Consider the following 72,089-nt stretch of genomic DNA (forward strand, 5'->3'; position numbering starts at 1 on the left):
TGCCACAAGATGATTATGTTCATTTCCAGAGGGACTCACTTGAATATGTTGAGAAGAAGAATCCTTCCTACATAGGAAGAACATCTGTCTTCATAGATGAGTTCAAGAAAGGCAACATGTCCCTCAAACTGTCCCCAGTGAGATCATCTGATGAAGGAAGCTACACATGCTTCCTTCTTGAATTCAAGAAGAAGTTCACTGTTCAACTCATGGTTGGTAAGGCAATTGTACTGAGAAATTATTAGTTGGAAAACATTGTTGAAATAGTTGTCATAGTTTGGCCTGATAGTTGTTTAGATAAACTCCACCAGAGTAACCAGCCAGCAGTCTCTCTCACACAAGAACATCAGGCTGCATGCCATTCTGATGATTCTAGTTTTAGGTGGTTTGGTTGGTACAGAAAAAGTATGACCTAGCTAGTCATAGGGGCATTCTTTTTTCAGTCCCAATCGCATTGGACATACAGTCATACAGTATACTGTATATTCTCAAAACAATCTTTCCAACAGGTTTAAATGAAAAGAATGGGGAAAAAACAAACAAACATGTAAACCACTACTCGGGAAAAACTGTTTTCTCCATATCTGCTTTGAGACAATCTGTTTTGAGATGACACCAGGAAGTGCAATCTTTGATTGGCCACACCTGTGTACTGGGTTTAGGAACAGAATATCCTCAATTTATTGACATCAAGATTTATCAAGATGGCCTCGGATATGTCTCACACAACACATGTTTTTGATTTGGGATAATGAAAAAATAAACAGGAGATTAATGCAGACAATAGTTTAGAGTTGTTTTAATTCTGGTATTTCTTGTTAATTCAGGTGAGCGCAGCTCATACAGTGATTCTGGAGAAGGTACGTAAACATGTTATGTCAGTTCTACCTACAGTACATTGAATCAGAAATTGCCGACCTCATCAATTAGTAGGCGCTTTTAGTGCCAACATCATGATTACATCAGCGTTAGCTGGAGGCAACACAAATATTGGATTTGAAGGCAAACATGAATCATCTCAGTCAGTATAGAGGCTAGCTATTCACCCACTGAACACGTCTGTGTTCAAGTCTTTCTTTCTCTTGAGCCTCTGTTCTTCCTCTTTCACTTCTCCCTTCCCTCCTCTAGTCCTCTTCATCTTTTTCATTCTTGTCTCTAATGTTTTCTCCAGGGGGACCTTTTCCCTGGTGGGGCTATCTTATCATCACCATCACCACCATCATCATAATCATCATCAGTGGTCTGGTTTATTATAAGAGGAAAACCATTCAGGAGTTTGTCCACAGCCCAGAAGAGGACAGGTACAGTATGTTTCATGTTTGGATTCATGTTAACTTAAAGCAGTGTCATTTTAAATCAGTCAAACAATCAATCAATCCACCAACCCCCTCCCTCTCCGGTCTCTCTGTCTTCTGTTCAGCCCTATGGCTGCCAAATCTGAAGTTGAAACATCTACTCCACCTTCTAGGTTTGTGTGCTGTACAGAAACAGAAATACAATATTTGTATTAATAATTAGGTCAAATAAAATAAAAAATCATAAATAGCTATTCCAAACATCTTTGGGTTTGCAATAATAATTTGTCATAAATCATCTTATACATACTAGATTTTCGTACTAGTCATTTCAGTCTAATCAATATTCAAATGTATAGAATTGCTCATTAAGTCCCCAAATCCCATACATGACTTTAAAATATGTCTCCTTGCTCTACCCTTCTTTTTGATTCAGCTAAATGCCTCTCCAATCCACAGAGCTTTTCTTCTAAAACCGGATGCAACATTTCCAAGGTCCACAGCCCTCCATTTTTTTTTATTTTAATTTTTTTACTTATGTTTATTATTGTAACATCTCTAGTGGTTCCCCATATAAAGGTAACTAATGTTTTATACATTTTTTTCAGTGTCTGGTCTTTAGGAGGAAAAATATATATATATATATTTGTGTTTACCTCATCGTACAGTATCGATGCACTTTATGTTTAACCTCTCAGCAGCTACTTTTCACTAGATATACTGTACCTGTTTTGGAGATTTGATGTATGTATCTATGTAGGTTTGTAGGTCTTTCTTTAGTCCTCTTGCACTTCAGGGCGTGTAGAGCCAACTGTGGCAACCAGGTTTCTCCATTTTAGTCTTAACTTCCTGGCCTCCTCATCGAACACGTGGAGAGCTTCACGAAGCTGCTTGTATACATATGTACAGTATGTATGTCAATTATGTACATTATTTTATTTATTTTATTTATTAGACAAGCTATATTTATTTATCACGTTCTGCTCTGCAATTTGTGTTCCGAAAGATTAAAATTATTATTTTTATGTCAATTATGTGTGACAGCCCTATTTATTATATCCACTGCTTTTTAACTGCCTCAATCAAGTACTTTAACCATGCAACTTAGAATTATGTGCTTTATACACATATACATCACATAGACATCTGATCTGTTTTTCTGTTTGTGTATTTCTTGGTCTATGGTCAGATAATAGAGTCTGCCCCACTTATTCTCAATATAATGTATTTATTAGACTGATTATTGGTATTTATTCCCAACGATGTTCTAAATCAGTGGTTTCTTCACTACTATACTATAGAGGATTTGTGCACATTTCTAAAGTGACATTTTAAGGACTTTCTTTAATGCCTCTAAAATGATACATTAAACATTGGACAATTTGTCAAATATTAGAGGCTGAAATTGTTTAAAGTGTTGCCAACATAGCAGATCTACCGTTACATGTAGATCTGCTATTTTCACAATAGAACCGTGTCATACAAAATGTAATAACTAAAGTCTTAGTGCTCATCAGGGTGAAACTCAGCAGTAGACCACTTCCTTCAGTACAGCCCCCCTCTCACCACAACAGCAGTAGGAGGAAACAACAGTGAGTCAGTAACTCTGTCATAACAGTGTCAGTCAGTGAGCAGCAACACAGCATGGAGCAAACATCCCTCTGCCTTCTAGTCTGTGAGTAGCCTACAAATACCCAATACATGTTATTGTAGGAGGTGTGTACGCGCGCAAACAATAATCTGCTTGCTACCTCACTAACAGTTGAGGTGAGGTTAGAATTATGCCTAATTAAGGTTAAGACATGGCAATTGATCATTGGATGATGCGTTGGGGAATGAATTCCGTCAAAGGAGGGTCTTTACATCATGTTTTTGTAAAATGTAATTTAATTTCGAGAAGAAATGCAAAACGTCTAGAATGCCCTCTACAGTTGTTTTGTCTCTCCACATTAACACTGTTATTATTTTAGCCTAAATGTTTTATTGTACACCTGTGCTGTTTTTCTTGACTAATAAAGTATTCAGTCAAAGACTAGCATTAATATTAAGATCAACCCTAACAACATGCACTAAGGGGCCTATTTAGATGATCAATAGAGTAACAAAGTCATGACGTGACTCGCTCATCCCCCGGTTCCAATGAAGTAATTCTCCATGGAGAATAACATTGAGTCATCTTAAAATCGTCTCATAAAAGTATTGCGCTCCAAAAATAAACAGTCTTTGCGATATTGTCGGCGAGGTGGCTCTGTGTGGTTTATGATAGTCAGTCACTCATATTTGATAAAGCCTGTTTCTAGCGAAAATGTAACTAATTCGGCAACAGTAAAATTAGCATTTTCTCACCATCAGTTGATTCTTCATATCCATATGAGTCAAACCGCTGAGATCATTTGTTTATAATTGGAACACAGTTCTTATATGACGCGATATGAAAAAGGTCTATGGGAATTCAGAATGGGGGAAGAAAACCGCGAACCAGGTAGGATGTGTAAATTACGTCACACTTCACTACTCTATTCTAGACTTACACAAGGAAACATGTGGTCTCAACTCCAATTTAGCACTTAAGTAAATATATTTTAGCAACTCAAATTAATAAACTATAAACTATACATTACTTGTATTAGTCTCTGAGATATGATCTCTCTCTCTCTAGTGGTTATTTCCACAGTGAATGTCTCAGCAGAAGTTACAAACAATGGTGACATAGGTAAGTCTGTTTGTCTTCTGATGTTCAAATTATCCACAACTGTCAATGGAATCATGGAACTTTAATAAGAAATACAGTTTTCATTTTAACATGACATCAACTTCCTTCTGGATTTCTGCCCCACAGTCTCTGTCAGACTCAGTCCTGACAGATGTCAGTTCTTTACACATGAGTCTGTCTTTCTGAGCTGTGAGGACAGACTGTCTAACTCTACTGTCTGGAAACTGAAGAGGACCAACATCATAATCACCTCAGAGTGTCCACATGGCTGGGGGAAGAAGAACACCACAGGATGTCTTCTCAGGTCCATGAAATCTGGAGTAGACAATGGACTTTACTGGTGTGATTCTTCAAACGGAAAGAGCAACACTGTTAATATCACTGTGACTGGTATGTTCAGCAAATCTCTCTCTCTCTCTCTCTCTCTCTCTCTCTCTCTCTCTCTCTCTCTCTCTCTCTCTCCTATTTTGTCTTAAAGGAGTTTTTCCCCCTATTGATTAATCACACCATGGAGACTTACCTTTACTTCAATAGTATGTTTTTGTATTTGTTGCATTCCTAAGACAAAAAAAATATGTATTATTGTAAATGTATTCCTATAGAGGGTATGCAAGTGACATCCTCATCGCACCAGGAAGTTATGCAGGAACTCGTACTTAGTGGCAAACAACTACTCTCTGGCCTTGAAAGTCCATACATCCAAACAGAAAGGTCCTATCTGATTGCTTTAAACGATGTTAAACGACGTTAAACTCACTTTGCCACTCACTTTGCCACTCGATTTGCCACTCGATTTGCCATTCACTTTATGCATGCGCATACCCTCTATTGATTCCGGATGGGGATCCGGAATGGGGGTACATTTATTGTAATCAAATTATTGTCTTAGGAATGCAATACAAAAAAGTATTATTGAACTCAAGTCTCCATGGCGTGAGTAATCAATGGATTTTTTGGGGGGGTGAAGTACTCCTTTAAATTATTTTATAATAATGTACCTCCAGTTGGGATAGCGTTCAGAGTGATGTAATACATGTTCTATTATTTTGTCATTGTTCAGGCAGAAATGTGATCCTGGGGAGCACTGCACTTCCTGTGATTGAAGGAAGTGATGTCACTCTGGACTGCTGGTACAAAGACAACACAACTGGTAAACCATCCTCTGACCGCCCAGCTGATTTCTATAAACCATCCACAACGTCTCCAAGTCTGACGAAGGACTCTACAAGTGTCACATCTCTGGCCTTGGAGGGTCACCAGAGAGCACGATGGATGTGAGAGGTGAGATGGTTGTATCACAAACCCAGACTATAGTATAATGAGGAGTGATAGGAGTGACCTTTTTTTCCTTTATTGGTCAGCTGCTGTATAACCCCTAGGGCTGATATGTTCCATATGAATGCAATCAGCAGTGTGAGTTGAACAGAACCTTCAGTCAAGCCGGCTTCTCTAGTTAGTACAGTATAAAAAAGTGTCTGAGATCTTGTGTTTGTGACTGAGATTGTCCAAACCATCTCAGTCTGGCCTCTCTGGCTTTATCTCCAAATCATCTATCATGCACTGTACTTCTGATGCACTTGTTACTGATCCTATACATCCTTGTTACTCCCAGAGAGAACCTCAACATTTTAGTCTCTGCTACCTCAGTCACAATTGTTATTGTTGTCTCCACCAGCCGAAGGCTGAGGGAGAGTATGTTTTCCCCTCCGTCCGTCCGTCCGTCCGTGCGTGCGTCCGTCCGTCCGTGCGTGCGTCCGTGCGTCCTCGCAGTTTGTGAGCAGCTAATCTCAGTCACCGTTGGCCCGATCGCTGCCAAACTGAGCACACACACTCCCTGGATGCCAATCTAGAACCTCTGCCCCACATTTTTCAAATCAGCCTCATGGTGGCGCTATAACAGGCCGATTTGTGTGGCCTGGTTGTTACCAGCTAATCTCCGGCGCCGTTGGCCCGATCGCTGCCAAACTGAGCACACACACTCCCTGGATGCTAATTCAGAACCTCTGCCCCACATTTTTTAAATCAGCCTCATGGTGGCGCTATAACAGGCCGATTTGTGTGGCCTGGTGGAGACCTGTGCTTGGAAGAGCACTGCTTCTAGTTACATCTAAAACTAACCTAAACTTAACCCAAGTACACATACTCTGATCACACACTTCATTCTGTTGTTTACTGTTAAGATGTTTCCATCTCTCTGCATGTGTTATTATCATTATTATCACCAGAGTGTCAAATGTTTTAACACTTGTTGTCTCTTTTGTTGAGTTTTTCCAGACCATACCTCTGAAGAACAAGACATGTACTCCACTGTGAAGACAGTGACACACACAGGTCTGTCAGTCACAATATACTGTGTACGGGACATCCTACGAAAACATGCTATTTTGTGTCCCTCAGATCAAAACTGATTTGTACTTTCAATGGTGTGATATTGATTTTAGAAGTGTGGGTCCTCTAAATTCATGACATCATGCGCGCATGCGTCATGCTCGCCGAGCCCACGCGAGCCCATGGCATCTCACCCCTGTGTACATTTGAATAAATAAAAAAAGACAGAAAGAATTCAAATCATAATTTAGTTTCCATGATGTGTTTTCATAATATAAGAACAATAATGTTTGTTTTATTGTTTTATAGGGTTATTTAAACACGTAAAAAACTGAGAGCGTTATATTAAACTGTTTTGGGGGTCTTTGTGAATAAATGAGGTTATGGATTTGTGATGAACAAATTATCACCTGTGATTTTCCGTTGTCTGAGTTTATCCAAACAGGCAGGAATATAAGCACCATTGATCAGGTTGACATGACTGCCCTTGTTAAGAAAAACTCATGTTCAATCTCTCCTTCTCTCCCTCCCTCTTATTGACATTCAAAATGAAATAGATTCACTTCTCTTATAATATGTGTTTAAGAGTAATATGTGTCTCATTCTGCTTTCAGATTCTCCGACCTCCACAGACAACCCCCACTCTTCCTCTCTCCCTACGTATTTCTATCCTCTGGTGTTTGCTGGAGTCTCCATGGTTCTGATGCTGATTCTGGGCCTGTGTCTCTGGAAGAAGTACAAAGGTATGTTGTATGTATGGTATTTAGCTGTAAGATTCTGCAGGATGTTCTTTGTGTCCTTTGAGACAGCCAGAAATACAGTCAAGTTTTATCCTTGGGTATAAACCCTGAAAAGATCAGAGATAGCTGCTACAGTATGTACTTTATTCATCCCCAAGGGGAAATGCAGGTGTTACAACAGGTGTGTATTACATGTAGTATATCATATCATTAAATATTAAAATATTATTTTCCACAGAACCAAAGGTTTTGTGGTCATGATTCACCAGTTTCCCAGATGTCTTGATTCTAGGCTTAAAATAATTGATATAGGCCTAAATATTTTGTAAAGGACGATTTATTTAGTGGCACTAGTTAACCACGGCCACTGCTATGCCCTATACTTACACACTGCTGTGACTTCTCTGTCGAGGTTGGCGGGCCAATCGCTGTCCCCGTTTCCCTGGCATGTGCTGGAAAACGGACCATTCAAATCTCTCGCGCGTCTGACAAAATGGCCTGGGTTCTCTTGCTGGCATAACGACCAATCAATTTGATTCCTTGCAGCGCAGCGCTTGATTCCCCTGCAATCAAGCTCCATCTGGACTTGATCTTGTTGTCCGGTGTGTGTGGTTTACTATGATTGGCGGAGCGTTTCATTTTCTGTTGCCGAAACCTCGACAAACACGCAATGTCCTTGGCGCAGTTTATAGCACTTTCACCTCACAGCTAGAAGGTCCTGGGTTTGATTCCCGCCGGGGGACGCTGAGGGTGTGTTCCCTCCTCTGCGTCATCAGCGCCCACAGCTCCACACCCTAGGTGGGGTTGGTGAAAGGGTCTTTCTGTGTGGAGTTTGCATGTTCTCCCCGTGTCTCCTAGGGTAGATACCCTCACAAAAACATGCAGTAGTGGTCTCTATAATGCCTCCCCCTGGCCAGCCGGGGCGCCATTATGTTGTTTACTGTTGTTTCCATCTCTCTGTGTATGTTTGTGAGTGTCAACATTTTTAACAATTTCTGTCTCTTTTGTTTTGTTTTTCCAGACCAGACCTCTCAAGAACAAGAAATGTGCTCCACTGTGAAGACAAACACAGGTCTGTCTGTCATTCACACTGTACACACTAAACTGTATATTACTGGTGTCAAAAAGAATCGATTCGGCCATGCATCACAATTCGTCTGTGCATCTTCTTACTACTATAATTTGAGAGGGGTCCCCCAAATCGTTGTGCCAGGATGGAAAGTGCAGGAACACATTAACGGGGGCTTTCGCCTACAACATTCTCCATATCTTTCCTACCTTCAATAGACTTACATGATGAGTAATTTTACTTTTTACAATATTTTTGGAGGACTGTAGAGACGAGACAGTAGTCGTAGGCAAGTTGAGGTAGTAGAAAACTTAAATGTGTACAACGTACAATCACTGCATGTAGCTAACCACGGATCCGGAAGTGGTTACCACTCTAACCCCCCGCTTTCTTAAAGGCACAGTACCTCTTTGGTGAATGTCTATAACAGTCTGTAAATGTGGGTCACCACAGGACATGCTTTTTCAGGATGTTTGCTGAAAGGGTTCGGACTTGGACTGGAGGCAGATCTCTGTCAATATTCCCTCGTTCCTAAATTCACAGACGCCTTCTGGAATCCCTGACCATAACTGAAAGTAGCAGCACCAGAAGGTGTCTAAGAATTCAGGAATGAGGGAATATTGACAGAGATCATGTTGCTTAGAAACCTGCAAACAGATCACAAATGCTCTCTCAAGAACGGCACCAGAAGGATAGTGTTGCAGATGATGGCCAAAATCTTTGATAAAAGTAGAGAGCTTCCCTTCACCCTTTGCAGATGCCAATTCCCAATTAGCCAGTAGCTATGCCCCTCCCAAAAAGCTTTTGTCCAATGCTAGCTTAGAATAACTTCCTGCTTGCCAAGGTTTGCCTTGGCAACAGCCTTGGCAAGCTGCCGGTTGCTAAGCTAGCATTGGACAAAAGCTTTTAGGAGAGGGGCATAGCTACTGGCTAATTGGGTTAGCTTTCTCAGTTACCATCAATAAAAGTCAGGGCCATGAAAATGATAGAGTTGGCATCTACTTACCTCAGCCCGTGTTCGCCCATGTCCAACTCAATACAGCATTCTCAAGAGGAAAGAAAGCCAGCGCTGTCGAGGTTTTCATTGTGGATAATGATGAGGGCATTACTGACAACATTGTTTACATGGAACTCCTTTAATTATCCATCCTACTATTATAATTTTAACCCGGAATTGGTCAACATTTTCTTTTTCTAATTTCATCATACTAGGTTATTCATTATATGTTTTCCTTTTTTTCAGTACAGTATATACTCGAAGGCCACGTGAGGCTCCCCTTCCTACTGTAGCCCATATAAAACCATTATAAATTCATCACTGGTGCAGCAATCTCTAAATCTGTAGATGTACAATTGTGAAGGCCCCCGTACATCTAGTTTGTATAATGTATTTGTATGTATATACAGTCAAGGTAAGTAGCTAAACATAAAACAACATGAACTGAACTGAACTGAGTCTACCAGAATGTGGCACCAATGTCTATGAATCAATCAAAGGCTTTCAAGCCTGCACCATAATGCACTTTATGATATGCTAACATTTGGATTGTATTATTTGAATTATAATGTATGGATGTATTTGATTCTGTCTTTCAGACCAGCCTGCAGCTGAGTCCAGTGATGCAACATATTCTCGGCTTGAACTCAAATATATGGACAAGGAAAAGAAGGGTGAGCACAAGAAACACATGAAATGAGTGTAACATATTAATAATATGAAGGTTATGGAGTGTATTAGTTGTGGTTGATTTGAACACAGACCACATTATGTGGGTACAAAAGGAGTTCCGTGTGTGTGTGTGTGTGTGTGTGTGTGTGTGTGTGTGTGTGTGTGTGTGTGTGTGTGTGTGTGTGTGTGTGTGATGTTGTCACTCATGCTCAATAACACCATTGACACTTTGCAACTGTAAGCAGTATGCATTCTGTTTTTAAATCTTTAAAAACATTTTCCACATTTATGTTAAGAATAAATAATGATTCTGTCCATTTTTAATAGCTTGATTAATGTGCAATTAACAGATTGATAGTATTGACATTAAGATATGTTTAGAAATGGCAGTGGTATGGCCACCCTGCTCGCTGTACCTTGTACATTAAAATAAAAGCATTAATATGTTTATATATGAAACACAATAATATATGCTGTAGCCCTTTCCCCCATCCTACGAGGTGGTGGGGATCAGTTTGGGGGTCCCTGGCCTGAAAATGTTGAAGACCCCTGCCATATGACACTGTTACACTATTACACTTATTACACTATTATTACACTATGACGCTGTTACACCTATTACACTATTTGTGACAGACCTGCATGTTTTTATTGCGACTGAGGGGTTGACTATCATGTTGTCCATCATTTGTTGCGGATCATAAATGCAAGTGTTCTAACATAACCATCAAATGCTAAGCCTACATCGAAAAATATATTTTTTTGTGGAAAGATCTTTCTCCAGTGTCTCCTCCAGCCTCCGGCTCTCGTCCTCCTGCTGCCAGAGCCCAGCCTCCGTGGCCTGGGCCTGCGTGCGCTGCCTCTCCCGCTCCCTCTCCCCGCGCTGCTGCTTCTGGAAGCTGGCCAGCTCCTTGCGCTGCAGGGCCAGAGCCTGCTCCTTCTCCTGCTCCAAGGAAGGCAGCAGGCGCACAAAAGACCCACTCCCAGCACGGTGAGGTGGTGACGAAAAATAGCAATCCTGGACTCTTTGGAGGCCCTGTAATATGATGGATGTTATGGACTGCAGTAGTGATTTTTGTCATCTTTTGACTGATATCAGACATGAAGAGGCTAGGGCTGTCCTCGACGCAGGATTTATCAAGTCGATTCGAGTCGCGGGGGTTAATCCGACGCGTCGACGAATCGTTTATGTAAAGAAAAAAAAAGAAAGAAAAAAAAAGTGGTGCTTTAAGCTTTTAAACCACGTTAACGTAATACAATAAAACAGCAATATGTTTTAAGCCTTTAAAGTGAATTAGATCCATGAACTACCGTGCATATTGAGACATGATAGCGGTGGACACTGGACATTAATGACGATAAGATTGCGTCCAGCCGTGCGTAATTTGCCGTGCGTAATTGTGAATTGTGGAGCAGAGTAGAACAACGGAGGAGAGAATAATGCATCTCTTTGACAGCATGTCGTGTATTATTTCCACAAGTTGTATTTTCTCAGAGCACCGCTGCTGTATCAAAAGAGCTATGTTGCCGATCTGGTGCGAGATAATAAAAAGAAAACAGTTCGCCCGTCGCTATTCATTCCTCAGCCTGAGTCTGAGACCACCACACACCCACGGCAGTGAAAGTGAAAGCGCATCGCGCTGGCTCTGCTGCTTCTTTGGCCAGCTCTCAAGTAGAATAACAACTCGTCGACGCATTTCCTCTCCAAGCGGTTAACTTCAAAATAAGAGCTCCCTGTCATATGATCAAGGCAACTTTCAAGTCACGTGAACTGATTTTTATTTTTAAGTCTAGTTTACAAGTAGTAGGAAGTATGGACTCAATAAGAATTACATGACAGTCACAGTCCAGCGCTCTCATACCGCACCACAGTAACTGGTGTGATAAAAAAATATATATTTTTGACGGCTCGGCTCAAACAATTGGCGTCGATTCCGGGGGCTTAAAACGACGCGTCGATTCGTCGATTTTTAGAGGACGGGCCTAGAAGAGGCCTATTATCGCGCCACCACAAGGCCAGTTCTTCAGTGGCTTTCTATGAGTATATAGGCAAAGTTTCATGCCAATTGGCCCAATGGTGTCCAAGATTAGCTGCTCGCAGGCAGGCGAGCACACACATACTGTAGGCTACAGGCAGGGGCAAAAATATAATTCCCGCTCCCAATGCTGGCCAATCTTTATAATGTTACCGTTTGTATTTTATTGTTTTAATGTGTTACAGGAGATTTTTGAGTGAAGAAGAGAGGATGGACACACACATACCCCCCTCCCTCCACACCTACCACCGTCATCGTCTTTTGATCCTCCTCCTCCACGACCACCAACATCACACCTTTGTGAGTTTCAGAACAAGCAACCAGCTCTGAGGAAGCATGTTAACCACAGCACTTAAGCATTTCTCTGAAAACAAAGTCAGTTTGAATTCACTGGTATCTTGCGTCAGTGAAAAACCGTGTGTTCACTGTTAGTGAGGACAATGAGAAGTGCATTCATTGTATACAGGAATCAATGTCATATAGATAGGTAATTATGAATCCCAACTATTGACTATTAAAATAAATGTTTAGACTGTATATGAAGGTGTTTTCATAAGACACAGACACCCTGTTACATGCTCCGCTGTTTTTTTGTAATCAATGTATTGATCACAAGATCCTTATTATGCTATAGTGTCAAGAACATAGCATAACATAAACTTGGAGTGTAGTGGTTAGTGTGTCAGCCAGAAGAACAAACAACATCCCTGGTTCAATACCATGTCTTAGATATCATACCCCAAAGAACATCATCATTTTGTTAATTATTAAAGAATATATTTTTATGATCCACGACGTACACTTGGGGGGTTATGGTAATTTGTTCCCCACCTAAAAGGACAACATTGTTTTTGTTTTTAAAACAAGGGTTCATGTTTTAGATAGTACTTAGAGTGGAAGAAAAGATGGGTGTTAAAATAATCTATCGTTTTAGCGATTTTACCGATTGTTATTTGAGTGGGCGGGGGCATGTGTACAAGTGGCTAATTACATAAGGTCAGACAGAGTACAGAATTACGGTTAAATCTATTGCTATGTTGTTGTTTTTTTAAGATATCATAGTCTTTTGTTGAGATTCTTAACTCCTCCCCATCTTCAAACCAGTCCAGTGACTGAGTATGACATTTTGAATTCCTTTTCAGGAGTTTGTACACATATCAGTAATTTGTAATTAACACTTCATTCTTAACCCTTGCCTTAACTGTCCTGGCATTTGACCTTTGTGCCCTAAACATTTACAAGACCAAAGGCCAAGTGGCCTCGTCCCTAAAGAGATGAAACTCCAGGCCTGAATCCAGTGTTTAATCAGACTAATATATTTAGTAAAAATTCTAATCTGGGAAGAAAATGTGGAACATCCTACTGACGACCTTAAAGGAGTGTAAATCCCTGATCTCCTTTAAAACCGCTCTGAGAAAATCACTTACAGGCGGCTGCAACTCGAAAATGGTAAAAAGACAAAGCCTGTCCAAACCCACCCCTGACCTTTTTACTGTAAATATATATTTTTATATATATATATATATTTCTGATTTTCGACTGTTAATGATCATTTTTTGCATAGTACTGTGTTTATTTTTTTGTCTTGTACCTGTAACGTCTTCATGAATTGAGTACAAAATGACCAAATGTATACAAGCCATAGTGCTTTCTTGGGTTTAAATCCTAGTAGACCTTGTATCTGAGCTATACTGTCATGTGCTTTTCTTATGCAAACTTCTAATAAAGTATTAAATCAATCAATTAATCAAAGTCTCTTCTCTTAGTACATTTTGAGACGGTTTGCCCAAACCCATAAGCACCAGACTACAGTAGTAGAGTGTAGATGGGATTCCTGTCATCCATAGTTGCATTTCCAGAAAGCCTGTTAATGCGCATTAAGGGTTTTGCGCAAAAATATTTTTATGGAAACACTTTTCACAACGTGCCAGCTCAGCAGTAGCTCTTTACAGACTGTTGTGCTAGTCCCTCCATAACATTTTAGTCTACAGTAGTTTGTATTTGTTGATGAAATTGTCATTATGTTTTGTCTTAGTAATCATAGTTTTTCATCGTGAAAATAGTAGCCGACAACCATTTGTAATCATACTGTGTAGTTTTAGTTGACAAGATTAACACTGATCTATGTGCAGACAGCTCAGACATAGTGTAAGTGACTGAAGCAATGTAAAATATTGATGTTTCACTTTGTTTAATTTCCCATGTCTGAAGAAAGTATGTCGAATTAAAAAGAGAAAATAAAATAAAGATACGAATGAAGAAAACTTTAAATCTTTAATGATATCTTGTTTTATTGAGAGTGCATTTCAGAGACATACATTGTACTTTGGACTTTACATTGTTTTGGAGGATTATTGTATGTGTCAGATACTTGTCAGATAGCCTACTTGAATGTGTCCTTTATCACATTATCACTTTACACAAATACAGCTCAAGTGTAGTTTATGACCAGTAATGTGGAGATTTTACCGCTACATTGACCACAGCCTTGTGAGTTTCAGAAGTAGTTCTATGGAAGTGGATACTTTTAGTGCGATCAAAATAACATCTCTCTAACCACAGCGCTTAAAGATGTCTGTGACGACAATGAAAGCGATGAGCTCAAAATGATTCAAGCCAAGAGACTTGGAAGAGGCATGAAACCATGTGACTTCCATAGAGAATGAATTGGATGAAAAGTTTGGTACACCCTTTAATCAGGTTTTTACAGCTATCTCCATGTCTATCATGTTGGGATGATGTGAGATAGTGTCTCACTTTTCCCCGAAGCAATTGTCTCACTTTACCCCACAGCCACATTTTGGGAAAAGTGATATATTTGATCAATTCAGGGTAATCTTCATCTAGCATCCATCACATGGATTTATAAGTTGGTAGTTCATCAACATGTATGATATAAAATGTTGTCCCTGCATCAATTTGCTTTGACACAACAGTTGATTATGTGACAGCAAGAAGATTTACTTTTACATGCAAAAAACACATTTTTGTGAAAAAAGCATGTTTTCCCCTGCTAGAAAAACCAGCACAAGACCAGCAGTAAGACCAGCACCAGCACAAACCAGCGCATGTTGTGTTTTACTGCTGGTCTGTGCTGGTGCTGGTGCTGGTCTGTGCTGGTCCCACCATCTAAACCAGCATGAACCAGCACAGACCAGCGCATGTTGTGTTTTACTGCTGGTCTGTGCTGGTCTGTGCTGGTGCTGGTCTGTGCTGGTGCTGGTCTGTGCTGGTGTGGTCAGGGACCCCCGGGGGACCCCCCTGAGAAGTGGACCAGGTCTTTGCTGGTTTAATTTGCTCTTTGCTCTGGTGCTTGAATCCTGTTCTGATGCTCTGCTCCATGGGTATTTGACCATATTAGATTGTGACATTATTTTTGACATTGTGAGTGGGATTCGAACTTACTACCTCTGGCGCTTCAGTCCTGCACTCATCCTCGGCGCCACTGGAACCTGTTAGTTAAAATGGGTGTTTGTCCCTATTTGTATATGACCAGCTTAGACCAGCACAGACCAGCACCAGCACAGACCAGCACCAACACAGACCAGCAGTAAAACACAACATGTGCTGGTTTGTGCTGGTGCTGGTCTGTGCTGGTCTATGCTGGTTTATGCTGGTTCATGCTGGTCTGTGCTGGTGCTGGTGCTGGTCTATGCTGGACCAGCACCAGCACAGACCAGCAGTAAAACACAACATGTGCTGGTTTGTGCTGGTGCTGGTCTGTGCTGGTCTATGCTGGTTTATGCTGGTTCATGCTGGTCTGTGCTGGTGCTGGTGCTGGTCTATGCTGGACCAGCACCAGCACAGACCAGCAGTAAAACACAACATGTGCTGGTTTGTGCTGGTGCTGGTCTGTACTGGTCTGTGCTGGTCTATGCTGGTTTATGCTGGTTCATGCTGGTCTGTGCTGGTGCTGGTCTATGCTGGTCTGTGCTGGAGGACCAGCATGGGACCAGCACAGACCAGCATAGACCAGCACCAGCACAGACCAGCATGAACCAGCATAAACCAGCATAGACCAGCACAGACCAGCATGAAAATTGTGCTGGTCTGTGCTGGTTTTTCTAGCAGGGTCTACAGCACTATCAGGTCTCTCTCTTCTCTCTTCCTTTGAAATTCAAAGGGCTTGAAAATATAATGGTCACATGACCACAAATGTGTTCCATTGCCAAGATAAATGGAGTGTCTCAGTTTACCCGGTGTCTCAGTTTACCCCGCTCTCCCCTACACTAGTCTGTGAGTAAACAGATGTGTTTCCTGCTAGTGCTTAAATAGCCTTGGGATCCAATCCAGACTAGTGCTTGCATAGAAAATATGCGTTTTACCTGTACACTGCTGCCTTCGTTCTTTTTGTCTGTCATTTTCTAACCCTGACTCTGCAGGCCACCATACAAGATTTGTGCTGTTAAAATGTTTCCAAAAATGTCCACGTTTATTTTCAATTATTATTTTCATGAATAGGTTTAAAGTGCTAATGTGGCATATATTCACTTCTTATGGGCTTGCTAGCAAAATCTAGTGCCACCCGTCCCTAGCCCTGAAACATGGCGGTCGCTGATAACATGACAGCGACGTCATGTTTTACATAGATAGGCCTAATATATCTATGATGTTTTATGGCTAGTGCCACCCATAAGAGCCAGCAGATGGCGCCAGAGTTAACCTGTTTTAGGTTAACAAATAAAAAACCTTAGATATTTTATTTGTTTAAGAAACAGTCAACCTTTTATTCAAGTTTATGGTGTCATTTGTCTATGTGTGGTCCACTGGTCCAAGTCTTTCTTATTTAAGTTGTCCATGTTGAGCACAGAGCGCTTCTACCTACTGAATTGTATTGGACTTCTCACCTGTTTTATACTTTGACTATTAGAAAATAGCTGATTGTCTCCAATTAAATCCAGGTTAATCCTCCTCCATGCTAATTCTTTCTTTCTTCCTCCTAATTTCAGTTCTAATGCTCCTGTGCTGCACCAGAGGTAAATTGCATTGCAATTAACCTACAGTTTGAGACAGAAAATTGGCAGCCTTTACATAAGATTTACAATTTATATTCATGACAATGGTTTATTTGTTCATTTGATTATTTTGTTTAGTTTCATTTTATTTTGTAGAATCGAGGTCAAAAGGTCATCCAATCAATTGTAGGCAATAGAAAGTCAACAAAGATCATCAGGGTGGTCATAATGGTTCTTTCATTACTCATGTGTGCCTTATTCTGTGATAAACATGATAGCAAAATGGTGTTGGAACGGCTGTACACAGACTTTTTTCTTGTCACCTAAGATGTTGTTTACAAACTAAATATTATCTTTCAGTTTGTGTGGCATAAGTGGATGCAAAAATACAGTAGCAGGCTTGGGCAGGCAGTGGCTCAAAGGCTGAATGGGAACCACGATGTTCCCAGGCTCCCCAGGTGTCAAAGTGTCCTTGAGCAAGACTCTGAACACCCAATTGCTCCTGATTTGCAGGTTGATGCCTTGCATGGTTTCCTTCGCCATCTGTGTCTGAATGTGTGTGTGTGTGTGTGTGTGTGTGTGTGTGTGTGTGTGTGTGTGTGTGTGTGTGTGTGTGTGTGTGTGTGTGTGTGTGTGTGTGAATGGGTGAATGTAATAATGCACCTAGGTAAAGCACTTTGAATAAAAGCACTATAGCCTATAAATGCACCCTTTTCCATGTATAGCTGAACACAGTATACACAATACAGCCAACACTTTATTGAGTCTTTTAGTTTTTATTTTTATTTTTAATGTCTCTATGTCTCCTTTGAACACAGCTGACTCACATAATGCGCTAATGGGCTGAGTTCAGAGATATCATCTGTCATCTGATTGTATTTGATTGGCAGTGACAGCTGTTATATAGACCAGGGGTTCCCAAACCTTTTTGTCACAGCTAGGGCACCCCATAAATATATATTTTTTAATCCGAGGCACCCCTACATTATAATTTTCACTCCCAGCACCTTATATTTATAGCATAGCGTCGTTGTCAGGTGGAAACCTTGTATGTCCAAAACCGTTTGTTTTGTATTTATCATCTATAAAATGTAGGCTACTAAACTAGTGAAAACAGCAGATCTACAAGCAGGGCTTTGCTTTACCAAAAGACATACACATTTGAAACTTGGAGATACGAGGTTTCTGCCCGACAGTGACGATATTTTAGTGATCATGTTGCGAGGAAAACGCTGAGATAATAGCCATTTTGGTTAGAAGTTAGAACTGACTGAAAATAACGTTGTACTTCAAGTTTAAAATGATACTAAATATGTTTGTGTCCAAATAAATTCCAAATATTGTCAAATTATCTCGCGGCACCCCTGGACTGCCGTCACGGCACCCCAGGGTGCCCTGTCACCCACTTTGAAAACCCCTGATTTAGACCACAGGTTGCAGGATGCTGATCCGTCTGGACCTAGAGAAGTTCTTGTCAGTGAACCATGGCTAGAGAAGTTCACACAAGTCAGCATAGAAGTTCACACAAGTCAGCATAGAAGTTCACACAAGTCAGCATAGAAGTTCACACAAGTCGGCATAAATGCATTGCATTCTCGGTAAAGTGGCCAAGAAAGAAATGCCACCCTGTATTTTTCAAATCGGCCACATGGTGACATTATAACAAGCCGATTTGCTTGCATGCATAGTCCTTGGAAAATACAATATACATTAATGTCCAAGTATTGTTGTTGTCTCCACCAGGCCGAAGGCATGATGGGGAGACTATGTTTTGCACCCTGTCTGTCAGTCTGTGAGTCCATCCGTCTGTTTGGTGAAATTGTGCATGCCCATTTCCAATAGGCAGAGGAACAAATACCACTTCGAACATGCACACTCCCTAGAGGCCAAGGGAAAACCTTTGCCCTGCATTTTTCACATCTGCCTTTTATAGCGCCACCAGGAGGCCGGCTTATGTAAAACAAATTTTTCCTATAATTCCTTCAGATTTTATCAAAAAGTCATGCAAATCAGTACGGATCAAGACGGATCTGTCCGATATTTCATATCCTAATTGGCTTCCAAAGTTTGCAGGATTGGTTCATTTAAAAAATATGACTTACATCATGAACACAGCTTGTGATATCAGAGAAATCCTGCAAGAAATGCCACTCTTTTCACTCAGATCCTCAAATAATGCTTGCAGCGTCAGATTGCCGTTAAAGGCCGAAGAAGACATAGCACCCTTTTCACATTGGCCTATTATAGCGCCACCAGGAGGCCACAATAACATACCTGACCTGGTGGAGTCCTGTGCTCGAAAGGGCACTGCTTCTAGTTTTATTAGTGGCCAAGGCCACGAAGTGGCAAATGGCCACTTATTGATATTGGACTTCAGCACTATTATTCTTCCGCCACTTTTTCTCTAGCGGCTAGACCGTGCAGTCGCTTTTTACGAAACTCGGCAGTATGGCAGAGGACTATGCCAAACGGCTAAAACGCGAAGCTCGCAACAATCGGCCAAAGGGTGGCGCTGTAGGAAGCCTTTGAAAAATGCCAACTTTGAACAGGTAAAGCTCATGCTGTGTTTCAGGTACAGCCATGAAACCTGTATACACTTATGCGTCTCCTCATGCCAAACAACTTTTACACTCTGACTTTTGACCTTTGACCTTTACTTCTCCCACCATTTTGAATTATATGAAAAACAGTCAAAATCTATCTCCTCCTGGGATTTTCGCGTAACGTGCGCAAAACCTTTTTTACATGAACTTTGGACCAATACGGTCATCACACAGCAGCCGGATTTCTTTTAAAGCGAAACATTATTTTTTAATAATTCACTGTATAATGCAGTTTCATGCAAATTATTCTTCTGCCTCTAAATCATACATGCAAAGTGACACGTTCATGGCATTTGGCAAATATGTAGAGGGTTAGTCCAAATATCACTGAAAGCAATCTTACTCCAATTGGCCAAAGGGGGGCGCTATACGAAGCGTTTGAAAACTCAAACTTTAAAGGGGCATAAGTCATGCCTCGTTTCGTTTGAAGACATGCAACTTGCTTACACGCGTGCCTTGACTCAAGCGGAAGACATCTGTGTCTTTGTTAAGTAAGCTCCGCCCTTAGATTTTCCGCCATTTTGAGCAGTTTGTAAAACACTTAAACCCGCTTTTATTCCGGAACCTTCGCGTCACGTGCACGGAACTTTTTTACATGAACTTTGGACCAATATCTAAAGATCTGTCAGATCGGATTTTTTAAAAATGCATTTTTAATAATTCAATCATTATTGCAAGTTGTATGCAAATTATTCTTCTGCCTCTAAAACATACATGCAAAGTAAAATTTTCATGATGAACTACTGTAGAGGGTTAGTCCAAACATCGCTGAAACCAATCTTACCCCAATTGGCCGAAGGGGGGCGCTATATCATTTTGAAAGAAGGCGTCAAGTACATTACATGAAACTTTTTTTTTTTTTTTTAATGACAGGTCTATTATGTGTGACTGCCGTAGTGTAGTGGTCAGTGCCTGTGCCTGATATTCAGACGGTTGTGAGTTCAAACCCCACATCGGGTTGAGTTGATGTTAACATCCTGTATGCCCTTGGCATGTGCGTATGTCAAACTCTTTAATGTTGACACGTCTGATCTAACTCCAGATCACGTTCATGTTTAAAATGAGCCCTTCTCTACCGGCCGTTATTTTTCTGTTCTGAGTGAAAGAAAATATGATCACTCGAAAATGTCAGTACTAGTAATGGCATGTACTTGTACATGCCTTATGCTACAGAAACAGGAGATAGGCTCCTGCCCTATGAGATTCATGGCTCGGCCGATTCATATGGTCTTCATAGCTCAGCTGTACATCATCAAACTGTCCAGGTGCATAGTATCACAGTTTTTTATGTCTGTTGCATATAGGCCAACAGTCTTTTGCATACATGTTGTGTAGAGGCCAATTTGTGCTTTTACCTATAACCACCGATTAGTGTAAAACTTTGTATGCACACTTCCCAGAGGCCAAGGAACAGATGCCACCCTTCTCACATTGGCCTGTTATAGCGCCACCAGCGGGTCAATTTTTGCAAAACACATTTTTGGAACAAAATGCTTCAAATCCCGCATGCAGCGTCCGATTGCCGTGAAAGGCCCAAGAACACGTGGCACCCTTTTCACTTTGGCCTATTATAGAGTCACCACTAGGCCAAAAAAAACCTACCTGACCTGCCGGAGTCCTGTTCGGAAGAACACTGCTTCTAGTTTTTCTTTGATATTCTTCTTTGCTTTCCCTTGATGCCTTTTTGCTTTCCTGCTTTTTATGCCTTGGACACTTTATCGCTGCTTGCAGCTATATTTTTTATTTTACTATTATTGAATTTACTTACTTTGGTTATTGTTTTACCTATACTGTAGCCATTAGATTTTTGTATTAAATACAAGTACAGAGGTAACAGTTATACTATAATAATGATGAATGGATAACTCTATGTGGTCCTATGTGTTTCATACTGCTGTTGCTCCTGTGACACCAGAATGTCCATCCAAGTATCAATAAAGGTTTATTTTTGTCTTATCTTAATGTTATCAGGCAAATGTGTGGTGGTGACAACATCAGTTGGAGATGATGCTGTTCTTCCATGTGAGATTGATCCCACCATTGATCCCACCATTGACCCAGCTGACACGATTTTAGAGTGGTCCAGACCAGACCTGCCAAAAGATGAATATGTTCATTTCCAGAGGGACTCACTTGAATATGTTGAGGATAAGAATCCTTCCTACATAGGAAGAACATCTGTCTTCATAGATGAGTTCAAGAAAGGCAACATGTCCCTCAAACTGTCCCCAGTGAGATCATCCGATGAAGGAATCTACACATGCTTCCTTCTTGAATTCAACAAGACGTTCACTGTTCAACTCATGGTTGGTAAGGCAATTGTACTGAGAAATTATTATTTGGAAAACATTGTTAAAATAGTTGTCATAGTTTGGCCTGATAGTTGTTTAGATAAACTCCACCAGAGTAACCAGCCAGCAGTCTCCCTCACACAAGAACATCAGGCATACCATTTTGATGATTCTAGTTTTAGGTGGTTTGGTTGGTACAGACAAAGTATGACCTAGCTGGTCATAGGGGCAGTCTTTTTTTCAGTCCCAATCTCATTCGACATACAGTCATACAGTATACTGTATATTCTCAAAACAATCTGTCCAACAGGTTTAAATGAAAAGAATGGTAAAAACAAACGAACATGTAAACCACTACTGACCTACAGTATATGGAGAACTGTTTACAAACTGTTTTCTCCATATCTGCTTTGAGACAATCTGTTTTGAGATGACATCAAGAAGTGCAATCTTTGATTGGCCACACCTGTGTACTGGTTTTAGGAACAGAATATCCTTAATTTATCGACATCAAGATTTATCAAGATGGCCTCGGATATGTCTCACACAACACATGTTTTTGATTTGGGATAATACAAAAACAGGAGATTAATGCAGACAATAGTTGCTTGTAATTCTGGTATTTCTTGTTAATTCAGGTGAGCGCGGCTCATACAGTGATTCTGGAGAAGGTACGTAGACATGTTATGTCAGTTCTACCTACAGTACATTGAATCAGAAATTGCCGACCTCATCAATTAATAGACACTTTTAGTGCCAACATCATGATAACATCAGCGTTAGCTGGAGGCAACACAAATATTGGATGTGAAGGCAAACATGAATCATCTCAGTCAGTATAGAAACAGGTTATTTTGCCTTAGGCTAGCTATTTTATTCACCCACTGAACACTTCTGCTATGGTAGCTGTGTTCAAGTCTTTCTTTCTCTTGAACCTCTGTTCTTCCTCTTTCACTTCTCCCTTCCCTCCTCTAGTCCTCCTCATCTTTTTCATTCTTGTCTCTAGTGTTTTCTCCAGGGGGACCTTTTCCCTGGTGGGGCTATCTTATCATCACCATCGCCACCATCATCATAATCATCATCAGTGGTCTGGTTTATTATAAGAGGAAAACCATTCAGGAGTTTGTCCACAGCCCAGAAGAGGACAGGTACAGTATGTTTCATGTTTGGATTCATGTTAACTTAAAGCAGTGTCATTTTCAATCAGTAAAACAATCAATCAATCCACCAACCCCCTCCCTCTCCGGTCTCTCTGTCTTCTGTTCAGCCCTATGGCTGCCAACTCTGCAGTCTGAAGTTGAAACATCTACTCCACCATCTAGGTTTTTGTGCTGTACAGAAACAGAAATACAATATTTGTATTAATAATTAGGTGAAAAAGAAAAAAAAAACATAAATAGCCATTCCAAACATCTTTGGGTTTGCAATAATAATTTGTCATAAATCATCTTATACTTACTAGATTTTCTTACTAGTCATTTCAGTCTAATCAATATTCAAATGTATAGAATTGCTCATTAAGTCCCCAAATCCCATATATGACTTTAAAATATGTCTCCTTGCTCTACCCTTCTTTTTGATTCAGCTCAATGCACAGAGCTTTTCTTCTAAAACCGGATGCAACATTTCCAAGGTCCACAGCCCCAAGCCCTCCATTTCTTTTATTTATTTATTTTACTTATTATTGTAACATCTCTAGTGGTTCCCCATATAAAGGTAACTAATGTTTTATAAAAAAAATTCAGTGTCTGGTCTTTAGGAGGAAAATTGATGCACTTTATGTTTAACCTCTCAGCAGCTACTTTTCACTAGATATACCTGTTTTGGAGATTTGATGTATGTAGGTATGTATGTATGTATGTATGTATGTATGTACTGTATGTACTGTATGTATGTATGTAGGTATGTAGGTCTTTCTTTAGTCCTCTTGCACTTCAGGGCGTGTAGAGCCAACTGTGGCAACCAGGTTTCTCCATTTTAGTCTAACTTCCTGGCCTCCTCATCGAACACGTGGAGAGCTTCATGAAGCTGCTTGTATACATATGTACAGTATGTATGTAAATTATGTACATTATTTTATTTATTTTATTTATTTTATTTATTAGACAAGCTATATTTATTTGTCACGTTCTGCTCTGCAATTTGTGTTCCGAAAGATTAAAATATCTCAATTATTTTTATGTCAATTATGTGTGACAGCCCTATTTATTATATCCACTGCTTTTTAACTGCCTCAATCAAGTACTTTAACCATGCAACTTAGAATTATGTGCTTTTACATATACATCACATAGACATCTGATCTGTTTTTCTGTTTGTGTATTTATTGGTCCATGGTCAGATAATAGAGTCTGCCCCACTTATTCTCAATATAATGTATTTATTAGACTGATTATTGGTATTTATTCCCAACGATGTTTTAAATCAGTGGTTTCTTCACTACTATACTATAGAGGGTTAGGGCTTTTTTTAATACCTCTAAAATGATACATTAAACATTAGACAATTTGTCAAATATTAGAGGCTGAAATTGTTTAAAGTGTTACCAACATAGCAGATCTACCGTTACATGTAGATCTGCTATTTTCACAATAGAACCGTGTCATACAAAATGTAATAACTAAAGTCTTAGTACTCATCAGGGTGAAACTCAGCAGTAGACCACTTCCTTCAGTACAGCCCCCTCTCACCACAACAGCAGTAGGAGGAAACAATAGTGAGTCAGTAACTCTGTCATAACAGTGTCAGTCAGTGAGCAGCAACACAGCATGGAGCAAACATCCCTCTGCCTTCTAGTCTGTGAGTAGCCTACAAATACCCAATACATGTTATTGTAGGAGGTGTGTACGCGCGCAAACAATAATCTGCTTGCTACCTCACTAATAGTTGAGGTGAGGTTAGAATTATGCCTAATTAAGGTTAAGACATGACAATTGATCATTGGATGATGCGTTGGGGAATGAATTCCGTCAAAGGAGGGTCTTTATGTCACGTTTTTGTAAAATGTAATTTCATTTTGAGAAGAAATGCAAAACGTCTAGAATGCCCTCTACAGTTGTTTTGTCTCTCCACATTAACACTGTTATTATTTTAACCTAAATGTTTTATTTTACGCCTGTGCTGTTTTTCTTGACTAATAAAGTATTCAGTCAAAGAATCGCATTAATATTAAGACCCTAACAACATGCACTAAGGGGCCTATTTAGATGATCTATTCTAGACTGACAAGGAAACATGTGGTCTCAACTCCAATTTAGCACTTAAGTAAATATATTTTAGCAACTCAAATTAATAAACTATTACTAATATTACACATTACATTACTTGTATTAGTCTCTGAGATGTGATCTCTCTCTCTCTCTCTCTCTAGTGGTTATTTCCACGGTGAATGTCTCAGCAGAAGTTACAAACAATGGTGATATAGGTAAGTCTGTTTGTCTTATGATATTCACAACTGTCAATGGAATCATGGAACTGTAATAAGAAATACAGTTTTCATTTTAACATGACATCAACTTCCTTCTGGATTTCTGCCCCACAGTCTCTGTCAGACTCAGTCCTGACAGATGCCAGTTCTTTAAATATGAGTCTGTCTTTCTGAGCTGTGAGGACAGACTGTCTAACTCTACTGTCTGGAAACTGAAGAGGACCAACATCAAAAACACCTCAGAGTGTGGTCGGAGTGGTCCACATGGCTGGGGGAAGAAGAACACCACAGGATGTCTTCTCAGGTACATGCGCCCCGGAGTAGACAGTGGACTTTACTGGTGTGATTCTTCAAACGGAAAGAGCAACACTGTTAATATCACTGTGACTGGTATGTTCAGCAAATCTCTCTCTCTCTCTCTCTCTCTCTCTCTCTCTCTCTCTCTCTCTCTCTCTCTCTCTCCTTTTTTGTCTTAAAGGAGTATTTCACCCCCAAAATGACTTTTTTTTTCCTATTGATTACTCACGCCATGGAGCTTTGAGTTCAACAGTATGTTTTTGTATTTGTTGCATTCCTAAGACAAATTGTAATCAAATTATTGTCTTATGAATGCAATACCAAAAAAAAGTATTATTGAACTATTGATTTTTTTTTGGGGGGTGAACTACTCCTTTAAATTATTGTATAATAATGTTAGAACCTCCAGTTGGGATAGCGTTCAGAGTGATGTAATAAATGTTCTATTATTCTGATGTAATTTGTCATTATTCAGGCAGAGATGTGATCCTGGGGAGCACTGCACTTCCTGTGATGGAAGGAAGTGATGTCACTCTGGACTGCTGGTACAAAGACAAGACAACTGGCAAACCATCCTCTGACCGCCCAGCTGATTTCTATAAAGATGGATCCCTCATCAGCACTGAGTCTACAGGACAGATGACCATCCACAACGTCTCCAAGTCTGATGAAGGACTCTACAAGTGTCACATCTCTGGCCTTGGAGGGTCACTAGAGAGCTGGATGCATGTGAAACGTGAGTCTTGAGCCTTTGTGAGATTATTTAAAATGATTATCAGATATTATGATTATACTAGAAGGAAGATTCTTTTTTTCCAAAAAAGTGTATAGAAAGATATTTTGTTTTTAGGTGGCCACACCCACCAGTTCATTAATTATGCCTAGTTGTCCAGGTGGGTGGTGACCCAGCTGAAGTTAGCCACACCCACATTGTTGGGTGAATGGTAAAAGGGGAGGGGATGATTATATGATGTCATTTTATCTGTGTTTTTGGATTGGCACTTTTGACCCACAGGGTGTCAGCCTCCAGGAAGAAACCCCAAATACAAAGGGAATGCATTGATTGATTGATTGAAGACTTTATTAGAAGTTTGCATAGGAAAAGGTACAGTTTCATGACGGTACAGTTCACTGGTACAAGGTCTACTAAAAGGAGATCCATGAAAAGACTAAGCTTATTTCCACAGGAAACCATTAAAGTATCTCTAACATTGAATGACAGACGAATAGAACACAGTACTATGCAGTAGATATGTAAGGAAAATAAAATGAAAGAACAAAAAAAAGAAAACAGTAAGTCTAAACAAACATAAAGTATATACAGAGAAGGGGCAGGGGAGGGTAGGGCTGGGCTAGGTTTTTTTTTTTTTTACCAGTTGGGAACGGCTGCTGCCTGTAAGTGGATTTTCAGGGCAATTTTAAAGGATGCTAGTGATCCACACTCCTTTATGGCCTTCGGTAAGGCTTTCCACATTTTGGTGGTATAGCAGAAGAACGGGTTTGACCCTTTGTTGTACTTGGGTATCATAGTGGTGTAGTGTATCTTGTACACCAGGCCCATTGCAAGTTGCTGTACTCTGTCATCTACTCTGAGCCACCCCACTCTTAACTGGTGAGTAGCGGTGAGGTGAGTCTGATAGGGAAGGTTAAGCAGGACCCTAATTAGTTTATTTTGGGCTGTTTGGAGTTTAGTTTTAAGGGCTTGTGGGGCGTCACAATACCATACGTGAACTCCGTAGTCAAAGAGGGCTGGATTATTGCACCAGCTATGGTCTTCAGTGTGTTGAAATTGACCATTGGGGCGATCCGCTGTAGGAAACGAGTTTGTTGGTTGATTTTATTTATTACTTTAGAAGTCATCTTTTCGCTGGAAAGATTAGCTTCAAGGATACATCCTAAGTAAGAGATTTCGTTTTTTCGTGTTAAGACCTTGTCACCCACTTTGATTGTGAAGTTATCGACTTTTTTGAGGTTATGATTTAATCCAAAGAGGATGGACTTTTTCCCAGGTAAATTGATAATTTGTTGTCGTTAAGCCATGTGCAGATCTTACTTAGTTCAGAGTTAAGTGTCTTTTCAACCTGCAAGTGGTCCTTGCCCGAGACTAGGAGAGCCGAGTCATCCGCGAACAGGAACAAGCAGATGCCATGTCGTTCACGTATATTAGGAACAACAGAGGTCCCAGTATGCTACCTTGAGGAACACCACAGCTTACTGGGAGGGGGGGGGGGGACAGGGTACCGTTAATCTCCACCACCTGTTCTCTCCCCACCAGGTAAGATTGCATCCAACTCACTGCTGCGCTGTCAAGACCAATGGCTTTTAGTTTCTCAATCAGAATAGAATGATTTACGGTGTCAAATGCCTTCTGGAGGTCCATCATGACCATGCCGCTATATTTGCCATCATCCGCTTCGCGCTTGATTTGGTCAGTCAAATAGAGAAGGCATGTGTCAATGGAATGAGATTTTCTGAATCCAGATTGGAACTCGTAAATCAGATTATTCTCATCGAGATATCTTGCAATCTGTTCGTAGAATATTTCCTCCATGACTTTGGATATGGAGCTAAGAATGGAAACGGGGCGGTAGTTTCCAGGGTCTAGTTTGCTACCTGTTTTATGCAGGGGGGTTACTTTTGCTAGTTTGAAGTCCTGGGAGACATGACCCTGTTCGATGGAAAGGTTAATTATGTGGGTAATGATTGGAGCAATGGTGGCGGCGGAATCTCTGAGAAATCTAGCTGGAATTAGAGGTAGGGCGCTCAATTTTTTAAACACTTCATCAGTTGTCACTGTGGCAAGTTTAAAACTGTCTTTGCTAACGCCCAGTTTTTTGTAGAATTTTTTAACACATTTTACAACATACCGCCCAGATGGGGCGACCAGTCTTTCGACCAGTGATTGGGCTGTGGTGGTAAAGGTTTTGTTAAGATGGGTAGCCACTTCACATTTGTCAGAAATGTGAGCGGCGTCCGTTTTGATGTTTATGTTGTGGCATATGGTTTTAGGTTTTAAGCCTAATTGGTTGTTAAGCAACTTCCATAGGTCTCGTGGTTTGTTTTTGTATTCGTAGATTTTGTCGTCGATGTAGTTCTTTTTGGCGGATCTAACTAGGGCGGTTGTCTGGTTTCTAAGTCTCTTGCATTGAGCAGTAAGATGCTTGATGTGGATTTTGAGGTCAGAGTTGATTTTTTTGCAGCACTTTCGTTTTTAATCGTATTTTTTTGTCTCTGAGTTAAGCTGATTCTTCAATATCTGAGTTATACCATGGCTCTTGGTGGGCTTTAACCCTGGTGGTTTTCAAGGGGGCCACGTCGTCTGGAGTATCGTTAAATTTGGTTTTAAAACCACACCATGCTCCTTCGACATCTGTACACTGCAGATCTGGGGAAAAATCTACACTCGCTAGTGTGTGATTAAAAGCCTCACTGGAGTAGTTATTAAGGCTTCTAGCTACGACTGTTTTGTGGCCACTAGCCTTGGGTTTGTGTATTTTACGGGTAGAGTAGATCATGTAATGATCACTAAGACTGCATACAATAGTGAGGCCATATTGATTACATAACCCATCAAAGGACTTGAACAGGGGTGTTTCTTTATGCAAAACATCAACATTCCAGTCGCCCAAAATGTGTAACTCAATACCATCCACCTTTGCCAAGCTCTCAGCAAACAACTCAATGAAGTCATTCTAATAAGTGCTCATAACAGCCACACCAGGGGGTCTAATGAAATACTGTCAACCTCCTAGATACATGAAAACCAGAAAAAGTACAAAACTATGACACCGCCTCTTTTATCATTTTCAACATGAGAAGATAAACCAGTGTTTGGATGCTGCATGAAAGCCACTGTTCTCTTTACAGATTCATCCTCAACAACATCATTTCCCACCCCCGATACAACCTCTGAGTCTGGCTCCCTCTTGCCCCATCTGATAATGAAGCTACCGGTGCTCGGCCTTTACCTGGTGTCAACCTGCCTCTACATCTCCATCGTGAGAGCCAGAGCTAGAGGTGAGGCAAACATGTTCCATCATAATGGGCCTTGCATATCGATAGGATTTCGAGGTAAATGTACAGAAAATGCCCACTGTCCCTCCGACCATGACCGTACGATTAGAATTGTTTCTTTTAGAATCGTTAAAATAATGTATGGTGAATATAGTGCTTCAAAAGCTAATACATATGAATAATAATTCAAAAAATGAATTACACGTTTGTTTTTAGCAAACGATAAATAGAAGATAGATGTTGACGGACACATGACCACTGGTCCACTACTGGTCATCATGCTTCTTCTAAAATAAGTAGCAATTGTGTAGCCTACATTTACAATTTGTTTAGTTAATTATCTGTTCATGTTTTAATTTTGATTGTTAATTAGTAAGAAAACAGCCAAATGTTATTATTATTACCCTTATTAATCAATTAATCAAATTAATCAATTAATCAATGTGTTAGTTATTGTCATAACAACTTTATTGTAGCCTATATGACTATGAATCCATACCAGCCCTGAAAGCAACATGCTCTACAACCTTCATCATGAAAAACAAAAATCACACATAGTTTGAAGTGAGCGGTGCTATTTATGAGTTAATTTCATCAAGCGCCTGCTAGCCATTCACAACACGTCCAGTGAAGCTTGGCCAATGGGACCCTGGGCGTACAGCAAGCTTTGGGCCATTTGCGCCAAGATGTAGGCCATATCTAGGCCAGGTGTAGGCCACGCTCCAGTTTAGTTAAGCCCCAGACATTTTGTAACATGTTTTTCCCTATCAGTTTTCAACCAGAAAAAGCCAGATGTTGAAGCTTAGCTCCTGTTCCAAGAGCACTGCTCAAAAACTCATCTAATCAAACATTCACATCAGGTCTGGTCCAGATAAAGTCATATCTTGCTCAGTCTATCTCTCTCTCTCTCTCTCTCTCTCTCTCTCTCTCTCTCTCTCTCTCTCTCTCTCTCTCTCTCTCTCTCTCTCAGCCGCAGCCAATGTGGGGAAAACAAGAGACGCCAATGATGTCATCATGGAGGTAGCTGTGTAGCCAATCAGAAGTGTTGATGGCAGGTTTTGAGCAGTGTCACACCAAAAATAACATAGGCCTAGCCTAGTATCTTTTTAGTAGAGGTTTTAGTTTGAAGTGGAACTAAAACCAGCTGTAAGAAAACAGGAAGTCCACAGCAGCACATCATGTCTGCTGTTGTGGTTTGTTTTGGGGTTCTCAACACAACAGATATGTCAAATCTGGTTTTAAAATGAATTGAACTAAACACATAAGCAATATTAAGTTATATTAAGCCACTGTTTACCATTTAATTGACTGCAATTGATTTGACGAGATGCTTCCCATTTCGATTATGGTCATTATAATCATGATTGGCTATCCAATAAATACACACATGAGAACACTGCTTACACAGTTCTTTAAAATACTGACTAGTGGTGAGGTTGCCCCATAATAACAACAACTAGAAAGTACTGTTTATGAAGAAACAGTGTGGGCTATGTTGATAGTTGCGACCGTCAGGTCGCATTTACTACCAAAACCTCCACCGGCTGTCTGTCAGTCAGTCTGTCCGTCATGTCACACTTTTCCCCAACTCATATCTCCGCCACCGTTGCCCCTTTATATAGGGCTTGTTTGTGTATTGTATGACATCACGCCACATCATCAGCTGTGGACTCTGTGATGTCATCGTATCTCCATATATGGCCATCTCCGTATATGGAGATATAAGTCGTCCATGCCCAAGTATGGGCTGGTGAGGTCAGACTTTGTGTGATGCGTAGGTTATCTCCATATATGGAGATTCAACATTCCAGGTGTAACTATGGCTGCCCGTATGATGTGAGAGGTGGAGGTTGTGGATTGGCAGGCAAGGAGTGTGTGTGCAAAGTTTGGCATGTCTTGGGGCAACGGTGGCGGAGATATGAGTTGGGGAAAAGTGTGATCCTGGCGATAAGGTCTGAGTCGAGGAATGCTCTCTTCCCTGGTGAGAATTGTCCCTTTATATAGGGCTTGTTTGTGTATTGTATGACATCACGCCACATCATCAGCTGTGGACTCTGTGATGTCATCATATCTCCATATATGGCCATCTCCGTATATGGAGATATAAGTCGTCCATGCCCAAGTATGGGCTGGTGAGGTCAGACTTTGTGTGATGCGTAGGTTATCTCCATATTATGGAGATTCAACATAAACGCCATCTAAATGAATACGCCTGTCTGCTTTTTCATCACTCAGCCACTGTGCTCCCCACAACATAATCTGTGCTTGTCATATTTCAACACAACACCTATGTTACACATTTGCACCACCTACATAATGACATATTTCTGCCGACAGAAACACAACCATGTCACTGCTAAACCACACATTCTCTGGCCCAAACAATGCAATACATTTGCCACACACATCCCCCTACACTCAGGAACTAATGCCACTTACAGCCCTCTTTTACATGTGACCTGACGGTCGCTTACCTCCCGATTAGGGAGTCTTACTGGTATTAAGTATTGATGTATTGGTGTTAAAGGTTTTAAACTATTAGTAGTGGTAAAAGGTTTTAACAATGTTATTTTTCAGATTTAAAGATTTTAAAAGTGTTAAAGTATCAGTACTAGTTGCGACCGCCAGGTCACAAGTGACGGTCGCAAGTTACTATGAAAAGCTCAACAGCTGTCTGTCTGTCTGTCTGTCTGTCTGTCTGTCTGTCTGTCTGTCTGTCCGTCATGTCACACTGTTGGCCCTAATCTTATCTCCGCCACCGTTGGCCCTATCGATGCCAAACTTGGAAGGAACACAAACTCCTTGGTTGGCAAATCACAACCTCCGCCCCTAATTTCTCACATGGCCCTCTTCTAGCGCCATCATCAGGCCGATTTTAGCAAAAAGAAATTGGACACTGCTCCTACAGATTTTGGCCTAAAATCAAGCAAAGCGGTATCTCTAAAGTCATGTCATCAACATGGATCTGTCCCATTTCACATATTCCCTCCTGATTGGCTACCATTGCCTTCTAAGGTTTGTGTAAGCGATGTGACGCTTATCTCCCGATTGGGGAGTCTTACTGGTGTTAAAGGTTTTAAAGCAGGTCAGGAGTGGCTTATTGTCAGTATCAGCCGGTAACACGCGGGAGTCTGTCCCCGCTATAATGCACTAGACCCCTGGGAGATGGATTGCTGAGGTGGAGCGCCACACCTACATCAGCTCCCAGTACTTGCCGCACGGCTTGCCAAGCCGTGCTACTCATACGCTGAGTTGGCGGTGCCCAGAATCAAACCCATGACCTTGTGGTCCAAAGGCGAGAGCTCTACCGACTGAGCTACCCGGGTAGTGTTGAAAATAGTGTTAAAGGTGTTAAAGTACTAGTAGGGTTAAAATGTGTTGATATTGTTGCTAGGGTCAAACAGGGTATCCTAGAGTAAAACAGTGGTTGCTAGGGTCTAATGAGTGGTTGCTACAATATATAAACCTGTTGTCCTACCAGTGTTGATTTCAACAGGAAATTTAGATCTATAGTTTTAGTCATAGTCTTTTGAATCAAAGTTTTAGTCACATTTTGGTAATCTGTAAAGTTTTTGTTTTAGTCGACTAAATATCATACGATTTCAGTCGACTAAATCTATAGTCTACAAAAAAATATTTTGGCAAGCTGTGTTAGCGTCATAATGCTTGATTTTACACTTGGTTGCATGCTGAAAATAGCTGACACGTGAGCTTGTAGATGCGCGCACACACACACACACACACACACACACACACACACACACACACACACACACACACACACACACACACACACACACACACACACACACACACACACACAATAATCATGTGGTCTACAATAGTTTCAGTCAGCCAGGCCCAGGGAAATCAGAAATATGCTTAAAGTTGCTAGTGCAGCTTGAACATTTTTGTATGCAATGATTTAATTTAATCTCTTGTATTGCATAACTTCCTGGTACCAGACCATTGACATCCCCTTACAACCAAGTTAGTGTAGCAGGATTGACGTTGTGTCCTACTCTGCCCATGGCCCATCCTCCTCTCAGTGGGCTGATTGTAAGCTGTATTAATTGCGACCGTAAGGTGACACTGCTGACATGTCATACTGATGTCAGCAGTGTGATGTCATACTGATGCGGAGATATGAGCAGGGCAAAGGTGTGACGTGTGACGTGTGACTCAGGGACGGACGGCCGGTGGAGGTTTTGATACTAAACTGCGACCTTACGGTCGCAATCACACCGTACACAAATGACCCCTATATAAGACCGGCATTGTCTGTCGTACATTTCGGTCAATTCCAGTGGGGATGCCATTGAAAAGTTAATCTAGTTGTACAAAGTAATCAAAGAATGGGTTGACTGGTAGGCTGGTTGACTGCTTTATCTGTGGAGAGTGTATGTCACTGAGAGTCCTTTTATAGCGATTGAAATCATGATGAGGTCACGATGAGTCATCTATGCCCAAATATAGATTTCTAGGTCAGATGGCCCATGGAGTTTGTGATGTCAAACCTAGCAACCCAATATAAACAAACCTGATGTCAGACCTGAAGTATCCTTTTATACCCATATATGGAGATACAGAGATCTCCATATATGGGCATATTAGAAAGCCCATATATGGGCATATACGGATGACATCAGGGATATCCATATATGGGCATAAAAGGGACAAGGGCTTACAGTTAAGATATCTCCATATATGGGCATATCAGAAAGCCCATATATGTTCATATACTGATGACATCAGGAATATCCATATATGGGCATAACAGGGACAAGGACTGTTACAGTAGATATAGAGATGTCCATATATGGGCATACATGAACAAGGACTGACAAACACTGAGATCTCCATATAACCTATGGGAATATAAGGGACGAGGACAATGCGTAGCATTGTGAGCTTGTAGATCTATTTTCTAAATATTGTTGTACATTAAAAACTTGAAATGGGTCGTTCTGCATAGTACTTGGGATTTGTTGATGTAAATGTTCACATAGAGTGTAATAATTGGTAAAACAAACTTTTGTCCTATTTGTGGAGATAAGCGACCAACGGTCGCTTATCTCCCGATTAGGGAGTCTTACTGGTGCAGTGCACTTTCTGCCTGTGCTAAGTGTCTGCTCTCGTTTGTGTGGGCGTGTCGCCACGATTGTCCTCGGCGTGTGTGTACTCGATGACCGTGCTTCCTCAAACAAAGTTGGCACGCTTGTTTGTTCATTATGCACCAGCGCAGCCCCCATGTGCTGCTTTCCATCTCTGCACAGAGAGCACTTCCTCCTCGAGTTGTCTACTCCTGTGTGTGTGTGCAGACCACACACAGTGCATTGCGAAACTGTGCGTTTTGCCCTTGAATGCATGCGTTTGGTGAAAAGGAAACGCAAGGCGACTGCTTTTGCAGGGTGTACGTAGTTCAGTTTGAGCAGTGGTGGCTCAGTGGTTAGTGTCCACACCTAGGACTCTGGAGGCCCCAGAGGCGGTAAAACATTACCGTTTTCTCGCCACCAGTTGATGCTTAATTTATGAGATAAACCGCTGGCCTCATTTGTTTAACTTAATGGACGTGATATTAAACAAGAATTCAGAATGAGGGAAAAAAATGTACCCAGGCAGGATGCATGAATTGTATTGTATTGTGCTGGTCCTCGCTAATTTATTGTCATCTCTGTTTAGTGTTGGTGCTGAGGCTCCAAGGCGGGTCCAAACGACAGGACCAGACTTTTGTGTGCTAGGATTATTTTCCATTTTAATTGTTGTGTGCTTTGGCTTGGGGTGACACTGCCCTGGGCTGGTCAGCCAGTTCCCCCTCCCCCTTGGTAAGCCTCAGCATTGATCCCTGTAGAGGTACAATCTATATTGTTGAACCAGAGTTATACCAATAGTGGATTACTACTGAACCTACCTTTCTGCCTTTACCATTTCATTTGTACAATGAACTGTGTGAGGAGTTATCGTGTATATTCAGGTGCTTTTCAAGCGGTGACATACCTCTTACAATAGCAAGGTTCTGGACAAGAATTCACGAAGATTGCATAATTTTAACATCCTACAGAACTTTATATTTGTACGTCATTAATTAACCTCACACTCAGGGGTCATCAATATGTCTGGACAAACATGTCCGTGGCAAGACGTGTCTATGTCAGTGGCATTTTTTTTTTTTTTTTTTAAGAATAAGCAGCACTTATAATGAATGACATCTACTCACTGCCATCCCTCCACAATGACGACCTTAAGCCCAGCTTCAGTACAAAAAGGTCCTCCTTTCACAGTTGTTTCACTGCTCAAACTGCAAATTTACTTGAGTAAAGGTACAAAGTACAAAAGTAGAAAGTACTCATAAACATCGCGAGTGTATGCCACAGCGTTGACAGAGAATTCATAGAACTTTAAAGGCCTTAAAGGAGTGTGGTTCCCCAGCATCTTTTAAATCGCCCTGAAAAACCACTTACAGGCGGCAGCCTTTCACAACAGGCAATAACAAACCTAGCCCAGCCTCCCCTGACCCTTCTTTGTATTTACCTACTGTATATATATCGTTTTTTTTTAGTCTCTGTTTATTGTTTTTATTTTCTCCTGACCATATCTACTGCATAGTACTGTGTTCTATCCGTCTGTCATTCAATGTTATATGAGATACTTCAATGGTTTCCTGTGTAAATAAGCCAAGTGCTTTCATAGGATCTCCTTTTAGTTGACCTTGTACCAGTGAACTGTACCGTACCGTCATGAAACTGTACTTTTTTCTATGCAAACTTCTAATACATTATTCAATCAATCAATCAAAGCACCGGTGTGTCACTGCTGGTCGCCGGTTCTGGCCCGAACGTTGTGGTGATATTTTTAAATAGGCTCTGCAGGTATAGCATTTTAACTAGAATTGTTTGTGCTGCCACAGAATTAAACACAATACTTCTCTCTAATTAATTCCATACCTGTGAGGCTAAAGCAATTTCGGGAACACACTCATGTCCTGTTCAAACCTGGGTCAGAAATGTAATCATGACACCAACTTTTCATTATTTCTGTATTTGAGCTCATAAAGGTTTCATGCTGTAGATATTAATTTTATTTTCATGTGTCTGTTTGTACTTCTTTGTGTGTGCCTTCATGAAAGGCTGTTGTTTTTGAAGCCTGTTGTTTATTACTGCTGAACTAATATGTCATAGGGACTGGTGTTGTAAATGATCTTCAGCTATATACTATCTTACATGCCTACCATAGGGGCACAGACTGTACTGTAGGTTATGTGCACTGAAAGTATCAAAGGCAACAAAAACATAAAACACACACACACACACACACACACACACACACACACACACACACACACACACACACACACACACACACACACACACACACACACACACACACAGAGGAACCCCCCGTTGCTGTTGTGGAAACCAAATGAAAATAGGTTTTACTCTAATTGTACCCAAGATGTAACAATGTAGAACAACCTTGAACCTTTTCAATTCATGTCAGTTGGGTCCGTTTTCATTCTTGAGATGAAAGGGTGTTCGATGATACAAACACACAGGCCTGCCTTGTGCTGAGGGGGCAGTGCCATGATAGGGACACACACACACACACACACACACACACACACACACACACACACACACACACACACACACACACACACACACACACACACACACACACACACACACACACACACACACTCACACACACATTCTTCTTGCTGTCGTGTCCATGTGTACTTGGTTGTACTCCTTTTCTTCTAGCAAACATACAGTACCAGAGACAAAAGACATGTGGAATAAAATAAAATAAAATAAAATAAAATAAAATAAAATATGTTTCAAGTTCTGAAAAGTGCCCGTAATCTAATACAGTGGTTCTCAAACCTTTTGGGCTTCAGTACCCCCTGTTCATGATTGCTGAATCCAAGTACCCCCTTTAATCCACAACAGCATTTTGACTAAAAAATACTGATATCAATTCGAGGGCTTGGCACAAAAAGGGCGTAAGTGACATTTTCAGAATTGCGTTTTGCCCTTGAATGCATGCGTTTGGTGAAAAGGAAACGCAAGGCGACTGCTTTTGCAGGGTGTACGTAGTTCAGTTTGAGCAGTGGTGGCTGAGTGGTTAGTGTCCACACCTAGGACTCTGGAGGCCCCAGAGGCGGTAAAACATTACCGTTTTCTCGCCACCAGTTGATGCTTAATTTATGAGATAAACCGCTGGCCTCATTTGTTTAACTTAATGGACGTGATATTAAACAAGAATTCAGAATGAGGGAAAAAAATGTACCCAGGCAGGATGCATGAATTGTATTGTATTGTGCTGGTCCTCGCTAATTTATTGTCATCTCTGTTTAGTGCTGGTGCTGAGGCTCCAAGGCGGGTCCAAACGACAGGACCAGACTTTTGTGTTCTAGGATTATTTTCCATTTTAATTGTTGTGTGCTTTGGCTTGGGGTGACACTGCCCTGGGCTGGTCAGCCAGTTACCATGACAATAGTCACACCAGGGGCCACCTCACAGGCCAAATCAGGGGCCACAGTGTACCATATCAGGGGCCCCCGGGGTGCCAAAGGCACACCGTTGCTCTGATCTGCACCAAATATGGCACAAACACTGTCCAGGGGTCTACCATGACAATAGTCACATCAGGGGTAACCTCACAGGCCTCATCAGGGGCCACAGTGTACCATATCAGGGGCCCCCAGGGCCACACATGGCCTCTGGGAGCCACACATGGCCCCTGGTGTGACTATCTTCATGGCAGACCCCTGAACAGTGTTTGAGACAAGTTTGGTGCATAATGGGGCAACAGTGCACCTATGGCACCCAGAGGCCCCTGGGAGCCACAAATGGCCCCTGGTGTGACTATCCTCATGGCAGACCCCTGAACAGTGTTTGAGACAATTTTGGTGCATAATGGGGCAACAGTGTGCCTGTGGCACCCAGAGGCCCCTGGGGGCCAAACATGGCCCCTGGTGTGACTATCTTCATGGCAGACCCCTGAACAGTGTTTGAGATCATTTTGGTGCATAATGGGGCCACAGTGCACCTATGACACCCAGAGGCCCCTGGGAGCCACACATGGCCCCTGGGAGCCACACATGGCCCCTGGTGTGACTATCTTCATGGCAGACCCCTGGAACAGTGTTTGAGACAAGTTTGGAATAATGCACTTGCACTTATGCCCTTTTCGCTCCAAGTTCAACTGAAGGTTTTCACTTACGCCCTTTTCGCTCCAAGTTCAACTGAAGGTTTTCACTTAGGGCTTTTTGGTTTTTAGGCTTTATTTCAAAAAGTAAAAATTATTATTGAGAAATTTTTTCACCACCTTATAGAGCTTTCGAAGACCTTTAAAATTATGTAAACAATTCATTTTTGCCTAAAATGTCAGTTTGTATGTCAATATGTTGAAAATAAAAGTAAGTAGCCTTTTTTCTATTCAGTAACAGTAAAATTAATACCTAATTTGGTTTAAAGCTTTACAGAGCAGCACGTTCAAATACATTTGTCAATGTTTTATCATTAAACATAACATAAAATAAAATGTTTCCATTTTCCATGTTCTCTCAAGTAACCCCTGTAGTAGCTCTGCGTACCCCTAGGGGTACACGTACCCCCATTTTAGAAACACTAATCTAATATATTTAAGTAATAATAGAACTGAATCAATCATTAATGGAGGAGAGAGGAAATGTCAGCAGCTGGTTACTGTGTAGCTGTTTTTGTCATGTTTTCTAAGTCATGTGAGTTGCTTCTGGAAACTGACCACAACGTGAGAGTACATAGTGTAGATTGCTTTGTCTCTTCTGAGAACAACCACACGGCTCAAGTACAGGAAGCGCATGCCTTTCCTACATCCATTGTGTTAGCGCGTTTAGAACAGATAGATACATAACTTTCCAACCACAAAAACAGCTTTGAAGAGAGATCTGTCACAATGGTATGATCCTCCCACAATATACGAAACATAATGCATTGTGTTGTTCATTATTCATTGATTGTGGGCTATTACTTTGCATTTCTTGTCACATAGTCAAAGGGCTTAGTAATTCATGTCAATAACAGAGACCCAAAAGTCCTATTGAGAACCTAAAGCAACAGCCCAAACGTTCACTTTGAAGATGTAGAATACACATCTAAAATTAATAAATGAATAAATACATGAAAACTTTGAGGTTAGTTTATTTGTGGAGCTAAGGTTGTATTCAGTCAATGTCACTGTTCGGCTGCTAATAACCCCAATAGTTAAAAGAGCCGGTAGGCTAAGCATGGGAGATTAAAAGACTTGTATGACTCGCACCTTAAATCACTCACATCCACAAATCGTTTATACGTTTAAAATGCTTTACTTAGATTCGAGTTTTCAGTTACACCAATTATTACAATTATGCGATTAAAATAACGTAATAAATATGTGTATGAAATAAATAAGCAGTGAGCAAAATACAACAATAAAAGTGATTTCTTGCTATGAAAGTGCTCTAGTGCGGTCAACAAAAGTTTTCCCTCCCAGCTCACCCTACCTCCAAGGACACCACCAGCCTTGAAGGTGAGCATGGGAGCTCTGCCTTTTGTTAACTCTGTGAATCTGAGGCCACCTACAGAGACACGCCCACAAATGAGGTGCCAATGGGTGCCTCCACCAGATAGCCAGTCAATCAATTAAACGAGTGCCAAAATACCACTTAACCCAGTTTGGCTCCTACATTCCGGCCCCTAATTAAGCCTGTGCGTTAATTACACAATTATTACTAAGTAGGAGACAGACTTTAACCTTAGCACCATTATTATTCAATAATTCAAGAAAATAGAAAATTCAATGCAAATTCATTCAAATGCATAATTTCATATCAATAGAATCTTCATCTTCGTATTCTCCTCTCTGTCTGCAAAAACATGGTCCAATTAAGAGTTCATGGCCCCTCTGCTTCCTGAAGAAGGCACACTTTTGTAATGGGCCTGTCCAAGCAGCTGGTCTTCGTCTTAATGCGAATTTGTCGCACCAGCCCCTTCTTATCTGGAATTGCCATCACAACTTTTCCTGTCAACCACGTATTACGAGGTGCGGTTTCATCCACCACAATGACCAGATCTCCAGGAACAAAGTTCCGCTCAATGTTCTGCCACTTGTGGCGCTCCTGCAGCTGCGGGAGGTACTCCTTCACCCAGCGCTTCCAAAACAAGTCAGACATATACTGTATCTGTCTCCAACGACGACGAACATAGATGTCTTGCTTGTCAAACACTCCTGGTGGTAACGAGGGCTTAGACTTGAGAAGCAGAAGATGGTTTGGCGTCAATGCTTCTAAGTCGTTGGGATCGGTGGAAGCTTTAGTTATTGGGCGGCTGTTCACAATAGCTTCCGCCTCACAAAGAACTGTATGCAGGCCTTCGTCGTCAAGATTCTGGGTCCGCAGGATGGAATTCAACACCTTACGTACAGATCTTATCAAGCGCTCCCACACTCCACCATGGTGTGACCCATAGGGAGGATTGAAAACCCACTTGATTCCCTTCTGCAGGAGCATGCCGCCAATTTGAGCCTGGTTCCATCTTCCAATTGACTCCCTGAGCTCACGTTCAGCCCCGACAAAGTTCGTCCCATTGTCCGAACGCAACTCCAACACCTGACCACGCCTTGCCACGAAGCGTCTGAGAGCATTGATAAAGGAATCAGTGTCAAGAGATGCTGCTACCTCAAGATGCACAGCTCTTACGGCCAGACAGGTGAAGATGACCCCGTACCTTTTTACTGTACATCTTCCTCGCCGAACCTCAAAAGGTCCAAAGCAGTCCACTCCAGTTCGAGTAAATGGAGGCTCGTCAGGGGAAACCCTGTCAAGAGGGAGATCTGCCATACGTTGGCGTCCCGGTACTGCATGCAGTCTTCGGCAGATGACACACTTAGACAGAGTCCTTCTAATAGCAACACTTGCTCCTGGGATCCAGTATCTCTGACGGAGATTCGACAGCATGTGGTTTCGGCCACCATGCCCTGTCACTTGATGAATGTGACGCAGAAGAAGGTCAGAAACGTGAAAGTCCTTGGCCAAGATAGCAGGATGTCTTGCCTCCTCTGGCATGGCTGCTCTACCAAGCCTACCCCCAACTCTTAGAATGCCACCTTCAAGAATGGGGTTGAGCCTGTAGAGATGGCTAGTCTTCTTCACACCTTCCCCTTTCTGCAAGGCACTTATCTCGTCAGAGAACCTCTTCCCTTGGCAAGCTCTTCAACTGAAAGAGGACCTTTCACCACCACCTGAGCTCTGGCAGTCTGCATCTCCTCACGTAACTTCTCTTCCTCCAGACCAGACTGGACAAGATGCCTTCTCTTCTGAGCCAGATCCAGCAACAGCCTCTTGAACCTGAAAAGCCAACCAACCATCTTTCTCAAGCGAAACCAAGACGAGAAGTGACTAATGAGCCAAGTCTGCCTGCTCATCGGCTTGAATCGCATTGACAGACACAACGGCCTTGACCTCAGGATCTTCTGGAGATACCCTTCCAGAGAGATCAGGTTGTGCTGGCCACTCGGTTTCAGGCTCAACAAGGAACTTGGGTCCTGTCACCCAAGCATCAGACCTCAAGAAGGATTCCACTCTGGCACCTCTGGAAGCCAGGTCTGCTGGATTACGTGACGTGTCAACGTATCTCCACTGAGAAGGACTGGACAACGTGAGTATTTCAGAGACACGATTTGCCACAAATGTCTTGAACCTCGATGTTTCGTTCCGGATGTATTTAAGTACGGAGGTACTATCCGTCCAGAAGACTGATTCCAGCAGTGGCATTTGCAACTCTCTTTTCCAGAGCTTATCCATCCTGCTTGCCACCACTGCGGCTGTCAACTCCATGCGAGGAATTGTGACAGATTTCAATGGAGCCACTCGTGCCTTACCCATTACAAAGGAACAGTGGGTTTGTTCGTGGATGTCATTCAGTAACAGGTAAGTGACTGTGCCGTACCCATCCTCGCTGGCATCCGCAAAGTGATGCAATCGAGCGGAAGTGACTTCTCCAAACTTGGGAGGCTTCAAGCACCTGCTGATCCGAAACTCTTCAATCAGATGAAGCTCCTCCAGCCAGCCTGCCCACTCCTGGGCAGTACTTACCGGCAAAGCATCATCCCAGCCCAGCTGATTTCTGCACAGGCTTTGAAGTAGCTTCTTGGCGCTCAGCACCACAGGCGCAAGGAATCCCAAGGGATCGTAGATGGAGCTGACGGTGGATAAGATTCCTCTCCTTGTCAGAGGTTTGTCCTTCAGTGTGATCTTGAACTTGAAGGCATCCGACTGGACGCACCACTGTACGCCCAGAGCCCTTTCCACAGGCAAAGTATCATTGTCCAAGTCAAGATCCTTGACATCCACCGCTCTTTCCTGGTGAGGTATGGCAGCAAGCACAGCGCGTCTGTTGCTAATCCACTTGTTTAGCTGGAAGCCTCCTTTAGCACACAGAGCCCTTAGTTGGCGATATAGTGATACCGCCTCCTCTTCAGTGCCAACTGATACAAGGCAATCATCCACATAGAAATGATGCAGAACAGTGTTCGCAACCTCTGGGCCGAACTGGTCCCGGTTATCCTCTGCACATTTTCTTAAGGCAAAGTTTGCACAACTTGGGGAAGACGTTGCCCCAAACAGATGTGCCAACATCCTATGCTCCACCAAATCCTGACTGTGGTCCCCATTTGGCCACCAAAGGAACCTCAAGAGGTCAGAGTCCGATCTTGGTACTTTGACCTGATGGAACATAGCTGCGATGTCAGCCATAAGAACAACAGGCTCTTTTCGGAACCTGCTCATGACCCCAACCAGTGAGCTCGTAAGATCTGGGCCTTGAAGTAGTTGAGCATTCAAAGATGTTCCTTGGAAAGTAGCCGCGCAATCAAACACGACTCTCAACTTTTTCTTCTGCGGGTGGTACACACCATGATGCGGTATATACCACACCTTGCCATTGGAACGACCCAGATCCTCTGTAGGCACCTGCTCAGCATAACCGCTGGAGATGACCTCACTCATAAAGTTAGTGTAGTCCTTATGAAACGAACGGTCCTTGTTGAATCTCCTTTTGAGAGCCAAGGTACGCTGTTCAGCAACCTTCCTGTTGTTCGGCATCCTGACACTCCCTTGTCTCAAAGGTAGGCCAATGTGGTAATGACCATCAACCAACTGTACAGAACTGTTGACAGACTCCATGAAGTTGAGGTCTTCCCTAGACAATCCAAACTGTTCATCCTGAACACATTCAGGGAAGTCTGCCTTCGTCTGTTGCTCCCACAGCTGGTCAAGAGTTGCAACTGAAATCCTATTGACGGTGACATCGTGACTCGGGCAAGCTGTGTCAGTAATGCATTCACCTCTGAGAGGACCATTGACGGTCCAGCCCAACATGGTTCGAATTGCATAAGGACCGTCATCCACGCTTCTGACCACCTCCCACGGCTCCAAAGCCTTGGGAACGTTGGTTCCAATAAGGAGATCGACCCCTGAATCGATCGCCGTTATCCTGATGTCTTCAAGATATGGCCATTTCAGCAGATCATCCTGCTTAGGGATGTTCCCTTGATGGACAGGCATGCATTTCTGCGTAAAGATTGCAGGTAGCTCACAGAAGTCATCTGTGTCCAGACCGGCTACCTCCAAATCCGTCACGTGACTGCCGACCACTTTTTCCTGACCCATAGTTCTCAAGAGGATGTCGGACCGTCTTCCAGAGAGGTTCAGACGGTTCATGAGCCCTTCCGTACAGAATGAAGCTGAGCTTCCTGGATCAAGGAAAGCATAGGTCACCACTGTTTTATGACCTTTCTTAGACTTCACCCGAACCGGAAGTATGGCGAGTGTGCAGTCACTCTCTCCGGCCCCAGAAAGACCACTGGACTGCACCGAGATCAAAGCACTATCTGCTGTCACTGGAATTCCTTTGGCTTGCTGTCTTTCCCTGTCTTTGAAGTTGATATGCAGCATAGTGGGATGTTTCAAACCACACACTTTGCACACCAGTCGTTTGCGGCATTCTTTGCTTCTGTGCCCAATGCACATGCAGCCGAAACACACCCCTTTCTCTTTTAAGAAGGACATCTTATCAGTGTGTGTCTTCCTTTCCAATAGAAGACACATGTCCAAGGCATGTCCGGCTCCACAAAGCAAGCAAACTCCAACAGGTGTGCTCTTTTCCTTCTTCCATCCAGTGTCCTTGTTCCTATCAACAGTAGCAACAGTAGTCGCAAAGCTACTTCCCTTGGATTTAGAAAAGGTTTGCGGTTTAGCAAGCCTCACTTCCTTCCTTGACGCTGCAGGGGAAGGATCCTGCAAGTCTCCAAACAGTGGGTCGCTTGCCATCTTCACCTGCCTTTCAATGAATTGAACAATATCACTGAAGGTGGCTCTGCGACGGTACTTCTCCTGTAGGCTACAGGCAGCCTCTCTCCACTTATCCCTGAGCTTATATGGCAACTTCTTGACAACAGCCTGCATGTTAGCAGGGACATCCAACTCGTATGTAGACCCAAACTCTCCCAGAGCATTACAGCAAGCACGAAGCAGGAAGCTGTAAGACTGAAGAGCGTTGACGTCCTCGGACTTGAGCACTGGCCATGAGAAGACCTTGTCCATGTAAGCGGATGTAATCTTCAATGGGTCGCCAAAGTGCTCTTGAAGCAAGGATTTAGCCTTGGCATAGCCACTTTCAGCAGGCATATGCTGACAGCTCCGAACCATATCTCTCGGCTGCCCCTTAGTGTATTGCTCAAGAAAGTATAAACAATCCTTGGCGCTCTGAGTCTTCTCTTCGATGCTGTGTTCGAAAGCTCTCATGAAGGTTTGATACTCTAAGGGATCACCATGAAAGACCTGAATGTCGCGTTTTGGAAGAAAGAACAACGACTGTTGTTCAGCAAGCAAGGATGTTATCTGGTTTTGCTTCTCCAATACCGATATCAGCTGTCCATGATCGACGCTGCCATGCGCTGAAGGTGCAGGTTGGTTTGACTGCAACTGCTGCTCAGGATGTGCTGGAGGGTTGTGCATTCTGCTTTGCCGCACCCTAACGGTGTCAGGCCCTGGCTGCGACTGCAGCCCCACATGATTCACCTTAGGCTGAGCATCCAATAAATGAGGACGTGGCTGCTTAGGCCGGGCACCAAGCAAATGTGAACGTGACTGATGTTCACTAGAAGCGCCTTGAGATGGCTGAGCGACTGGCTGCCTTACAGACACAGGCACAAAGGGCTCAGCATCAACATCCAATAAGTCTTGGCTTGGCTGCCCAGGCCAAGAATCAAGCAAATGTGAACGTGACTGTTCACTAAAAGCACATTGCGGTGGCTGACCAACTGGCTGCCTTACAGGGACAGGCACAACGGGCTCAGCCTCAGCATCCAATGAGTGAAGAACATTTTGTTTCTCAAGGTAGGAGTTCATCCCATTTGGCTTACTAGCTGCACTACCAGACACTCGGGAGGTGCCGGAGACCCTTAAGACACTTATTCTAGCTGCTGATGCCGCTATCTCCATTTCCAAGTTCAACCTCTCTTTCTTTTTTCGGAACTGTGCCTCTCGCACTTCCATGGCCTTTCTATGGTTCTCCTCTTCCTCTTCCAGAGCGTGCTTCTCGTCAAGCACCTTTTGACGAGCAAGGAGTGCTGCCATTTCTGCTTCTGCAAGGACACATGCAGACAAAGTTGAGGAGGCAGCGGACCCTGCTTTACTCCCAGCAGTGTTCCTTTTCTTTGATGCTTTAACTGAAACATTAGAAATGCTATCAAGAGGAGTAACATCATCTACAAAAGCAGTTCCCACCTCAGGCTCAGGGTGTTCTGAAACACAAATAATAGTAGTGTTATTCGCTACATCAGGTGTTACAACAGAAGGTGGGTGTGGCTGAGGTAAAGCAGGAGAAGCACTAGCATCTTCACATAACTGCACTGTACTTTGAGGTTGGCCACTTGCATCTGAAAGCCATTTATTTGTACTTTCAATGAAGTCATCTTTATGCTTTTGTATGTCTGAAAACCAAATGTTTTGCTTCTCTTGTTCATCCGGAGGAAGCAATGGAACAACAGCATCATGAAGCTGACTTGATTCATCGTACAGTGCAGACACATTGTGAAGATGGGACTGTATGGTTTGAGCATTATCAGGACTTTGCATAAGCTCATTAATTAATTTGACACCTGCTTTGATTTTGTTAACCTTAGCTTTTCTTTCATTTTGAAGATGTTCCATTTTATTTGCTAGTGCTTTGGGAGTAGGCTTTGGTTGTCTTTTCTGTTCAGGATTAGAACCAGGCATTGGTGAATCCATTTGCATTCAAAGAACGAATAAAGAACAATAGCAGTTCGCACCTATATCAATTACAGCAGTTCACAGCCCTAGTATGTGCGTGTAAATGTAAATGTAAATAAGAGCAATGAAAATGTAATTCAATAGACAAAAAGCTTAAATCGAATGTGTGTATGTAGGCCTATTATTCCCCACTAAAACTGCCTAAAGAAACTAACCTAACAAACAACTCTATGGCTTCAGCAGAGGGACGATGGGTATTTACGCACCTGTATATCTCTTTTCAGAGACGGCACTCCCGGGCCAACCCAACCGGGCTTTGAAATGCGGGCCGAACCCGTCCATGCACAGAAAATAACAAACCAATAGCACGTACGGCCGAAGCCGTAGGCTAAAGCAGCTTTGCCTACAGGGAACAATAGGGAGACAGCGAGCGCTAATAGCGTGTGTGTGTGTGTGCGTGTGGCTGTGTATGCGTGCGTAACGTAGGCCTATAGACTCGGTGAGAATGAAAAGTTTCAATCGATAATGAATGCAACCTTACGCTGCGGTGCGCGGCCACGCGCATTCCAGTTTCCTTTGTTTGAAGCGACTGCAAGCGAGACAAGCCAGAAGTTCAATGTCAAGTTCAAGTCAAGATCAGCGCTTCAGAAACCTTTTGTTGACTATGTTCGGCTGCTAATAACCCCAATAGTTAAAAGAGCCGGTAGGCTAAGCATGGGAGATTAAAAGACTTGTATGACTCGCACCTTAAATCACTCACATCCACAAATCGTTTATACGTTTAAAATGCTTTACTTAGATTCGAGTTTTCAGTTACACCAATTATTACAATTATGCGATTAAAATAACGTAATAAATATGTGTATGAAATAAATAAGCAGTGAGCAAAATACAACAATAAAAGTGATTTCTTGCTATGAAAGTGCTCTAGTGCGGTCAACAAAAGTTTTCCCTCCCAGCTCACCCTACCTCCAAGGACACCACCAGCCTTGAAGGTGAGCATGGGAGCTCTGCCTTTTGTTAACTCTGTGAATCTGAGGCCACCTACAGAGACACGCCCACAAATGAGGTGCCAATGGGTGCCTCCACCAGATAGCCAGTCAATCAATTAAACGAGTGCCAAAATACCACTTAACCCAGTTTGGCTCCTACAGTCACTAATATTCACGTGTAGACCTGGATTGTACTAAATAATAATAAAAAAACAACAACAAACTAGCACAGTGAATACAGTAGCATTTCTGAGTTCTGATTAGATGGGCTTCCTGCAGCCTTCTTCCTATCAGACACACACAGTTCCGTGGGCCATGATCAGTCTTAGATTATGCAGGCAGGCAGGCAGGCAGACACCATTCTTGTCTTGCTGGGTTTTAACATTGACTGCTGCTAGTTGAATGTCTCGGTGTTGCAGTCTGCCTTCATTGGTTTATGTTTATGTTTGTTTATTCAACTTTCAGCATGATCAAAAATGTTTAAAAAAGACAGGTGCTATTAAAACACTGCTGATTACAATATAAAACTATAAAAGTCCACTAATCTAAAAACCCAAACCTAAAATCCACTATCATTTAAGAGTCTGCAAATGTATGGGATGTGTTGTGCAGACTCTTAAATGATGATTAAACACATTACACCCAGATGACAACTGCATGGGCTCTGATTGCTTCACACTATCTTAATGTTCAGTTTGTCTGTTTTTACCCTTGCAACAATTTGTGCCAGTCTCCTCCTATAACTTTCTTTTTCTTTTTTTTATGAAATAGCATATTAAATGTACCCCTTTTTCCACCCAATTGTTGCTATGCAAATTAATTCCTCCCCACACATTTGTTGCTGCTGCTGTTGGGAAACTCCATTGAACGATTTGCTGCTCCACGATGGCAGCAACTTGGACTATAATGCAGGACAAAGGTCACCACCACTTAACAACATGCATTTTTATCTACTGCTGCCAGTGCCCATTGCTCATGCCAGGGTGTAGCTCACTGCTGTCTATCTGTGGTGCACATTCTCCAGTTAACCGTCCTGTCATTTCATTGCTTTTGTCCTATTACAGAAGTAGTTCACCCCCTAAATGACTTTTATTTTATTGATTACTCACACCACGGAGACTTGAGTTCGTTTTTAATTATTATTATTTAAAAAGAAAATCTAAAATTCTATGCTGATTTAGTAATTTCATGAATGAACAACAGAAAAATCTTAGAAATTACCAAATGTTTAAGACACACACAAAGCCAGATTTAAAAGTTCCAGTGAAAATAGCAGATCTACAGTATACACGCACACAACGTGTCGCTTTGTGCTGTGTCGCTTTGTGCCGTGTTGAGAGCTTGTAGATCGTCTATTTTTCACTATCCCGGGTAAACGTGTAATTTCTTTTTTGGGTCTCGAGCTAAAATGTTTGGAAACCACTGCTATAGCCTATACCAGAGGTTTTTTTTCAGGCCAAGGACCCCTTAGCTGAGAGAGAGATGAAGCAGTAGCCAGACTATATCAATAGTTTTCCACCGGTGGATCCGTCTGGTTCCAGGCTAGCAGGGACCCCCGTATACATGTTGGATTCATGTTAAATGCATATTTTTAGACATTTGACAACAGTTTTCAGTTTACAGTTAAGGCATGTAGCAGATGCTACATGACACTGTAGTGCCTCAGTAAACTAGAATCACAGGTAAACCTAGCCTATAGCTTCAATCTACGTATACTACAGTATTAAGGGTATATAATATAGGTTAAAGCTCTGCCTATAAAGTAGAAGACTTGTCCTCCCCCTCCTATAGAACAGTGGTACACAACCTGTGAGTCGGGCGCCCTAGAGGGGTCCCCAAATGATTTTGGGGGTCCCCTGATGATTAACTTAAGGTACAACACTGTTTTCTCTCTCAACAAACCAACATAAAGTTTAAAGGACAACTTTAGTTTTTTACAACAAGGGTTCATATTTTAGATTGTAATTAGAGAAAAGAAAAAGTGAGTGTTAAAATGTTTTCATTTGCTTTGTTCTATTGTTTTATAGCATTTACCGTGCTAAAATGTGGGGCATGCGTACACATGGGGGCATGCGTACAAGTGGCTAAATATGTCTTTTTAGACACAATAAGCCAGCAGTTTCTTTATTGCTATTTACAGTAACACTACTAGCCCCCATAAGTCACATCCAACCATGAGAGGTTGCGTTGTATCTTGGGAATAGGCTTATTCTGTGTAAAATGACATATTTAGCCACTTGTACGCATGCCCCCAACAACTGAAATAAGAATCTCTAAAACAATAGAAAGAAGTAAATGAAATAATTTTAACACTCATATTTTATATTCTTTAATTACAATCTAAAATATGAACCCTGGTTGTAAAAAACTAAAGTTGTCCTTTAAGTGTATTGAGAGTATATGCAAATTTCTAAAGTGACAATTTGTGACAACTTTTTAATACCTCTAAAATGGCAAATGAAACATTGGTCAAACTGTTAATATTAGATGCAGAAATTGTGAAAATTGCGAGGCCTTGTGAGCATGAGGATCTGCTATTTTCGATAGAACCGTTGTATACAAAATGTAATGCCTCAACTCTTAGTGCTCGTAGGGTGGGGGGTCCCCTGTTCATATATTATTATTTTGGGGGTCGCGGCTTGAAAAGGTTGAGAACCACTGCTATAGAATATGGCCATTTTGACATGGCTAATGTCTGACTAACAGTTTACAGTGTTGTGTTATTGTTTCCGCAAGTAAATATCATGTACAGGACTAAGAGCTTTCTTGACCCACACATTATGTTACCACTGGACTAGTGTTTGTGCATCCCAACCCGGTCGCCCATTCTTAGCATATGGGGGTTCCATAAATATAATTGGCCATGAGTCTTAATCTCTCCATGTTAAAAATGCATCATTAGGCTCACCTTCATCTTGCTTGTACAAATGTAGAGGTTTTCATCTTACTCAGTGGTTTGTGATCAGAGTCACACTGGTTGGTGACATTCACACAGTAAGCTTGATTTAACTGTTAAACTTTAGTGTTTTCTTGTGCCCTCTGCTGGTTGAAAACCGCACGACACATGCACTGTGGAGATAGGTAATGCAGAGGCACTGATGAAAATGAATTTATTATGACAGTATGATGATGATGATGATGATGATGAGGAGGATGATAATGAAGATGAGGATGATGCAATGCCATGAGGTGTCCTGGATCGCTGCTCTCCACATCCTATTATCAGGCTGATTGACAAGGACTTTTATAATAAAGTTATTGACATCTTTGTCAGGAGCGATGGGTGCATGGATTATTGTGTACAAATGAAGTAAATATATGTATGTATTAGTTTATTTCTTAGCATTTTAAACTGTGTTTTGTGTAGCCTATGTCACTGTCTGGTGCCCAAAAGGTAGATTGTGATCTACCAGTAGATCACAAGGGCTGTTCAGGTAGACCACATGAATGTTGATGTCCTAAAAAAATATATAATTAAAATATAAAAATAATATTAAGGTGACTTGATTGATTAGAAGGATCTGACAGCTCCCTTCATGGCTTCTGAAGTAGGCAAACCTCAATGAAATGCATTGAGTCAGTTGCCAAGAACCCTAAAACCTACCACTTCCATACAGAATGGGATGGAAGACATTTTTCCACAGTATTTCCTAATTTTTCCCTACTATTTAAAGGACAACTTTAGTTTTTTACAAAAAGGGTTCATATTTTAGATTGTAATTAAAGAATATAATAGATGAGTGTTAAATTGATTTCATTTACTTCTTTCTATTGTTTTAGAGATTCTTATGTCAGTGGTTGCATGCATACAAGTGGCTAAATATGTAATTTTACACAGAAGCCCATTCCCAAGATACAAAGCAACCTTTCATGGTTGGATGTGACTTATGGGGGCTAGTAGTGTTACTGTAAATAGCAATAAAGAAACTGCTGGCTTATTGGGTCTAAAAAGACATATTTAGCCACTTTATACTTGTACGCATGCCCCCATGCGTACGCATGCCCCACATTTTAGCACGGTAAACGCGATAAAACAATAGAACAAAGCCAATGAAAACATTTTAAAACTCACTTCAACTCATTACAATCTAAAATATGAACCCTTGTTGTAAAAAAACAAAGTTGTCCTTTAAGTGTGTTTGTCTTATATGTAACACCAGAGCTGCTATTCCATATAGCCCCCACAGGCCCTCAGGTAAAACATTTTGGATGGGTAGATGATGTTAAATGAGCACTTTGCAATAAATATATATAAATATGTTTCAAAATAGAGGAGCTCCTGGTCAGACAGCTCTGCAGGCTTTCACCTGCATCAACACAATATACTGTATATTTATTTAGATATATTTACAATAGGGATTAACAAAAAAGTCGACTTCACGACTCCCACCAGAGAAAGTCGAAAGTTGAAGTTAAAAAAAAAAAAAAAAGAAAACGTTGTATTGTGAAAATAGCAGATCTACATGCTCACAACGCCTTGCAACGCGAGGCGTTGTGAGCAGGTAGATCAGCAATTTTCTCAATTTCTGCCTCTATATATTTGACAATTTGGACAATGTTTAATTTGTCATTTTAGAGGTATTAAAAAGTCCTTAAATTGTCACTTAGAAATGTGCAGATACACTCTATACACTTAAACCTTATGTTGGTTTGTTTACAGTTGAGTGAGAAACAATGTTTCACATTAAGTAAATCATCTGGGGACCCCCCAAAATTATTTGGGGTCCGTGTGTGATGTGATGACGTCATCAAACGATAAAGTCGACTTCAACTCAACTTTTTTACTGAGTCGAGTCGACTTGCAAAAATCACAAGTCGTTAATGCCCTAATATACAAGCAGTTGGACATTGGTTATGAAGAGAGCAAGCAGAGAAATTACTATGTGGGCTGCTGGGAGGGAGGAGTGGCTGTCCTCTTCTTGTTCTGGTTGTGACTCTCTGCTCCCTCAACCTCTGCACATTAAAAGCCGCATGCTGAAACAATGCCCAAAACTGGAGATTATGTCCGCTGTCTGTCTGCATGCTGACATCAATGATAATAAACAGTGTCACCATGGCTGTATGTCGGCATGCTGACAACATACTCTGACATCACAGATGATACAACGGGTATTACACAACTGGACGTCAATGGTGACTGTTCTGCCTTACGTGCACCAGTCTGGCTTCTCCAACATTACTTCTGAGACTCCTACATTCAATCCCCCATATACTGTGAGTGTGCATACCCCCCGGGCACAGGACTAGTTGTCTTAAGGGGAACACACACCGGCCGTGGAGGCGGTGCGGAAACGGCGCGTCAAAACATACAGCCCCATTATTTTCAATGAACTAACCCACACCGGCGCCGTCAGACGCGCCGTCTGCCGCCTCGCCTGCAGCACCGATACGCCACTGTTCTATTTTCCCAGCATTGCCGCGCGGTGAACATGTTCTCCCATGGTTCTCCCCACCGGGGGAAATGGATGTGCTGTGTGGCAGCGCGCCGCATCCAGTTGGGGTTACCGCGCGGCACTTCACGTGCATTGATTCCGCGACACGACGCTGCACAGTCGCCCGTGTCAGTGTGTGCTCCCCTTAATTTAAGGCTACCTCACCTGCCGCCGGTTAAGCGACGTTATGAAGTGGACAAATGGATGATGCATTAATGTGAAATCATAAGCACGCAGCATGCACACAATGCACAAATTGTAATGTAGTTAATTCATCTACCGGTATTTGTGTAAGTCATGTTGGCTTGCCAACGTGCCTGTCATTACTGCGGGAAGTAAGGCTGCTGCTGTTGGGTTTGGGGATCTGTTGGGAACAGATTATTGATTATATGAAACAGGCACATGTACAGTCTCAATGTTGGCAAACAAGAAATCTGTCCTGCTGGCGTGGCCTCTGTATATATGTTTCAGTCTTGGCAATTTAGCCTTATCCTGTGGTGGACCAGGCAGCCAAAGAGGAGAAAACTGTGGTGGTATGACTATGGTCTTATTAAACTGAAGAAAGATATTGGCCAGTCAGTATGGTTCTGAAGAAAGCAAAGTGTGTATCTTCGATATGTGTACCAATGGCAGCATACACTATACAGTAAGCTGGGAAATAAAACAGGCCCAAAGATATGTAGATCTTTGGGGGATCATGGCAAAAAAGGAAAAAGAAAGTGTCCAAACGAACTGAATTTGCTTGTTTTTATTTAACTGTTGCAGAAACACATCAACAAAGGGACATTCTTACAGTAACTAATGTAGTAGTAGTTTTTTCAATGCATTGCAAAGGTATTTAAACTAGTGTCATTTAACAATACATCAAAAGCACCACTTCATTTACAGTACCCTTCATGTTTTAATTTTTACAGTGTAATACTAGTAAGACACCTCAGGGTGACATGCGACCTCGCCCTAAAGGGCGAGGTCGCGCCAATTCTTGACTATCTGGCCAACCACAGTGTTTCTCTGACGATTCTAGTTGTTATCATTCTGGGGGGAGTTTGTTCATGTTTTTGTGAGGGTATCAACCCTAGGAGACACGGGGAGAACATGCAAACTCCACACAGAAAGGCCCTATCGCCAACCCCACCTAGGGTGTGAGCGATGGGGCCTAAACATGGAAATGTGGAGAACACTATATATGGAGATAGTCCAGTCCATCATGTCATAATGGGACTACCGTCATAGACAGTAGCCATTGTTAGGCCGGAGTCAATGGCTGTGTCTATGACGGTAGTTCCATATGACATATTGGACTAGACTATCTCCATATATAGTGTTATCCACATCTCCATGTTAGGACTCATATATGGGCATAAAAAGTATGTGACATCACTTCCTGTACAGACAGTCAGCCATTGACTCCGGATTAACAATGGCTACTGTCTATGACGGTAGTCCCATATGACATATTGGACTAGACTATCTCCATATATAGTGTTATCCACATCTCCATCTTTAGACAGCCAATGACTCCGGCCTAACAATGGCTACTTTCTATGACGGTAGTCCCATATGACATGATGGACTGGACTATCTCCATATATAGTGTTATCCACATTTCGTGTAGCCGCCCTGTACAGGAAGTGATGTCACAACTCGCTGACATCACACTGACATCACAGAGGATACGGAAGGACGGTCACGAGGTTACGGAAGGAAGGAAGGAAGGACACTCAAGCGACACGGTTCTTCAGAGTATATGCGACCTTCGGTCGCAATCACTTGGTGCAGCTGTTTCTGTCTCTTCCTGGCCTTATTAGGTGTTGTTCACTTTCCATCCTCTGGGACTGTGACTAGCAGTAGGTGGCTGATCTACTGCAGATGGAACCGTAGCGGGAGACACAGTTGCCATTGCTCCACCCTCTGGACTCTGTTTTAGTAGGAAACAATGTATGATTATGCCTGTGTAGACCTAGAATTATTGAATGCTTTAACCAGTGAAAAATAGCAGATATACAAGCTCACAGCGCGGCACCGAGTGCCGCGCTGCGAGCTTGTAGATCTGCTATTTTTGAAAAAGTCGTGAAAATGTGTACAAATCTTTGACTATATGTTTTTTCAAAGCGAACATTTGTTACTCAAATTCTGCTTCTGGGTGGTCCCTGGAACTGAATATTTTGAGATGGGGGTCCGTGGCCAAATACATATCATTTTGGGGGTCCTTCACATGAAAAGGTTTGAGAACCACTGACATAGTAGTCTCTCAAGATCAGACTAACTGAGCTCCATTTAAGTGAAAAGGACCTTTTCTTTGACAATGGCTAGCCAGATTGCTGACATAAAAACATAGGTTTTTCAAAAAGTCTTAGAAGGATTCAAAAGACTCGGGTCAAAATTCTAATTTTCACGATTTTTCAAAAATAGCAGATCTACAAGCTTGCAGCTTGTATATCTGCTATTTTTGCCAGACCCATGAAATGGGTAGGCCTACATAAGCAAATGTCGGTCTGTCTGTCCGGGTTTTCTATATAAAGGGTATATATGATGATGACATGATGATGACATGCCTACAAAAGGCATGATGTCATAAATGATGATGACAGACAGGGGGTCTGGCACAACCAGGTTGACCTGGTCTAGTTCAATAGTTAAAGCATAAAATAATGATACACAATAATGTGTACCCGTTCCAAATGGGTTATTGTGAACAGTTAGCAACACATTTCATCCTAAGTCCTGATGCATCAACCTGTGAATGTCTATTTAATGTTCCTTACCATAGGTGTTGAGGTGGAGACATTGGTAGCTGGTGGCAGATGACTGGGAATACCAGTTCTGATAGCTGTACACTGTGCCGTCATGCCATCTCCACCGGCTCTGTGTAGAGATGCATAGGAAACAATTCATTCACCGATACACCCTAACAATATGTGTGTTTAACCATCTAAAGGACTGAAACTGTGACCAACATGAAAATCTCCTGAATGATGAATTGACTTTATTAGAAGTTTGCATAGGAAAACGGTACAGGACAGTACAGTTCACTGATACACGGTCAACTAAAAGGATAAAGACCACAGGATAGCTTTTGGGCTTGTTTAGATTTGAGTCCCTGTTTTTTTTTTTTTTTTTTTTTTTAGCTCATACAACATTAAATGACAGACAAATAAAACACAGTACTATGCAAAGAAATATCATCATAAGACTAAAATAAGGATAAGGCATTATCTTTTTTACCAGTTTCAAGTAGCAGCCACCTGTAAGTGGCTTTTCAGAGCGGTTTTAAAGGAGGCTAGGGATTAACACTCCTTTAAGGCCGTCGGTAGGGCATTCCACATTTTTGCGGCATAACAGGAGAACTAATATAACCCTTTGTTTTAGCCAAATCTTGGTTGGACATGATTTGTAGATGACATCAGAGATGACAGGCTGGCCTCATGAAATCTGAGCTCCACATGGAAACCACGTCGTTATGAGAAGCACATACTGTATTACGTTAACACATAAAGACTTCTAAATTGAATGTACAGATAAGGGATATATAATTGGTATCACACATAGTTCAAGGATATCATCATATGCCCTAAATCACTGGTTCTCAACATGTGCGTCGGGACCCCCAGAGGGGTCCCCACATTATTTTGGGGGTCCCCATGATGATTAACTTAATGTGCAAAATTGTTTTATCTCTCAACAGCAAACAAACCAACATAGAGTTTAAGTGTATAGAGGGTATCTGTCTGCACATTTCTAAAGTGACAATTAATGTACTGTAAGGATACCTCGAAAATGACAAACGGCGTTGTGAGCATGTAGATTTGCTATTTTCACAATTTCTGCCTCCTTTATTACATTTACACCATGCTTTGGTTGTCTGTTAAACTTATAATGTTCATTTTGGATAATTGAGTTAAGGTTCTCAAAATTAACCAGCTCCCAACTGTGCCAATTACTTTAACCTGCCCTTAAGCAAAAGACAAGTATGGTGACTTTCAATAAATCATGTTGTGCCCCATACATTAGATAGATCTTAGATGGGAACATTTAGCTCATTATTCTCACTGCCTTTAGTTTCCTTACTCAACTTCCTCTTCTCCATCACTAAGCTGGGAGTAGAATTCACCAACCAGATGTTATGATTAATGATGATGCTACTACTAGATGAATGGACACTGTATGTAAAGTGTTTGTACAGGTGTTTCTAGACATTATTAAGGGAGTCTTGGTGTAACCTGGAAGTAGTATCCTCCCATCCAGGCGTAGGAGTGTCCAGCAGTCCTAGGGCACGGTCACACAGTCGGCTCTTCGGCTCGTTGAGATCTCGTACTCGCGCCTGGTGTAATTCCATATCCTATCATCCTCGGCTGTTCCTGTGAGCCCCGAGCTGCATTATGGGAGAGTCAACGTGGCGCTGGTCAGAAGGACGTGTAGTTCTTTTAACTAGCGTGATTTGCAGAAGGACAGATCAAGGAATATATTGCCCACCCTACAGTACTCAACATGAGAACAATTGGCGTTTCAATGGGGTGCCAACATTTGCATTTCTATGGGAGAAAGGTGTGAAAATCGATCGGCCAGGTAGCAGGAATGTGCATGAGTGTGATGACTCAGATGAGGGAGAACTGTATAAATGGGTGCTATAGCCCTCACACACTTATATCAATGCCCATATATGCATGTGCAATAACAATATGAATTCCACAGTAGGCCTATCCAGCAAATATAAACATTAATGCACAACCTGAAACTATAGACCATGTCTCCTATTTCAATGTATTACTATTATTTATTTTTCCCCTGTTATTTTATTTTTGTGACTGCTTTTTTATGTGTCCCCTTTTGTTACTCACAATTCACTCTGCAAAGTACTGTGTTCTTTTCGTCTCTTTCAATGTTATATGAGATACATAAAGTGGTTCATGTGTAAATTAGCCTAAAAGCTTACAATGGTATCCTTTTAGTTGGCCTTGTACCAGTGATTTGTACTGTCATGAACTGTACTGTTTCCTATGCAACCTTCTAATAAATTCTTCAATCAATCAATCAAACCAAATATGAAACCCCGCTATGCATATTCTGGGGGGGAATAAGCAAAAATAGCCAATCTACAAGCTCACAACGTGTCGTAGATTGGCTATTTTTTGTAAAAAAATATATAAATAAAGCAGTCAAAGAAATGTGGGTGATTATGTGTAACTGGAGAGTTAATAAAAAATATATATTTGGATATCATTCTGCTGTTCTTCCTAACATGCTCACATAAGCTATTAACCCTTAAGTGCTGTTCCGGTCATTTTGACCCGTTTTACATTTTCATTTGGAAAACAAAGGTAGAAGTTTAAATTGTTTCCACCTGAAACTCACTGGCCTTAAAGATTCTTCTGAGATGAACATGTAAAAAAAATATTTTTGCACTACACCCATGCTACACCCCCCTCATATTTTTTGAACCTTAAGTGCTGTTCGGGTCATTTTGACCCGGAAGCACAGATGCACAGAAATACACAGTATTATGCCAAAACAGAGACACACAGTCACCCCCACTTGTCACCCCCACTTCTAACACCCCCCTTCCGAAGCCCCATTCCGAACCCTCCCCCCCCTTTCCGCACCGCCCCCCCTCCCCACACTTAACCCCTGATGCACAGAAATGCAAGGAATCATGTACAAACACAGATACACAATCACCCCCTAACCCCTTCCACCCCTCCAACCCTCCTCACCTCGCCCTTACCCCCTCCCCTCCAAACCCCCCAACCCAACCCCCCCCCCAACTCCCCCCCCCCGCCACCCCAGATGCACAGAAATAAAAGAAAGCATGTATACTAACACAGACACACAGTCACCTCCTTCCCCCCCTCCCCCCTCCTATCGCCCTCACCCCCCCACACCCTTCACCCCCTCTCCTCCTCACCCCTCCCCTCCTCACCCCCTCTCCTCCTCACCCCTCCCCTCCTCACCCCTCACCCCTCCCCTCCTCACCCCTCACCCCTCACTTATCTGAAGTTTTCCTTGTGACTGTACTGTATCTTAGGGGAAATTTTACATTATTTTACATAAACATAAGGTGCTGTAAAGTAACACTGTATTTCAGGGGTGCTGTGGATGAAAATGTTGTTTACAGGGGTGCCCTGAGACCAAAGTGTTTGAAAACCTCTGTCCTAGTGTATACGTTCAAGTGTATATTCATATGTGACGACGTTCATGTGTGTTCACATGTGTGTTCAGCTCCATGTGAGAATGATGTCCTGTTGAACCACAAGTATTCAATTAATGGGCATGTTGTTCATAAAAATATTGTCTGATTTTCATTTTGTCCTATAAGCATGAGCAATATTGCCCAGTATTAAATAAAGTAGTTGTTTTACATGAATTTCAGCTAAATCATTAAAAACGCCTAGCTCTTTCAGTGTTTAATGTGATATAGCAAAGCAAGAATGCAAACATTTACCATATATATCATATGAATTGTTTGGTATTGAGTCAAAGTCAATGTATCATGATGATTTGTTAAGTAAAAATTTATATTAGTGTTGTTTTTTTTAAACCAAATACCCCCCGGGTCAAAATGACCCGAACAGAACGAAGGTGTAGTGAATCTGAACAGAACTTAAGGGTTATGTGGGGAGAAAGAATGGACATTGGTCTGGCAATTCAACAACAATAAGGATGTTTACATTTATTGAAACACTCATGCATGTGTCTGGCCGTTTGTTTTGAGTTATTTTCCATAATATTCCCTCTGTATTTGGAGAGCTGGGTGACTGCAAGAAAACTACAAGGTAAAAACCAGCTCCACAGGACGTTCTGTCCCATTGGATAGTGTGCATCACTGCCGGGTGATAGTAGAGCAGTGCTGAACCATGAACCCCCAGCTCATGGCCGGAAACGCTCGGCCGGAAACGCCTCCGACGCGTCCCCGGCGGCGCGCAATACGTCATGTCCTTTTTCCCCTTAACATGGGGCTGGATGGGAGTTAGGAGCCGAAGAGCCGACTGTGTGACCGTACCCCTAGCCAGCTGCTGCAGGAAGCTGTACTCCCAGAAGCTGTGGGCTGAGGCCAGGCTGGCCTGCTGACTGCTGCAGTGGGCCTGGAGACACACATGAAACCAGCAAGAGAGAGAGAAACATGGTGGGTTTAAGAAATAAAAACTGTCACTACAGGTATTATTTTATTCTTTAGCTTTTGAAAAATAGCAGATGTACAATCAGGGGTAGACATTACGGGAAATTTACTACTGGCCCTCAGGGCCAGTGGATTTTGATGATCACTGGCCCTGACACGCGTGTGCACGCAAAACTTGCGTCCTCGTTCATCCTCGATACCAGCGTTTATTTTTTATTTTTTATATGAATTGAGTACATAGGACCCCAATACCAAACAAGCCATTGAGCTTTCTGTGGTTTAAATCCTTTCAGTAGAAGTTGTATCAGTGAACTGTACTGTCCTGTCCCTTTTGACATTAAAAATATCATCCCCCGTAAAATAGGCCTACTCCTAACACCAGCTGTAGCCTGTTTAACTGGTGAGGGCCCCAGCCCAGATTGACAGCTGTCTGTCTGCCTTCCCAGGATCTCCTAATTTGGGGTTAATTAGCCTAGGATCAAGGCTATCAAAGCTGTATTTTATAGATGATATAAAAATGTAAATAAAATACATCTATGATATGCTTGATCCAAGGCTAAGGTTTTATGCTGGCATAATTGCATCATATAAGAAATTACTGACATATTTGAAAATGTTATACTTAATAAAAACTTTCATAGTGGAAATAGCCGATCTTCAAGCTCACTTGTACCATACATCACCAGCCAATACCATAAACTGCTAGTTCATTGTCAATGCATACTCCATGCTTTTTTTATTCAATGATCAAAAGATGCCTCTTCATGGGATCCATAATGAAATATAGGATACAGTACCAAACAACCATTTTATACGTGGAATAATCTGCATACAGCACCGCCTGGTGCGCCCAATAGACACACGCAGAGCCGAGGCGCACGGCTGGCGCACGGGTGGCGCACGGGTGACGCACAGAATTGCGTTCCTGTGCGTTTTTACAGCGTGCGTAATTTCCCGGTGTGAAACCGGGTTTAGTTTCTGTCCGTATTTATGTTCGACACGTGTGGCATAGACGCGTCACCATGAGAACCACAGCTGTCAGTGGACGGGGTGTTTTACCACCGCCAGGCGGTGGCGTTGTGTATGGTTCCGTCTCCGCCGGCTGTGAGGAGAAGGCCCTGACTGCAGCTGCCAGCCAGGGGCGGGGTGAACGCGGCGGGTGGGAGGGGTTAACGCGGCGGGGTGGAGTGATCGCGGCGGGGCGGAGTGAACGCTCGGGCCTGTGTGGGTTAAAGATCCACTCGCTCTGCCTTTTCTGCTCGCTTCCGGCGCTTGCGACTGACGTCACAAATATGGCTGAAAACAGCAGACCTACAAGCTCAAAACGCATAGCAAACGCAACGCTTTGTGGGCTTGTAGATCGGCTGTTTTTGCCACGACGCCACCCAACACAGCCACCGGTGCCCAGTCGTTTTTAGAAAACTACAGCTACATGGACTATTAATTCTTATTGAACACAGGAAAATAACTTTCTTTCTTTAAGAATATTTATTATTAAAAAAAAAACGATTTACTATATTAATAATATAGTAATAGTTTATTTTAATATAGTAATAATAATATAGTAAATAGTTTCTATATTAATAATATAGTGAATCGTTTCTTTTAATAATAAATATCAGCGGTGAGAGACACCCCGGTGGTCAGCAGCGAGGCCCCCGCCGCTGGCCCCGTGGTCAGCGGCGAGACCTCCGCCGCTGACCGTCATCGGCGAGGCGAGGTGACCATCGGGTCTCCCAGTGGAGGGTCGACGGATCCCCGCACGGTAGCCGTGAGTCAGCCGCACTGCGGGGATCTCTCGCCGCAGGGGTCTCTCGCCGCGGTCACCACGGGGTGGTGCTCAACACGTGATGGTGGTCTCCCGGTGGAGGGTCGACGGATCCCCGCACGGTAGCCGTAAGTCAGCCGCCCTGCGGGGGTCTCTCGCCGCCGACCACGAGCGCCCGCTCCTCTCACGGACCTGCGGAGGTCCGTGAGAGGAGCGGGGGTCAGCGGCTCCGTGGTCGGCGGCGAGAGACCCCCGCAGGGCGGCTACTCACGGCCACCGTGCGGGGATCCGTCGACCCTCCACCGGGAGACCACCACTCACGGTCAGTCACGGACCTCGCCCCGTGGGCGGCGGTGAGAAACCCCCGCAGGACGGCTGACTCACACTGAGGTCACTCGCAGACCACCGGTCCTCAGGGGGGTACCTCAGTCAGTACTGTTATTTATTATTAAAAGTTACACAAGTTACTTGGAATTTTCGGCAATAAGAATTAATGCAATACTGTTATTTATTATTAAAGACAATAAGAATTAATGCAGTACTGTTATTTATTATTAAAAGTTACTTTGGGGGATGTTGTTAGTCCTTGTTCAATAAAGGTTTGAAGAGGAAAAGCCAATCACAACATCATATTGTGTGCCGTCAGTTGCAACCGCCGGAGTGGAGCGTTCACTCCACCCCGCCGCATTCACTCCTCCCCGCCGCGTTCACTCCGCCCCGCCGCGTTCACCCCGCCCCTGGCTGGCAGCTGCAGTCAGGGATACTTGGCTGTGAGCTTAACGGTTTGGACCGCAACAGCGGTTACTTCATAGCAGCCATAGTCCCGCCTCGCGTCGCCGTATTAATTTCCCTACTGGCTGTTGTCACATCCGCTTAATCTCGCACTCATCGTTTCTATTTCCGTTTGCCAGACTGTATGCCGGGAGCATTTGGCCAAATCGCGGAGGCAACAGTCTGGCCTCGCGAGACTACTGAAACGGCATGAAACGGTGCTACTTCCGCCGGGAGAATTTCAGCGGATGTTATTGTTTTTTCATATTCCCCGCTGGGGAAAAAACTGTTCTACTATAAGAAGTAGGTTGGCACCATAGAGTATATAAAATAGAGAGCGGACCACTATCATTTCAATGCAAGTGCTCAGTGGCGTTTTGAAGCAATGTCTACATGCTAGCATGTAGCTAATCCAGGTGCATTCTGGGGGAAATTGGAACCAGATTTGGTTCCAAAATGTTTGACGTCGAGACGTAATGACGTCACGAACGACGTCGACGTCCATTGAACCCTATTGTAGACCCCAGCACCAGCACTCTTATGCTCGTGCATGTATGTTTCACCCCGCCTGAAATTCCAGGTTTGGCCAGTAGGGCGGCCGCTTCAATGTTTACAAGCCGTTCTGGGGGCTTGGTTGGCTCGCGGTTAGGTGGTTAGGTCTGAGTATAGGACTACAATTATGGCCCTGCATATGGGACTACAAATCCCAGCACCCAGGTCCGGAAGGACTCTCACGCCACAGCAGCAGCTGGCAGCCGAGGCGAGGAGCGAGCGGAGGCCACTGGTAACCGGTAGACTAGCCGAAATGAAGGTCGCCGGAAAACGTGGAAGAGTCGCGGAGGAAGGCTCACCAATTTCGGTGGAATTCTCGCCTGCCAGACTTGGAATTCTCGCCGACAGCTTTTACATGTCGCCGACAGTATCGCCGATGTGTTTGGAGTGAGTGAGTGAGCCATCTTTTGAGTGCACAAAGGCCAAAGGCCATGCAGTCTGACCATATCATACTGTATATTATTTATTACATATTACATACATACATACATACATACATACATACATACATACAAAAAAGTGGTGCACAAATAACAATGGGCACAAATAAAAAATTGTGTGCTTTTAGATCACTAATAGATGACATTAACAAACATACATAATCAATCAATCCACTTAATAAGCCATAGTTTATATCTTGGCTATTTAAAAATAGCCGATTCTCAAGCTCCAGCTTGAAGATCTGCCATTTTTCAAACATTATTATATACCTAGTTAATATCTAATTAATTTAGTAGGAGAAGAGTGAGGATTTGTGGCTACTGTGTTGCCAAATCTGTTTATTATAAGTACATCTTCTTTCTGTAAAGTAGACTGTACAAATTGGGGGTCCTTGTTCTTGGCATGAAAATGGTTGAGAACCATTGTTCTAAAACAATATTAGACAATAAAGTTTGACTGACATGCCCTAGTTGCTTATTTTTGGCTTATTGTTATAGACATGGTTGCTTGTTTCTCTCGCAAATAGTCAGGTTTGTTATGTTAAGAAATGTATGTTTGTCGGATTTTTGTGAGGATTTGTAAAACTATACATTTTTGGAATCTTCAGAGCATGGGGAATCAAAAAATCAATGTTTCCATTTGCACAGACACCTGCAAAGGCGCCATTTTGGATGTTCAAAATGGCCGACATAAAATACATCATTTGTGCTATCTTGGCTTCTAGACAACCTAGAAACTTAATTAAACATGCCAATCCTATGTTTTCTGGGTCAAGGAATTGAATGAGTAAATGTTGGGTGTAAAATGTTCCGGACCCCCACCCCCTTTCTGGGGGTTATCTATTTTGGGACCTCCCAGAACAGTATACGCCAGCCAATTAATGTCCTATTTTCATAATAGTAGAGTTGTTTTGTAGGTTTTAAAACCTCCTGGGCTCATTTATTGCACTTTTAAAGCAGCCAGAATAATCCTTCTGACTTTTGGTTGGGGTCTTTCCTCACCTGGGACCCTCAGACAGACCCTTGAGCCTATCTCAGTAATCGCTCTACTCCAGAGCAATGTTAAATTAGATCATAATTGAAGCATAAAAGTTGTTGTAGCTGGGCTTTGAAAACAAAAAGGAGTAGTAGCAAATACCAGGGGTCTTCCACAGGGGGCCCGGGACCCCCGGGGGGGGGGGGACCTCAGTTATACAGGAGGGGGCCCGCCAAATCTTGATGGGATTTGAAACTGTAACCTTTGATGGTTTATTAGTATTCTCAGTATTATTTATAACATTTTTGTGTTGGACAGTTATGGTTGACAGGTGTTAATTGCGTTTGTGGGGAGGGGGGGCTTGGGGGGGGGGGGCTAAAGCCCCCTCTAGCCCCCCCTGGAGCCGTCCCTGTTGCAACGTATTACTTTAGGCGCGCAGACTAACATGTCCATTTATTGCACTGCACTCACACTGACAACACAACATACACACCTCTGTGTTATCGTCACCCCAAAACCCACACCCTATCCTCTTAAAGAGCTCATGGTCAATTATGCCCAAAGAGATTCACTACATGTCCTCTCTAATAATGTTGACAGTCTTTGTTTGTATTGTTTAAGCAGCTGCACCATCCCTTGCAATCTGCTTTGCAACCACATTTGATGAGCTCAAGTATTGCCTATATTTATATGAGTTAAAGCGAAGGATCTCAACGTCTTATGTCTTACCTTAGTTTCCTTTTAGTTGACCTTGTATCAGTGAACTGTACTGTCATGAAACTGTACTTTTTCCTATGCAAAACTTCTAATAAATACTTCAGTCAAATCAATAAAAAAGCCTTTGAAGCAGGGAGGGCAAGACACTTGACTAGAACATACATACCCTCCACTTTCTGAATTCCATCTATTTTCTTCAATTGATGGAAGCTCAGGGGAATTTGTCAGGTATGACAAAGTAGGCATCATAATACGATACCTTCATCAAGGGACATGATTTTGAGGAAGTGCACACACATGAAGAGGCTGATGCCCTGATTCCTCATCAAGTCCTTGCCTCTGCTGCTTATGGTGCTTTGTGAGACATATGTGTTTGGTCACCCGACACTGCTGTTACTTCTCTGAAATTTGCAACAGTCAAAGCCAAAGTACAAAAAAAAAAGTAAATAGATATATTTGAGCGAGTTCAAGTTATTGAATGTCACAAATGTCAAGGGTTCCTTGGCCTACACAATTTGTCATGGGTCAACGCCTACTTGAAGCCTGATAATGATGACATTGCCGTGTTTACAGTTCAAAAGGTCCAACAACCAACTCGTGCTGCACTGCTACCACATATCCTCCGTGCCAACTATGTCACAATGCGGGATAAATCATACCTGACAAATTGCCCTAAGCTTCCACCAATCGAAGAAAATGGGGGAAATTCAGAGAGTGGAGGGTATGTTCCAGTCAGGGGTCTTGCCCTCCCTGCTCAAATAACATGCCTTCCACTCTATGCTATGGTGGAGACTGTGTCAACACGATGATAAAGACAAATAGATCCTGCATGTCTGAAATTACTGTATTGTAGTGAATCTCCTTGGGCATAATTGACCATGGGCTCTTTAAGAGGATGGGTGCGGGTTTTGGGGTGACGATAAAACAGAGGTGGGTGTGTGTTGTGTTGTCAGTGAGTGCAGTGCAATAAATAGACATGTTAATCTGCGTGTCCCAAAATATGAAGTTGCAATACCTTAAATATTGCAATCCCAGCAGTAACACCTGTCAACCATAACTGTCCAACACAAAAATGTTATAAATAACACTGAGAATACTAATAAACCATCAAAGTACAATACCGGTACATAAACCAAGTTTCAAATCCCATCAAGATTTGGTGGGCCCCCTGTAGTAACTCTGAGGACCCCCCAGGAGTCCCGGACCCCCTGTGGAAGACCCCTGGTATTTGCTACTGCTCCTTTTTGTTTTCAGATCCCAGCTACAACAACATTTATGCTTCAATTATGATCTAATTTAACATTGTTCTGGAGCAGAGCGATTACTGAGACAGACTCAGGGGTCTGTCTGGGGGTCCCAGGTGAGGAAAGACCCCAACCAAAAGTCAGAAGGATTATTCTGGCTTTCCCCAGCTGTGATGTGATGATGAGACGGTAAAGCTAGTGCTACTGGATGCTTCGTGTGTTCGTTTCTGTGAGGAGAACTACGGCGACGTTGTCTGGAATCAACGGAAGGCAGAAATCAGAGTAGGCTTCGCTTCTGTGATGGGACCAAAACTATTGCAACGTTGTCTGAAAACAGAAAGTAGAGTAGTTTAACAGAAGTCAGAGAAGACTTTTTTTTTTATGCATTTGCTGTTCATATATTCATGATTTGGGAAATACTCCCGTGTAATCATTAAACATGCTGAGATTAAGCTTAAAACTGTCTATCATGTGTAACGTGTCTTAACTGGACTATTAGGATACAGAACTGCGCATCAGCACCCCCTAAAAAATAAATCTCCTGGATTCTCCTGGACTGACAGTCCAATGTTGACAACCCTGCTCATTGGCGAGGTGTCCTAGCAAGTTGATTTGGCGAGTTGGAAATTTGGCGAGTGGACCTGTATTCGTTTAAAAAGCAACACGTTGAGGCGCAGACAGTTGTCTGGATGTTTAACAGAAGACAGGTACAGTACAGCTACAGTTATAAGCTTATAGTTTCTCTAAATAGCACAGGTACAAAACATGTAGTAGCTGTAGCATACTACTGTAACTATTATTTTAGGGTAACTGATAGCCTAGAAGTACCCGGTGATTCCACACATCTACAAGTGGTGGACACTTATGCAAACGTTATGTGTGAATGGGTGACTGGTGACATATAGGTAGGGGGTAGCATAAGTGAGTGCATACACTCACTTGAATACCCCACTTGAAAGTGTCTCCGGCAGGCAAAGAGAATCTTCAAAAGTTTCTCCCAACATGTTTTGTTTGTTGTCGTTCTTTCTTTTCGATTTAAGCCACAAAACAATATCTTGTATTAAAGAAAGATGTGTCCTCATTGGGCAATGTTTTCCTTCCTATAGGCCTATATAATTCATTTACAGTTTAACTTTCTATTCATTTACATTTTCAAAGTCACTTCTTGTCATAGCCTCGGGATCCATTCCAGACTAGTGCTTGCATAGATAATATGCGTTTTACCTGTACACTGCTGCCATCTTTCTTTTTGTCTGTCATTTTCTAACCCTGACTCTGCAGGCCACCATACAAGATTTGTGCTGTTAAAATGTTTATTTTCTTGAATAGGTTTAAAGTGCTCATGTGGCCTATATTCACTTCTTATGGGCTTGCTAGCGTATATCTCTCGCAAAATCTGGTGCCACCCTAGCCTTGAAACGTGGCGGTCGCTGATAACATGAGAGCGACGTCTTGTTTTACATAGATAGCCTATCTGGGCGGGGTTGCACCAGCTTACTAAGTTATAACGTAGCCTAGTTGTAATGTAAATGGCTTCTAAGTCAAGACTTATTACGCATTACTAAAATGTCAGGTGTTGCACCACACAAATTAGTTCTTATCTCTAAAGCCGACATCATAGTCGCCTGGGCGGTGGAAGGCTTTACACCGCGGTGTAGTCTTTTCGAGTCTTTTTGAGTCATGAAACTACAACATTACGTCATTCCTCGCGGTGGAGAGCTTTACACCACAAGTCCCAACACATCTCTCTGTTTTACTATCAGACAGACAGGCTCTACACCCCGTTCACTGATTGGTCGACCTGAACCGGTCTAGCTTCTGAACCAGAGGGAGGCGGGGGAGGACTTCACCGTGGGCCCCGTGACTATGATGTCCTGCACTTATTTTCTGACTTGAGGTGGAAAGCTAATTTGCGGTGGATAGCTCTCCACCGTACACTCTGATACGGGCTTAAGTAACAACTAAATATTTACACCACCCCTTGGGCAGCACTAAGTCTTTACTAAGTAACCTATCTCTATGGGAGTAGAGCAACTTCACTACTAATGTGGCAGACAGCATTATATCGGCTATTTAATTAATTCAACAATGAAACGACCCATCTGTTTAAAACATACATTAATAAGCCCTATATATATTTCGGCCATTTGAAAATAGCTGATCTACAAGCTCACGATGTGTCTGCTATTAATAGAGTATTTCTATATTGCAGGATTGAATCCGATTGATACTTTTTTAATTCATTTGAGTACTTTTCAACCACTGCATACAGCAGAACAGCGAATTGAACGGTGCGCTCTCTTCCCCTGTGTCTCCAAATATGTGTTGCTCTGCGTTACTTCACAACGGGGGATACAATCCGTTTGCAGGGCAGTGCGCTGCGCAGGGGTGCGCTCACCCTGTGCGCGCATATCAGTGACTTGTGTACTGTACTGCATGCCAGTGGAGAGACGGAGGTCTCTGTTGACAAAAGACGATACAAGCTTTATTTCCTTACTAGAAACAGTTTGCTTTCATTGGATTCGGGAGCTATGACGTCATTTTATGCGACAATAGATGCCTTAATGGTCCACGTCACATTGATATAAACCAGTATGCGCACGCCGGTCGGCACCAAATGAACCCCACCGTTCATAGGATGCAATGGATGGCACTCGTGTTTAAAAATGCATTCCATCAAACTTTCAGATGCCGTTTTTCTCCCAGTGTGGAGGAAGAATGCTTAGGATTTTTACTGTAAATTCTCACTCTTGAAATATATAATCCTTTAGTTTCTGTTGATTGTAAACAATAATAGCGATTCAAAACAGTTGTCCTTCAAACCCCACCTCTATTCACCGTCATCAGAACAGAGGGAGCGCTCCTCGTCCTCATGATCACAGAGCGTCTACTGCTCGCCCAGCTGCAGTCCATGAAGCCTAATTTATGCTCCGTCCTGCGACGGTGTCGCGCGCAGACCTCCAAGCTCAGAAGGGTTGCATTGGTGACGCGATGTGAGTTTGTATATCAGCTACTCTTGACGCGGAACACCGTTGCGCAATGAAGTATATATGTCTCGATAAGGGCGCACCCATGGGAGAACCTCACTAGCACACAAGAGGAGGTTGAATAACCAGTGATCCCCAAAACAACAGGTTTGGGGATCTGTTGGGAATTGATTATATGATACAGTCAGCTGTGCATTCAGTCTCAATGTTAGTAATAAACAAATAATTGGCCTATACATTACTTTAGGAACAGTCTACACATTACTAGTTACGTTATGCCTTAAGAAGTCGTGGTGCAACACCTGTTAGTAACTCACTTAGTTACAAACTAACTAGTAGTTACTAAGCCTCTAGTAAGGACTTTACTCCCTTAGGGCAGAACTTACGTTCTGGTGGTGCAACTGGCCCCTGATGTTTTAGGGCTATTGCCACCCATAAGAGCCAGCAGATGGCGCCAGTTAACCTAACAAAAAAAAGCACTTTAGATATTGTATTTGTTTAAGAAACAGTCAACCTTTTATTCAAGTTAATGGTGTCATTTGTCTATGTGTGGTCCAGGAATAAGTCTTTCTTATTTAAGTTGTCCATGTTGAGCACAGAGCGCCTCTACCTACTGGCTGAATTGTATTGGACTTCTCACCTGTTTTATACTTTGACTATTAGAAAATAGCTGATTGTCTCCAATTAAATCCAGGTTAATCCTCCTCTTCTTTCTTTCTTTCTTTCTTTTGGGCTAGATGTAAAGATGGTACATGTGATCTACGACCAGACACATTCCTCTTGTCTCCTCCTAATTTCAGTTATGATGCTCCTGTGCTGCACCGTAGGTAAATTACATTGCAATTAACCTACAGTTTGAGACAGAAAATTGGCAGCCTTTACATAAGATTTTCAATTTATATTCAGGACAATGGTTTATTTGTTCGTTTGATTATTTTGTTTAGTTTCATTTTATTTTGTAGAATCGAGGTCATCCAATCAACTGTAGGCAATAGAAAGTCAACAAAGATCATCAGGGTGGTCATAATGGTTCTTTCATTACCGGTACTCATTTGAACGGCTGTGCACAGACATTTGTCTTGTCACCATGTTATTTACAAACAAAATATTATCTTTCAGTGTGTGTGGCGTGAGTGGATGCAAAAATACAGTAGCAGGCTCGGGCAGGCAGTGGCTCAAAGGTAGAGTGGCTGAATGGGAACCGCGATGTTCCCGGGCTCCCCCAGAGTTGGTGTCGAAGTGTCCTTGAGCAAGACTCTGAACACCCAATTGCTCCTGATGTGCAGGTTGATGCCTTGCATGGTTTCCTTCGCCATCTGTGTCTGAATGTGTGTGTGTGTGTGTGTGTGTGTGTGTGAATGGGTGAATGTAATAATGCGCCTAGGTAAAGCACTTTGGATAAAAGCACTATAGGCTATAAATGCACCTTTTTCCATTTATAGCTGAACACAGTATACACAATACAGCCAACACTTTATTGAGTCTTTTAGTTTTAGTTAGTTTTTCGTTTTTTTGCCATCCAGCAAGGGACTATGTCTCCTTTGAACACAGCTGACTCACATAATGCGCTAATGGGCTGAGTTCAGAGATATGATCTGTTTTCATCGATTGTATTTGATTGGCAGTGACAGCTGTTATTTAGACCACAGGTTGCAGGATGCTGATCTGTCTGGACCTAGAGAAGTTCTTGTCAGTGAGCCATGGCTAAAGAAGTTCACACAAGTCAGCATAGAAGTTCACACAAGTCGGCATAATGCATTGCATTCTCGGTAAAGTGGCCAAGAAAGAAATGCCACCCTATATTTTTCAAATCGGCCACATGGTGACATTATAACAAGCCGATTTGCTTGCATGCATAGTCCTTGGAAAATAAAATATACATTAATGTCCAAGTATTGTTGTTGTCTCCACCAGGCCGAAGGCATGATGGGGAGACTATGTTTTGCAACCCTGTCCGTCAGTCTGTGCGTCCATCCGTCTGTTTGGTGAAATTGTGCATGCACATTTCCAATAGGCAGAGGAACAAATACCACTTCGAACATGCACACTCCCTAGAGGCCAAGGGAAAACCTTTGCCCTGCATTTTTCACATCTGCCTTTTATAGCGCCACCAGGAGGCCGGCTTATGTAAAACACATTTTTCCTATAATTCCTTCAGATTTTATCAAACATTCATGCAAATCAGTACAGATCAAGACGGATCTGTCCGATATTTCATATTCCATCCTAATTGGCTTCCAAAGTTTGCAGGATTGGTCCATTTAAAGAAATATGACTTACATCATGAACACAGCTTGTGATTTCAGAGAAATCCTGCATGCACATTAGTCAAGAAAAGAAATGACACTCTTTTCACTCAGATCCTC

At 42.3% G+C, this 72,089-nt stretch overlaps 1 protein-coding gene across 1 annotated transcript; it reads left to right on the top strand.

The window, feature by feature from the left end:
* Window positions 1-24,409: 24,409 nt before the first annotated feature.
* LOC308281185 (uncharacterized protein) lies at window positions 24,410-30,505 on the top strand. The gene is made up of 6 exons (XM_080721301.1): window positions 24,410-24,498; window positions 25,070-25,123; window positions 25,241-25,430; window positions 25,899-26,159; window positions 29,291-29,440; window positions 30,408-30,505. Exons 3-6 carry the CDS (start codon window positions 25,391-25,393, stop codon window positions 30,467-30,469), a joined length of 513 nt encoding a protein of 170 aa, XP_080577427.1. The 5' UTR covers window positions 24,410-24,498; window positions 25,070-25,123; window positions 25,241-25,390; the 3' UTR covers window positions 30,470-30,505.
* Window positions 30,506-72,089: the final 41,584 nt, after the last annotated feature.

This window comes from Nannobrachium achirus (genome assembly GCF_963921795.1).
Source record: "Nannobrachium achirus genome assembly, chromosome: 3".
Classification (NCBI taxonomy): Eukaryota; Metazoa; Chordata; class Actinopteri; order Myctophiformes; family Myctophidae; genus Nannobrachium; species Nannobrachium achirus.

What these genes read in the sequence shown, in the direction of transcription:
- LOC308281185 (XM_080721301.1), top strand. Translation starts at nt 25,391, where the DNA reads ATGGCTGGGGGAAGAAGAACACCACAGGATGTCTTCTCAG. An exon ending in ACCACAGGATGTCTTCTCAG is followed by an intron (nt 25,431 to 25,898) that starts GTACATGCGCCC and finishes GTCATTATTCAG; the next exon opens with GCAGAGATGTGATCCTGGGG. An exon ending in GAGCTGGATGCATGTGAAAC is followed by an intron (nt 26,160 to 29,290) that starts GTGAGTCTTGAG and finishes TTCTCTTTACAG; the next exon opens with ATTCATCCTCAACAACATCA.